At 42.2% G+C, this 72089-nt stretch overlaps 1 protein-coding gene across 2 annotated transcripts; it reads right to left on the bottom strand.

Moving 5' to 3' along the window:
- Positions 1-48573: 48573 nt before the first annotated feature.
- FAM124B (family with sequence similarity 124 member B) lies at positions 48574-67330 on the bottom strand. 2 transcript variants are annotated; one of them, XM_081956379.1, is made up of 4 exons: positions 67177-67310; positions 66180-66332; positions 50938-51680; positions 48574-49382 (listed from the first exon to the last, which is right to left on the bottom strand). In XM_081956379.1, exons 3-4 carry the CDS (start codon positions 51667-51669, stop codon positions 48726-48728), a joined length of 1389 nt encoding a protein of 462 aa, XP_081812505.1. In that variant the 5' UTR covers positions 51670-51680; positions 66180-66332; positions 67177-67310; the 3' UTR covers positions 48574-48725. The 2 variants fall into 2 exon arrangements, with proteins under 2 accessions (XP_081812505.1, XP_081812504.1); XM_081956378.1 differs by lacking the exon at positions 66180-66332 and having other exon boundaries at positions 67177-67330.
- Between the last annotated feature and the right edge of the window lie 4759 nt (positions 67331-72089).

Below are 72089 nucleotides of genomic sequence, written 5' to 3'. Positions count from 1 at the left end.
ATACTTTTGTTGATAAGATCAACAAGTGAAAAAATATGATAAAAGGGCTAAACTTTTTGGTATAATATGGAATAATGGGAGAATAAGTGGATATAAGGATTGAAATTCACATTATGTTATAATCTTAAAGAAATTATAATGATGTATTTTTGGTATTTGTCATTGGAAAAACTGCCCAAAATGTTTAAAAGTACTTCAAGTGATGGACATGTAACAAAGCCAAAAAATTGGATTGCACATGTTAATTCAGAAGATTGAAAGATTAATATACTACTAAACCCAGATCTGTTCCTTTTGGGACTGATGGACAAACAGGAAAAAGTTCAATTATAAGATAATAACAGTGAGACTGTTATATGCAAAATGGTGGAAAAATGTAACATAAGCAAAACTGACATCTTTGATTAGAGAAAAATCACTAATTTTAACTATCAGGTTCCGAAGGGTTAATGAAAACAGCCAAACACGGAGACGGTTTGAAAATGCAGTTTATCTTCTTCCTCCGGCAGGAACTGACCAACAAAGCACTAAGGCAATGAATAAATTGTTAGAGCTGATATTGGGTGCTCCCCACCAACTTTTATAGTTACTTGGTAATTAGGCTAACCTCCCCCCACACGTACACCCATCACCTCATGACCCACAGTGAAAAGCACCCGGCAATCAATCATGGTTTGTTCGCAGTCACTTATCTGTTCTGGAATGTTCTCAGTGGAAACCTCCTGGCATTCAATCATGAAGAGCTTTGTAGAGTTCTCAGCTGGACTGCTTGTGGAGGAGGGAAATCTCCATCAGGTAAGCATGAGTCTTGGCAGCTGGCCCAGTTGTCCTGCCCCCCCCCCCCCCATGGCAGCCAGCGCTGACATTAATGATTGGGGAGCACCTTTTGAACTTCTAGATGGAAAAAATGACATTATGTTATATGGCAGTGATGGCGAACATATGGCACGTGTGCCACAGGTGACACGTGGAGCCATTTGTCAGGGCACATGAGGTGCTGCCCTGTTAGCTGGCCAGCACTCATGTGCGTGCTGGCCAGCTGATTTCACCCTTTTTTAAAGCCATTTTCCGCTCTCCCCAGGCTCCAGAGGCTTTATAGGAGCCTGGAGAGGACGAAAAGAGCCTCCCCCGCCTCCCCAGATGCCTTCTGGAGGCTTCATGAGCTTCCGTGAAGCATCCGGAGCATTAAAAAACGGCCTTACGGGCAAACCGGAAGTTTGGGAACGGACTTCCAGTTTGCTCAGAGGGTCGTTTTGAGCACTCCGAAGGCATCTGGGAGGCCTCCGGATGGTCCCTGAAGCCTTCGGAGCGCTCAAAACGACCCTCCGAGCAAACCAGAAGTGACTTCTGGTTTGCTCGGAGGGTCGTTTTGAGCGCTCCGAAGGCGTCAGGGAAGCATCCGGAGCATTAAAAAACGGCCTTATGGGCAAACCGGAAGTTTGGGAACGGACTTCCGGTTTGCTCAGAGGGTCGTTTTGAGCACTCCGAAGGCATCTGGGAGGCCTCCAGATGGTCCCTGAAGCCTTCAGAGCGCTCAAAATGACCCTCCGAGCAAACAAGAAGTCCCTTTCCATATTTTTGTTTTCTTAAATGTGTTTATATGCCTTCAGAATAAAAAACTGCTTTTTGCAAGATGTGAATTTATCTCAGGTGTTCCTTATCTATGAGTTTATTTTTTTAAAGACATTGTTCATTTTATTAATGACAGATCTTCATAGATATCTCTCTCTTTAAAAAGTGGTTAAAACATGAAGAAACATTCAACTTAGTTTGTTATCTATACAGATGATTCCTGTTGAACTTCAGTGATTGGAAAATTGGAAAAAGAAACAGGATATAAATGACAATGGCGGATAATAAATTACGTTTTTTCTTCCTTCCCTCATAGATGTGACTTTTAATTAAGTGATGCCATCAGCTGAACAAATTATCCCCATTTCAATAAGGAGCCTGGAATTAAAAAGGCCTAAGAACTAAATGTTTCTAGGGAAACAGCTCTTTAAACAACACAAAAAGGCTTCCAAATAGCTGTAGATCAGGGGTGTCCAAACTTGGGAACTTTAAGACTTGTGGACTTCAACTCCCAGAATTCCCCAGCCAGCCATGCTGGCTGGGGAATTCTGGGAGTTGAAGTCCACAAGTCTTAAAGTTCTCAGGTTTGGACACCCCTGCTGTAGATCCACCCTTGTCTGCCTGCCTGCCTGTATTTGTCTGTCTGTCTGTCTATTTATAATCTATATAATCTACTTTCTAAATTAAATTCTGAGCCCTCAAGACACCTTGTGGCATGTCTGATTTTTTTTAAATCTGTGCTGCACTTTACACAGAATCTTGGGCCTTGGGGATTGGAGAGGCTGTCAAAACAAAAACATGTTTAAGTTGCTGCTGCTTCCTAATTGTACTTGTCATCAAGACAGCAGTTTCGTAGAAGAATGAAAATGCTATTTGAACAGACTGAAATTGCCATTTGTGAAGCAGCTGCAAAAGGCATGGATGCCAACAGGCATGTACTGAACTCTTGCATCACTCCAAAAAGGAAAGAAATGTCAACTGGAAAGCAAACAAACGCCTACACTGTGTGACCATGTAAAGGGGAAAAAATCCAGCACTCTTAGTGGGAGATATTTCACAAACTTGCACATTATTAAAACTGTGGTTTAATAAAACATTAGCAAGCCCACTATTTATTAAAAGGGATTTGTCCAAAGGAGAATTGTATGTTTTTTCTTACAGATAATTGTTGTGTAAATGGCTGCAAAATTGATATCACAAATTGATTTAGGGTATGGAAAGAAATAAAGAACAGATCGCCATCATAACAAAAGAGTAACAACCTATTATTTTTTTGTAGAACAAAAATTAGTGCACAATTGGCTTTACTGGGCAACACTTTTTAAAAAGATGCAAAAATAGAATGTCATTCTGGGAAGAGTAGGACATAGCACTGGCTTTCTAAATATGTAGATAAGAGGAAATATTGGTCTGATATGTACATGACATGTTGAAAGAATGTACAGAATTTATCTGCATCATATTTTTTATCATCCTGAAAATTATGCAATTGTCTTACAAGATAAATAAGATGTAATTTTTGGCCTATGTTTGAAGACTAGGGTTGACTGTGAAGAAACTTAAGAAGCTTAGCTGTGAAAGGCATTTAAAATTAGAGTTTTGTTTAAAGGACATTTCTAATCACCCATCATTTTAGTTTTCAAGACAGATCACAAATATTCCAATGGTATGATTTTTATAAAATGGATGGATAGAAGGATGGAAACTTTCTAGGTCCTATCCCTTGATATTTTAGATAAATTAGAAAGGATTCCTACTTGATCTTTCTTTTTCGGTGTCAGAAGCACTTACAATTCAAATAAAATAGGTTATAAAAATATAGCACGCGTAAAAAATATGTAAATAAAAGAATTAAAACTAAATGACATTCGCCCAGCAGCAGGCCATGTCAACAGGATTTTCTCTCACAAGCATGAGGTTTTTCTCTGTACATGTTGAAGGACATTGTATGCACCATAGTATATGTGAAATAGACTGTTCTACTCCACATTCACAGAGAGCATCTTCTTTAGGGAATCTGAGTCTCAGGGAATCCTTTGGGTTAATGCTTGGTATACTGTGATAAATGAATTCATAGCAAGTACAGTGCTACAGATATTATTGTGTCTGATTGCCCCAAACGAAGTTAGTTTAGAAGACAGATAATTTTTTTGAGCTCAGAATACTTGACAGCTTTTTTTTAACCTTTCATGTGGCTCTTTTCCTTCCTTCATTCCTCCCTCCCTCCCCTCATTTGCTTTCTTATAGTATAAGGGAATAATTTCTTAATGAAACAAAAACAAAAATCCACCTTCAGAACATGTAGAACGCAAATGAACTAATGCTCTAAAGCAGTGGTTCCCAAACTTTTTCAGTCCACCGCCCCCTTGTTGCTACAAACTGTTCCTCGGTGCCCCCAACTCAGTGGTGGAATTCAAATTATTTTACGACCGGTTCTGTGGCTTGGTGGGCGTGGCTGGGGGAGTCATGTGACTGGGCGGTTTGCACGACAGAAGGAAGATAGTAACAGTAAAATTCAAAACTGTAACAATTAATTGCACATTTATTCAAAATCCAATTTAAAAACCTTTGTAGTTAATGTTAATTCAACAAAATTGTTGCACATAATCTAGTGATACCAGGTTTTCAAAGTCTGATAGTCATTTATCAAAAATCTTAGTAACTAGTAACATAGTAAACTTAGTAAAATTTAGTAACTACTTCACTGTTCAGTAAATTCTTAATGTGATGGATGGGTTTGATAAAGTGATACCAGTTTCCCAATGTCTGGTTTTAAGTCACTTAGCAGGAGTCTTAAATCACCACGTTCAATAATCTGGAGTCGATTTTTTTTGCTTGGAGAGAAGTTGGATGACCACACTGAAGCCACGTTCCACTAGATATGATGTTGGAAATGCAACAAGGAGGTTTTTAACCACTGTCCATAGTACAAGATAGCAATCAGAAATTTCTTTCTGTAACCAAAACTCCTGGTACGATTTCTTGAACTTTGGCTTCAGCTCAATGTCACCAACATTTGCTTGAATTATTTGATGAGATTATTGCATGGTACCTAGGGATTCCCGCAATGGAAAGTGAGAATGGGAATATTTTAACAGATCTGTAGCCTTTTACCTCTTTGGGGAATCATTTTCTATTTTCTATAATAATAATAATAATAATAATAATAATAATAATAATAATAATAATAATAATAATAATAATAATAATAATAATAATAATAATAATAATAATAATAATAATAATAATAATAATAATAATTTTATTTATTTTTCCCAATGCAACTCATGCAAGGGTCATTCACAACTACATTACATTTTCCACACTCATATTTGTGATTCCTTATAACTTCCTTAAGCTAAACATTTTTAGTACAAATCAACGCATTGACATATATATCACTAATGCAGTTTCCTATCTCTTCCATTGACGTAATTAACACCTTATGTATTGAATACAAGTATATCAAGTATAGGTTAAACATGAATTGAAAAACATCTAATTCAAATGTATAAGCTGTGAATTTATTATACAATCACGGGCAAACATTGCACTTATGTCTAAGTCCTCTACCCACGCACATTATAAGACAGTTAAAACTATCTTAGCTGGCTGTTGTAAATATTACTCTGCTAATTCAACAAGAAAATGCTACTGCATGAATCCTTAATGCACAACACAGCTGAAAGTGATTTTAGCAATTTTCTTCCCAGATTAATTCAAAATGTATATCCAAATGTTCCTCTATTTTTTCCCCAAGCACTAGGGAGGATTATATTCAAAACCAGACACTTTTGCTCTCTGTGTGTGTGTGTTTGCTTCTGGCCTCCAGAAAGAATTTCACCTGTTTTTCAAATTTTGGTCCCATTCGCATCTCCCTTAGGATTCAGCAGCCTTGCAAGGATCCCTGGCTTGCTTATAACACAGGGCTGCATGGCCGCCTGCAAGCACGAGTGTGGGGGTGGAGACGGCGGCGGGAGCTTACATCCTAGACACTGGCCGCATGGCGCAACCTACTACCCGTCGCCCCAGGGAGGGGAGGTCTGGCCGCCAGCAAAGGGCTTCTGCCAAGGGACTCCCTGCAGGCAAAATAGCGAGCAAGCAAAGGAGGATCAGGCAGGGTACCAAGGCCCTTTGCCTCCCTTCGCTCCCACTTTGTCTTGATGAGGTCGCTGCAGCTGCCGGGCGCGGATGGATGGAGGTAGCCAGAGTGGCCCGGGCAGGCGAGTGGGTGAGTGATGGAGGATCAGGCAGCTCGCTCACTCGCCCGCCCGGGCTGCCCTGCCACTCTGTCTACCTCCGTCTGCGCCCGGAAGCTGCAGCGACCTCATCAAGACAAAGTAGGAGTGAAGGGAGGCAAAGGGGCCTCCCTTTGATCGCTCGCTCCCCCCGCCTGTCCGCACTATGCTAGCTCTGCCCACTGCTCACTGATTGGCTGGCTCACCAATCGCTCTGCCCGTCTCTAAGAGTCCTATCTATAGAAAGCCAAGCAGAAAAAAAGGGTTTAGATAGGGATCTTAGAGGTGGGCAGGGTGATTGGTGAGCCAGCCAATCAGTGAGCGGTGGGCAGGGATAGCATAGTGCGGACGGGCGGGGGGAGCGAGCAATCGAGCAGCTTCCGGATGGGCGGGGGTGAGTGAGCGAACTGGTTCTAAATGGCTCGCTAGAGAGGGCCACCTCCAGCACTCCTCTGCCGCCCCCCTTGCCTCTTAGCACCCCCCTAAGCCATCCCACTGACCCTCAAAGGGCGGTACCGCCCACTTTGGGAACCACGGCTCTAAAGAATACAATTTGTACCACATTTAACTAAAACCTTCTATATCACTGTGAGATTCAAATTCAGTTTCCCATGCAAACACAAATCATTTTCACTAGATAGGTTGATATGCCACATAAAACTGTAGGCTCATGAAATGCTGTTTGAATTTTCTGAAGTATACTGCAAAGTGTGAATGGCTCCTCCTGTCACAAGAAATTTTAAGCAACCAGGAAACCTACATAAACTATTTTTCAAGGCAAATCCAGAGCTGATATACTACCTCAGTTTCATCAGTCATGTGAAGTGACCAACTAAAAAATTCATCAAGTTTGGTAAATTAAATAGGACCCTTTTGTATTATTTCTCACAGTTATTCCTATTTATTTCCATTTAGATCTAAATTCTGAGTTGCATCAGCTTTCTGAGACAAACCAGTTGGCTACCTGCAACATTGCTTGTCACCAATCACAAGTATATTATAATTATTGGTCACAAGTATATAATAATGATACAGTATCTTACAAAAATCTGCATAATTTCTGGTATTTTTGTGTCTGGAAATAGCTGTCAGTTGTTCCTTAAGAATATTAAATACAATTTAGCAAAATTATGCAAATTGACTTCTGTGTTATCCCTAGTATATGATAAGATTTTCTTAGAAAACATACTTTCAAAAATTTATGGAATTTTGAAATGTTGAAGCAAAAAAATCCTTACATGCTACATTAATGTTAGAATCTGGTTTTGTATCTCAATGACAGAAAGAAGCTTTTAATGCATGCTCACCAACTGCAACTTCTGAGGAAGGCAAATGGTTTATAACATTTTTAATCATTTTATGATTTCCCCCCCCCCCCCCCCATAATATACGTTATATTTGGCTTGTCTAAAATCATTTTCTGGTTTTCACTTGAGCATGACAGGAAAAAATACATTGTTCTTAAAAACTCCTCAGTACTTCTAAGGCCTGACAGGAGGAAAGGCAAATAAAGGCACCATTCTGTCCTGGAGCTGGCTATCCCGCTGGAAAATTAAGCTGAGTGAAGGGGATGCATGAAAAAATGAGTGGGAATGAATACCTCCATTGACTGTTCTGCTTTTTTGTCAGCTGCTTATTGGAAAGGATGTGAACACTGAAGATATGAAAATTAAACCTCTTATATTCAGTGTTATCTAGCCAAACCAGATCTCCTGTGGTTAATCCTAAAGAGACTGGTATCAATCTTGAATGCAAGCCATTCATGCAAATCTCTTTCAGATACCATTAGCAGAATATAGAAACACTGAGTTGAAAAAACGTTCTTTTACATCTAGTCTCTGGAAGCTTTATAACATTGTGGCTCATGAATTAAGGGCAAACTACATTGCTTGAAGAACACAACCAACTTGAACCAGGAAGCAGGAACCAACTTGAACCAGGAAGCAGGAACCAACTTGAACCAGGAAGCAGGAAGCTTTTGGAACAAAGGAAACCAATTGCTTTTGCTCTTCCCCAGGCATGGGATTCAGCCAGTTTCGACCAGTTCAGGTGAACGGGATGTTAATTTTAATCAGGTACGCCAAACCGGTTGTTGTAGACCCCTTCCCGTCCTCTCCCAGGAGTCTCCACACGGCCCGTTTTGGATCCGAGGTAAGTGAGGCCCTGGGAGGGGGAAAAATAGGCCTACCAGAAATACCAGAAGTCCAAAAACAGGCTGTTTTCGCCTTCCCAGAGGCCCAAGGAAAGCCTCGGGAGCCTGGAGAGAGCTAAAAATGGGCCTATTGGAAGTACCGGAAATCAAAAAATGAGCTTGTTTCTGGCCTCTGGAGGGTCTCTGGAGCCTGGGGAGGGTAAAAAGCCCCCCCCCCCCCCGCCGCCGCCATGGTGCAGGAAGCTGACTAGGCCACGCCCTCATGGCTACACCCACCCAGGAACTGGGCATAGAACAGGTTGATAAAAATTTTCCATCCCACTCCTGCTCTGCCCCCTCTCCCAACTTTTAATAAGCATCAGTTCATTTTCATTGTCAACAGTAATCAGGCTCTGATATTTTTTCCATTGTTATCCTATGAATTTCAATAATTCTTGCAATGGTTTCAGTTTTACGTCATAAAGTTTTGCTTCCATTTGATTCCTTACCTATATTTCCATAGGAATCAGGGAGGCAATGCAAAGAGACGCAAGACTGAATAGGTTTTAAGATAAGCAAAGTAGCCAATGGTATAACAGCAGTGAACATCTGTATTTTAAACCATGTTCCATTCTTGGATGGCAACTGAGGAATATTCTGACCATTTCCTATCCCTCAGTTAAAAGACTTTAAAGTCACAATGAAACAAACAAAAAACCCCTTATTTTTCTATAGTTGGGATATTCAATAATGCATCCACAGAAATGAATTGGCATTGACAGAAGTTCCTCTCTCACCCTGCTTTTGATTTTTTTAAAAAAATATTTAAGTTATAAACATATTTATAAATGGAGGTGATAATCAAGGACTTCCATGATCTTTATTTCCAAGGATGCCCTTGGATTTACATTAGACTTTCGGCATTCATATAAAATAACAATGGGATATGGCTGTAGCTCAGAATTTTGTAGATGTGACCACTTATCCCAAAAATGAAAATGAAAATGAAACTAAACTGGGCCTTGAAAGGATGCCTAGCACATCAAGTTAAAGAAAGGTGAAAGGGAGCAACCTCATCAGTTTCTTTTAAATATATTGATGTTTTCTGCCTGGTGGCATTATTTTGGAAGCCATTTAGTGAACAAGCAAGTTCCCATGGCAGCTATTGTCTTTGATGGGTCCATTGGTCTCAAGTAATTGGGTTTTCTACGTATCAAAAGTTAACAACTTCTTTTCTATTGAGAAGGAATAGATTCACTTGTTATTAACACATTGTGACACATATACTGGTGTTGACATTATTGGAGGACAGCAGTGTTAGGCCAAAAAAAAAAAAAAATCAGGATTCTGGTAGGAAATCAGGATTTTCTCATGGCACTTTTTTCTAACATATTTTATTAAAAGATACAGGCTTTCATGAGCTTCAGCTCATTTTATCAGATGCAGAATGTCTAGATTGATATAGGAGTTGAGCTGAAATGCGATGGGAGGATGGGATGAAGTGGAAAGAAAAAGGGAGGGACAGAAATGTTGGTTATGTAGATGAAGGTGACCTCTGATGCGGATTACATCTGCTGGGTAAGGCTGATGAAAATGTGATTTAGAAAAAAAAACAGGGCCAAAAGAAACTCTGATGAGCTCTTCTTCCCCATGCAATGAATTGTTGGGGAAGATGCATGTGGTTATTAACTAGAAGTCTAAACTGAAGATTTGCAGAGTGCATGAAAAATTAGGCTAAGAAATGCATACATTTCTAAGACTGAAGATTGTTAACCCATATGGTTGTTGCTTTTGTTGTTAGATTAACAGTACTGTAACGTTTTTCTTGGCAAAGAACTGCTTACATCCTTTGATTGACATCTCAAAAGTGTAGGAAAATCAAAACAAGTTAATTACAGTATTTGTTTTAGAGTACCGTAATTAAAATTGAATTAATGGGATATAATTAATGATGATCACCCACCCAATGTATTTGACAATTTATTCTTCTATTACTATAAAAGTTACTCAAGTGACAACTTTTGGAGAGTTTCTGCATGCTGCACACAAGACTTTCAGATGCAACCTGGCTCTGCAGTTTCTATTGCCTTGGGGTGGTCCCTTAAAAAAATAACCATAGAATCAATGGAGAAATAAATCAATCAATGGACAAATAAATCAATTCTGGACAAGTTTCTGCAGTTGTCTTGACAAGGTTTTTCAGAAGTAACTTGCATTGCCTTTTTCCTAGGATTGACAGAAAGTGACTAGCCAAAGGTCACCCAGCTGGCTTTGTGCCTAAGGTGGAGCTAGAACTCACAGTCTCCCAGCCAACCTGATGCCTTAACTACCTTTGGTATTACACAAAATTGGCTTTCAGACCAATACCTAAATTTCATTTTTAAATTTTAAGCTATAGAGAGATTGCTCGTTACCTATTTATTAGTAAATCTTTATTATCGTTCATTTTTTTCCTTTCTGTTTATAACAAAAATGCAATTAGGTTTTGTTTCAAAATGAAATTAAATATGTTGGCTTTTGCAGATGATAATACAGTTTGTGGCCCCCTGAAAGTGGCAATTGTGCCCTTAAAAAACAACACTTTTGATAAAACAGTCTTGGAATCCTCCATAAAGTACTAAATAAGAGCTGGAGGCCACATCCAATTGACTCATTGCTCACCCTTCTCCTACAGTCCCAGAGTATTCCTTTACCTATTCCTGAATTGCCCAAATCATAAGACTAGAGTGCCATTCACCATTAGCAATGCCTTAAATTGTGTTGCATACACAAAACATACACTACTGGTAGACCCACCTATTTAATTAAAATGCTGCTCAGTTCCAATCTTCCACACCTCTTAAATAGTCATGGAGAGAATGTAGTATAACTCTACTCCTAAGTACCAGCATTGGGATAGGACAAAAGGTCACTATTTGCTTTACAGTGACTGGTTCACTTTCACTTACGCCATAGGGCAAATGATAAATGAAAGAAGTAAAGAAAACTGGCATCACAATTGCCCCATTCATAAATTGGCTATGTCATACATTGGATAATGAGCATTCAGACAACAGGAACCCCAGCTCATTCCTTCCAGATCTGTCTGCAAAGGGTGTTTATCTTGGCCTGTTTGTTTAGGCCCTAAATGAAAGGATTGTACTGTACAATTTTAGGCTAAAATGAAATATCTATCTATCTATCTATCTATCATCTATCTATCTATCTATCTATCTATCTATCTATCTATCTATCTATCTATCTATCTATCTATCATCTATCTATCTATCATCTATCTATCTATCTATCTATCTATCTATCTATCTATCTATCATCTATCTATCTATCTACCTACCTATCTATTATCTATCTATTATCCATCTGTCTGTCTGTCTGTCTATCTATCTCTCTATCACTGAATATGGAACACTGGCCTGCTTTTCTATTGAAATCATTAATATATCATGTGTGCTCTTTAGGGCTAAGGTGAGCTACTCATAGTCCCTAGTTCTCGGCAAGTAGTCATTTGTAAAGAAAACATCTTAACAGTTAATAATTGGTTGCAATTTAGTAAAACAACACAGATGGAAAAAAATAGATATTTTCACTTCATAAACTGGCTGAGAGAACATGAAAAAAATCAGCCTAAAGGAATGTTTTTCCCAAGAAGCTGGAAGCTTTCAAAGACTATGGCTGAGTATGAAAATATTTTATAAAAAACAGTGCAGTTATTGCTACTCTGACTCAAGTGTGGGTGTGGGTATGGGTTTGTAGGCTTACAGCTTCAATAATTTTCTTAAAAACTGGAGCCTCTAGAATATTATGCAACAGCAGAAGATCAGATTTCTGACTTTGAATTGTTATAAAATCCAAAATTTATTTTAGAGAACATTGAATTTTTCATGCATAATTTATCCATATAGGTAATCCCAATATTATTGCTTTGATTAAAGAGACAGGTAGAATTATGTAAAGAACAAGATGGGAAGACTTGAATTGAACAATAGAAGAGTCCACTAGTGACTCTCTTAGGATTGTTCAATTGTCATTGTGCCAATGAGAATAGGCTTTAAAGTATCTGTACATCAGCTCAACAGTGGGCACTTGATACTGTAAGTCTATGACAGAGAAATGGCTCTCAGCTTGCTTTTCAAAAGAAAGACTCAAAACATAATTGATAAGATGAATTGGCCAGGAATGAATCTTCATACGCAAAGGTATCTTGATCATCAAGCTGTAAAAATCTTTCTGTTTTAAATCTTCCTTCCACAGCAGCACAATTGCTGTGCTCTTTTCAGCTTGTACATAGGACTGATGATAGAAAAACCAACACAAAAAAGTATTACAAGTGGTGGAATTTAGACCCTGCAATTCTTCACCTGCTTTAACCCATATCTAGTCCTTGAATCTTAGTCATTATATGAGCATGATATTTTCTGTCTCAATTGCAAATTTCTAGCTTTCCCTATCAGTGATGGGATTCAATTTTTTTTTACTATGGGTTCTGTGGGTGTGGCTTGGTGGGAGTGGCAGGGGAAGGATATTATAAAACCCCATTTCTTCTCCACTCCAGGGGAAGGTTACTGCAAAATCCCCATTTCCTCCCTATCAACTGGGACTCGGGAGGCAGAGAATAGAGGTGGTATTTACCAGTTCTCCAAACTACTCAAACTTTCTGCCACCGGTTCTCCAGAACTGGTCGGAACCTGCTGAATACCACCTCTGTTCTCTATCTTGAAAACAATAGTTATACAAGTCTCATTAAAGTAAGTTGGGAATCTTTTACTAAAGAAATCCCATCATTATAAACTTCCAGTGCAAACCACATACACCTTAATCTTCTTCAACAGTGTCAGACTAAGTGGAGAATACAACTTAAGGTAACTTGGGTTTGTCTTGCTCTCAGACAAGGGGGCAGAGGATAAAAACAATGTCATCAAGGTTTATTTACAAGGTATAAGTGAAGAAAGACCCTGAGTTATTTCAGTTAGGTTTCTTCTCTCACCCAGCTTTGGACAATACTTCAGATTATCAGAACTGAAATCAGGAAAAGAATGTCTTTACAAAATAATGCATCAGAGTCCTTTAGCCACTCCGGTATTTTATAAAGAATCACAAACTGGCTATAGCATTGGAAAAAGGGAGTGAGGAACAGTTCTCCCATTCCAGATAAACTTCCCAATTTCTGGCTTTCAATCCTAGAAGGCAAGATATGAGACAAAATATGTTCTGCTCATTTCTTCCTCTTAAATATACACACAGGGAGGGAGGGAGGGAGGGAGGGAGGGAGGGAGGGAGAGGGAGAGAGAATTCAGAAATTCTCTCTTTGAGTTTGACAGCCCGGTAGTAGTGAGTTGCCCCCAAAGACAAAACAAAAAACAGGCTTCCATAATATTTCAGGTCTAATTTTCCTATTGAATTTCTAAGTTATCCTGCTTCCTAACACATCTTTTTTAACTCTCACTTTTGAAATGAAATAAATGCAACAATTAAACAAAGAAATCAAGCTGAAAATCAAGGCTTTCTGGTGAGCTCTTCCTATTCTCTGCTTGAGGATTGACATGCAACCTATTCATCAGGACCCATAATCTACTGCTCTCCCAACCCTTTCGGTGTAGCTTTTGGGTTGCTACCAAATTTTAATTTTACCATGGTGAAGTAAATGAACATATGGGGACAGTTATCTATTTAATTTAATTAACATTTAAATTAAATTTAAATATGGACCCTCCCATTTCTTCGTCCTTGCTTGACCAATTTCTTTTGTGTTGAAACTCAGCATCTTGATTGTCCTTGATTTGAACAAGATTAAACTTTTCTTTTTTGAATTTATGAATACATTAGGCAGGGGAAACTTTATTTATTTTATCTTCCCACCTTCTATAAAGGAACTTAAAGTGGCATTGACATTGTTCTTCCATCCCAGTTTTCCCACTGCAAAACTCTCTGAGGTAAGTTGGGCTGAGAAGAGAACTAATGCAACATCACTCAATGGATCACGCCTTGGACCACGACGACCTTGTCTTCCGCCTCTACCTCTGCCTCTGGAGTCTGTTCGGGAGGACTTAGAGCCGAGGGAGTCTACTGTGCCACAGACGTCCGGATGTGAATCCCTTGTTGTGAAATGGGGCCCTGGGAGACAGTTGGGCCTGCTGATAGTATACCTGGCTCCTCGCTATACATCAGCGGCCCTGCCTGAACTCCTCGAGCTGATCGCATCGGTGGCGGTCGAGACCCCCAAACTTTTAGTGATGGGGGATTTTAACCTGCCATCGATGGGAGAAGCATCAGAGGGGGTTCTGGAGTTCATGGCTTCCATGACAGCCATGGACCTGACTCAAATGATTCAGGGCCCGACACACGAGGGAGGACACACTCTGGACCTCGTTTTTGTCTCTGGCCAGTGGTTGAGTGATCTGGGAGGAGGGGACTTAACCATCACTCCCCTGTCATGGTCAGATCACTCACTCCTTCGTCTTGACTTCCCTGGTGCTACCTCCCGCTGCGGGGAGGCGGAACCGGAAAGCACTAGATGGTTCCGCCCCAGGCGCCTGATGGAACCAGATAGGTTCCAGACGGAGCTTGGGCCACCTCCTGTAACCTTGACCCGCCCCCGGGTAGAGGACCTGGTGGTCGCGTGGAATAATGCGACTACCGGGGCCTTGAACCGGGTGGCGCCTTTGCGGCCTCTCCGGCGGCAACGATCCACCCTGGCCCCTTGGTTTACCGAGGAGCTGAGGGTGATGAAATGCCGCAAGAGACGTCTAGAGAGTCGTTGGAGATCCTCTCGTTGCGAACTTGATCGAACACAGGCACGAGCCCATTTAAGGACGTACCTTGTGGCATTGAGAGTGGCCAAACGCCAATATTGTGCCACTCTCATTGCATCCGCAGAGAACCGCCCTGCCGCCCTGTTTCGGGTGTCCCGCTCCCTCTTGTTTCAGAGGCCGCGGGAGGCCCCTCTACAGGGCAGAGCAGAGGAATTTGGGAAATATCTGCAGGATAAAATCGCTCAAATCCGGAAGGATTGGGTCCCTGTTAGTGGTCCAATGGAGATGTCCGTGGCGAGTCTTGAGGAATCGACCTGGGAGGAGTTTGACTTGGTTGCCATCGAGGATTTGGACAGAATGCGTGGACGACTGCGACCCACCACATGTTTATTGGACCCGTGCCCCTCCTGGCTTGTACTGGCATCCTGGGAGGTTACACGAGACTGGCTCCTGGAACTAGTGAACGCTTCGCTGAGCGAGGGGTCTCTCCCGGCCGCCTTGAAAGAGGCGGTGGTGAGACCCTTGCGCAAGAAGCCTTCCCTGGATCCTTTGGAGCTGGCCAATTATCGTCCTGTCTCCAACCTTCCCTTTTTGGCGAAGGTTGTAAAGAGTGTGGTGGCCTACCAGTTTCCACGGCATCTGGAGGAAAATGATTATCTAGACCCGCGCCAGTCCGGCTTCCGCCCCGGTCACAGCACGGAGACGGCCTTGGTCGCGTTGGTGGATGATCTCTGGAGGGCCAGAGATAGAGGTTGTTCCTCTATCCTGGTCTTATTAGACCTCTCGGCGGCTTTTGATACCATCGACCATGGTATCCTGCTGCGCCGGCTGGAGGGGTTGGGGGTCCGGGGCACCGTTTTGCGGTGGTTCGGCTCCTACCTTTCTGGCCGGACGTAGCGTGTGTTGGCAGGGGAGGAGAGGTTGACCCTACGCCCCCTTACTTGTGGGGTACCACAGGGGTCGGTCCTCTCGCCACTCCTGTTCAACACATATATGAAGCCGCTGGGTGAGATCATCCGTGGTTTCGGGGTGGGATACCATCTGTACGCTGATGATACTCAGCTGTACTTTTCCACCCCGAACCACCCCAACGAGGCCATCGAAGTGATGTCCCGGTGTGTGGAAGCCATACGGATCTGGATGGATGACAACCGACTCAAACTCAACCCCTCCAAGACGGAGTGGCTGTGGGTACCGGCTCCCCGGTTCAGCCAATTAATTCCATCATTGGCCATCGGGGGCATTCAACTTGCCCCCGTGGAGCAGGCGCGCAATTTGGGCATCCTCCTGGATGCCCGGCTGTCCATGGATGACCATGTGACAGCCGTGGCAAGGGGGGCGTTCCACCAGGTTTGCCTGGTGCGCCAATTGCGCCCCCTAATGGACCGGGATGCCTTACGCACAGTCACTCATGCGCTGGTGACGTCTCGCTTTGACTACTGTAACGCTGTCTACATGGGGCTTCCCTTGAAATGCACCCGGAGGCTACAGTTGGTCCAGAACGCAGCCGCGCGGGTAATTATGGGGAGTACTAGGTACTCCCATGTGACACCATTCCTGCGCGAGCTGCACTGGCTTCCTGTGGTCTATCGGGTGCGTTTCAAGGTTTTGATAACAATCTTTAAAGCGCTCCATGGCTCAGGACCTAGTTACTTGCGGGATCGTATTCTGCCCCATACATCCCTGCGACCAATCCGCTCGCACAGAGAAGGCCTCCTCCAGGTGCCATCCACCAGACAGTGTCGAGGGGCGGCGCCTAGGAGTAGAGCCTTCTCTGTGGCGGGCCCAGCCCTGTGGAATGACCTCCCTCCGGATATTAGGAATACCTCTGACCTCCGCTCCTTTCGTATTAAGCTCAAGACCCACCTATTCCAAGTAGCTGGCCTGGCTCAACTTTGATCTAACTATATCGCTCCTGACGGGTTTTTATTTGGGTATTTTAATTGCATTCAATTACTTAGGGGTTTCTAAACATTGTATTTTATTGTTTTTATTCATTAGCCGACCTCCTCCTTGTACATGTCTTGGTATATGTTTTTGTAATATGTATGTCTTGTCTATATATTTATTTCATATGTTCTATTGTACGCCGCCCCGAGTCTTTCGGGAGAGGGTGCGGCTAAGAAATAAATATTTATTATTATTTATTATTATTAATGAACTTCTGTGGCTGAGATTAGACCAGAACCTGAGTCTCCCTGATATGGTGCCTATTTAAAAACCTTAATCACTACACCACACTTGCTTTCTATTGTTTCCTATCCTAGTCTAAGTTAGAATAATACAATAGCAGAGTTGGAAGGGAGCTTGGAGGTCTTCTAGTCCAACCCCCTGCCTAGGCAGGAAACCCTTTACCATTTCAGACAAATGGCTATCCAACATCTTCTTAAAGACTTCCAGTGTTGGGGCATTCACAACTTCTGGAGGCAAGCTGTTCCACTGATTAATTGTTCTAACAGTCAGGAAGTTTCTCCTCAGTTCTAAGTTGCTTCTCTCCTTGATTAGTTTTCACCCATTGCTTCTTGTTCTGTCCACAGGTGCCTTGGAGAACAGTTTGACTCCCTCTTCTTTGTGGCAACCCCTGAGATATTGGAACACTGCTATCATGTCTCCCCTAGTCCTTCTTTCTCTTAAGCTGAACATACCCAGTTCCTGCAACCGTTCTTCATATGTTTTAGTCTCCAGTACCCTAATCATCTTTGTTGCTCTTCTCTGCACTCTTTCTAGAGTCTCCACATCTTTTCTACATCGTGGTGACCAAAACTGAATGCAGTATTCCAACTGTGGCCTTACCAAAGCATTATAAAGTGGTATTAACACTTCACGTGATCTTGATTCTATCCCTCTGTTTATGCAGCCTAGAATTGTGTTGGCTTTTTTGGCAGCTGCTGCACACTGCTGGCTCATATTTAAATGGTTGTCCACTAGGACTCCAATATTCCTCTCACAGTAACTGTATTGAGCAAGGTACCAGCTATACTGTACCTGTGCATTTCGTTTTTGTTGCCTAAATGTAAATTAATATTAATAAATTAATAGGTTAGTAAATTAATAAGAAGGTAAACATGCCGTCTATTCAGAGTGCTAGTGGTGGATGCTGAGAATCTGCTCCCTGCTTTTATTATAAATTAGTGTATAGCAAAGAAGTAGACACAGATCCATCACTGGGTACCAAGTGTTGCTCCTGGTTGGAAAAGAGAGGAACATTGTCAGGCCTGCAGCTGGTTCCTTTTAGGATCTTTGGCCTGCCACACTCTCTATTATTTTACTGTGCTTTTTCATTAGTGGGGAATTGGGAGGGGGGATAGTAAGGAGTACAATGTGGTGTTGTCAAAATAAAAAAAATCCTTCCTAGAAGCCCAAAGTCATCCATTGTCTCTATACCTCTGAGCCTGACCGGAACTGGATGGGTAGAACTGCCAGCATGGCAGTGGAAGATTGGACCATGTGATAGATTTGTGGGTGTAGGGGCAAGATCATGAACTTTCAACTGGGTGGGGCAAACCAGGAAGCTGTCAAATTCGGGTTTTCCACAGATGTGCCAACATAAATTGGAACTTTGAAGATTGCTTTGCCTTAGACCAATGAGGGTGAACCTATGGCACGTGTGCCACAGGTGGCATGCGGAGCCATTTGTCAGGGCATGCGAGGTGCTGCCCTGTCAGCTGGCAAGCGCACAGCTGAGTTTACCCTTTTTAAAAGCCATTTTTTGCCCTCCCCAGGCTCCAGAGGCTTTATAGGAGCCTGGGGAGGGTGAAAAGAGCCTCCCCCCCAAGGCCCTCTGGAGGCTTCATGAGCTTCCGTGAAGCCTCCGGAGCTCAAAAAAACCGGCCCTACAAGCAAATAGGAAGTTTGGGAATGCTTAAGTGACTTCCAGTTTGCTCGGAGGGTTGTTTTGAGCGCTCCGAAGGCATCAGGGAAGTCTCCTGACAGTCCCTGAAGCCTTCGGAGAGCTCAAAACGACTCCCCGAGCAAACCGGAAGTGACTTTTGCTCGGAGGGTCGTTTTGAGTGCTCCGAAGGTATCAGGGAAGCCTCCTGACGGTCCCTGAAACCTCCAGAGGGTGTCTGGGAGGGCAGGGGAGGCTGTTTTGGCCTCCCCAGGCTCCTATAAAGCCTCTGGAGCCTGGGGAGGGCAAAAAGGCATGTAAAAATGGGGGTGGCACATGTAGTACACGCATGCGCACTGGGGGAGTCGTGCATTGCATTATGGGTGCGGCACGCCCGCACATGCTCCCCCCGCGCTCCCCCCACTTATGGGCACGTGAGCCAAAAAAGGTTCGCCATCACTGCATTAGTCTCTGATTTAATATTGGATGATATTTCGAACGCTGACAAACATATTATCATGATTGCCATCAAGAGACTCTGTCTGGTGTAAGAAATGAAACAGATCAATAGTGACCAAGTTTAACTTGTTTTGTAAAATAGGGAAGATAGAGGTCTGAGATACAAATTTAAGTGACATAGTAAGTCCCCATATGTTGGATATCCATGTGTCTGAAGTGGTGTAGGCTTTCCTACCTAAGCAGAGGGTTTGGCTAGAAGACCTTCAAGGTCCCTTCCAACTCTGTTATTCTAAAAAAAAGATATATATGGGATCAGATCAAACCTGTATAAATACAGCCAGATGATTCTATGATTCTGGGTAGTAGAGAGCCCATAAGAAATAACAAATAAAGCAGCACTTTCCCTATTTGCTTATATTATCTTGAGAAAGATCTACATTCAATTCCTAACCCTGAAATTCTTTGGAATTATTTTCAATATCTCTTACACCAACGTATTTTAAAAGGTTATGGTGAATTTAAGAGAGCCTTAAGTTATTTTTTATAGTAGCAGTAGGATAAGGCAAGGATAATTATGAATAAAATATATTTATAGTAAATGGTAGGTGGGCATGTAAATGGTGTCTTGAATAATAAGGTGGCCAAAGATAAATGCAATATTTAATTCTAAGGATTCCGTAGTTTTATTATTAAAGTTTAGTTTAAAGCTTATCTAATAACAAAAAGATGCATACATAATTATTTAGTATGTAAAAGACTTAAATATGTTAACTTGCTTCAGAACAGATTTTCGCCAATATAAACAGAAAATTCTCTTGATACTTTTTAAGTATGAATATCTATTTATTAACATAATAATCTAGTATTTGTTAAAAAATAATATATGACTTCTCTGTCCTAGTGACAATCTTTGATATAGTTCCTTTATATGGAAAATATATACGTACCAGTGACGTGCAGTCAGGTGAGGCAAGTGAGGCACAGCCTCACCACTCTCATCATGGAAAAAAAAAGTAAAAGGAAAAGCTGAGCTAGTTACTGCCTCACCGTGGATGACTCTGCTTAACTGTTAAAAAAAGCTGGAAAAGGTATGTGTGGGTTGGAGGAAGGGGGAGGAATTCAAACTTTATCCTCCTGGTGCTGTGCAGGGCTTTGGGCAAAGGCTGGAGGGAAGGACCCTGGTTCGCTTGTGCTCTCCCTCCCCAAGAGTAGTTTGATTGCAGGCAGAGCCACGTTGTGGGGCCGGTGTGTGTGCTACAGCATAGCTCTTTGCCTGGCTTCCTGCCTCCTCCTGTGGTGGTCTCACTGGTGCTCTCCCTCCCCAAGTGTAATGACTTCCTCCCCAGGCCCCCATTCATTTCTCTCTCACACACACACAGCTGGATAAAACTATATAAAAATCTAGCCCAGCTTCACTGATTACAAGTTTGAAAAGGCAACGTGGCTCCACCTGCAATCAAACTACACTTGGGGAGGGAGAGCACAAGCGAGCACTGAGGAGACCACAGGAGGGGGCAGGAAGCCAGGCAAAGAGCCATGCTGTAGTACACACACTCCCCCCCAGCCTCTTTATTTTGGAAGGCTCGGATCGGCTCCCCTCCGGCTTCTCTGCCTCTCCTCTCACCCCAGCCTGCCAGCAGGAGGTGGTGGGTGGGCTTTATTGTGTTGCAGGCATTTCCCACCCAGACAGAAGGCTGCATTTGCAATGGTGGAGGTGTTTGGGAAAGGCAGCAGGGGAATGGGGGGGATGGCAGAGGAGCTGCTTTCAAGCCACTGGAAAAGATATCCAATCCAACTTTTGTGTGTGTGGGGGTTTGTTTGAGAGTGAGTGAGAGAGGGAAGGGGTAGGAGAGATAGTCCAATCCAACTTCTCTCTGTGTGTGTGTGTGTATGTGTGTGTTTGAGAGAGGGGGAGGAAGGGAGAGAGGGAGGAAGGAGGGGAAGGAGAAGAAAAAGAAAAAGAAAGAAGGAGCAAAGGAGAAAAACAAATGCTGTCGCTTTAAATTGGAACTGAGCATGCCTGGCTGTGGAATTCTGGGAGTTGAAGTTCACAAGTCTAAAAATATTTGAAACCCAGCACTGTGTCAGTGCCTCACCAGTCATAAACCTCACCGCACGTCACTGATACGTACATCTTTCTCCTAATTCAACATTACATTTCCAGTAGTCATGCTTATGTCATGTGTACTTTGGCCCTAAATTGCCAGAATCTAAATTGTCAGACTCTTTAGCTAGATACCTGTTTGATCTTTGGTAAGTGTATATAGATAACGTTTCTATGCATATTTTCCCACAGAGACACACATATATCAGTCTATATCTGCAATACCAAAATACTTGCAAAATATACTACTAAAAAGTGGCGGGTCACCACCATGGGTGATTTTCAGTAGTGTGATTTGGAGAGATTGGGAGGAGGGGGCAGATAAGAGTGAAAACAGAAACACTAAATATCATGAAGTCCAAATGCAAAAATGTGTTTGTACCCCAAAATGTAAAAAAAAAAAGTTCAACCCTTTCCATCCAGGACTTGCTTTTCCCTCAACATAGTTACCAAAACATTTCCCCCATTTCTTAAAAAAATAATATGTTCAGGCAATAAATGTTCTGACTTCCATATTTACGTATTTATTTATGTCTTACTTTCCATCCATCCACTTCAGGGATTAACAATCTTTCCCTTGGTTACTGTGAATGGTTGCTCATTATTTATGAATCTGAATTTATCAGCCATATACATTTTCCGCTCAATGAGTCTGAAATTGCACAAGTCAGGGATTTCCTTCTATACTGTGGATCTTTCCCATTTTATTGAATTGCCAAAAGAACTAAGCTTCTTAGGAAAGTAGAAATTTTTCAGCTTCATCTCATACTGCCATAAAAAACTAATTTAAATGGTTTTCCAGATAGTGGAAGACCCAGAAAATGAATTTTCTGTACTGTATATCCTATTGCTTAGAGTCTCCCTACAATTGTGGTAGTATATTAATGTGATCTATAAAATAAATAAACTGCTTATATAAGCATATAAGATTATAAACCATAATAATGGAAGGGAGAGAGGAAGCAAGCAAGCAAACAAGCAAGCAAGTCTTGAAACAGTGATGGGGAAAATGATTACTACTCCAGCAAAATTTAGCCATTTGTCATTTGCGGTATAAAATATATGATATTTACATGATTGAATCTGATAGGAAGAATGTAACATATTTATACCTAATCCAAGTCCAAGTTCTTGACATGAAAGGGAAAAATTAGAGACCATCACAGTATTAGTCTTGTCTAGACAACCAAAGCTGTGGCTTCAACATGATACCACCCCGTTGGAATGTTTAAACCCTGCATAGTGAGTCACTGAGATCTTAGTCGTTTTTGTCCTGAAATTAATCACATCACAATTTGTTAATTGTTCACATTTGCCATATGCTGTTACTTAGTATGAAAGTTCACTGACTAATGATGTTTACAGTTTAATCCTACCTCAAAAATCAATTCAGAGAAGCTGCCAGTTTGCTGACAGATTGAAGTAGAACAAAGAGCTGCTATTAGCACCACCATAACGCAGATCCAAAATCAAATCCCCTTTGAGTTTGGAATCCATTCCAATGAGAATTTTGTTTTCAAATTTACCTCCTGAATTCAATTTCACTCAAACATGGGCAGCTGAACTGTCTGAATTTTTTTCTTAGGAAGGGGAAATTCTCCAGAAAGACTAGGGGTTGATATTGGAAGGGCCGCAAAAAGAAGGAGTCAATCTATTCTCCAAAGTGCCTGAAGGCAGGACAAGAAGCAATGGATGGACACTTATCAGGGAGAGAAGCAACCAAGAAATAAGGAGAAATTTCCTGACACTTAGAATAATTGATCAGTGGGATGATTTGCCTCCAGAAGTTGTGGGTGCTCCAACACTGGAGATTTGTAAGAACAGAATGAACAACCATTTGTTAGAAATGGTATAGAGTTTCCTGCTTCAGCAGGGATTAGACTATAAAACCTCCAAGGTCCCTTCCAACTGTTGTTCTGTTATTCCAAAGGCCGGATTTTCCCTTAGAAGGAAAAGTAGTGCTACTTCTTCCTTTTGGATTCTTTCCCAGGTATCTCACTGGAACTAGGAATGGTAAGACTGAGAGAGACAAGATCTTCAATTAAAGACAGGCCCTTCACACAGACCCCATGGCCACTTCATAACTCAATAAGGATAGAAACCTGATACTCCACTTATGAGTCATTCTCATAAATTATTTTTCATCCAATTTAATGAGCATGCTGATTCTACACCAGAATTCCTAATAGAGGCTTCAAGCAAAGTTTTATCTAATTTGAAGAGAATCTGAAGTATAGTAATTCATTGAGTTTGAACACAGCACCATTGTGATGATGAGTTATTAATTATTAATCTGCAATTCAATTAATCTTTTAAAAACCCTTAAGGCAAATCAAAAACCATAAATAGACAAAGAATGTTTTAACTAGTATTGGGAATCAGCAAATGTAATTAATAGAAGAAGAGAAGCAACTTAGAACTGAGGAGAAATTTCCTGACAGTGAGAACAATTAATCAGTGGAACAGCTTGCCTCCAGAAGTTGTGAATGCCCCAACACTGGAAGTCTTTAAGAAGATGTTGGATTTGTCTGAAATGATATAGGGTTTTCTGCCTAGGCAGGGGGTTGGACTAGAAGGCCTCCAAGGTCCCTTCCAACTCTACTATTGTATTGTATTGTATTGTATTGTATTGTATTGTATTGTATTGTATTGTATAGAAAGTCAGAACTTTATCAGCTTACCTCATCACCTACAAGGAAAGAAATTATATAAGAGAGGCTGAGATGTTATGGGCAAATCAAATACATTAAAGGTAGTGGAAGCTTTTTAGAAGATAAAACTAATCTCCAGATAAATCCAGCCTAGGTGACTTTATAGTCAGGATATGCTAAAAGGGCAAATGGCACCTAACTAGGAAAATTGGGATGTGAGTGCTTTTCCTGTTCTTGCCGTCTCTTCCATTCCATCCCAGTTAGGTATGCTACTTGTAACCCTGAAGCAAAATAAAAAAATAAAATAAAATCAAAGGGAGGGATAAAATGAAATTGCTCTAATCCCATATTATCATAGGGGTGTCCAAAAACATGAAGGGAGAACTTTTAAACTAGAGGATAATACCAGTATTGGGAAATTGTAGAGTAGGAAAGCATTCCAATCTTGCTGAATACAATTATGGAATCTAAACTAAGGGATCTCAGATGGTTTTTGTATCATCACTTATGTGAATCAGAATGTTCAGATTCAAACTCTCTTAATATAATGATGCATATTGGACAAACTTAGGAACCTACCTTACTAGCAAATTTGCAGTCCAGATATTTGCCATGTCTTTCCATGGATGTATTCATACACCCTGTTATGCTAAAACATAGTATGTTTGATATAGGGCATGAACGCAGTCATTTAATTAAGGTAATTTTAAAGCCACACTACAGTATTTTGATGAAATGACCCTATGGCATAATAGTTATAGAAATACAATATTGGGGGAAACAATCTTGCACAAAAAACATACTAATTGTGAATGAATTACTGTGCAGTGCTCCACATTTGTTCAACCATTTTAATTCAATTAGATGGAAAAGAAATTGGTGGAAAGGGTAGGCAGATGTAATTTGGCTTTTTCAAATCAAGCCAAGTAAGAAGGCTCTGAATGGATGTGCACCATTGATGAAAAAAAGCTACCTTTTCCAAAGCACATTAACTCCAAAAGAATCTATAAAGAACCCCCTCCTTTTTTTTTTTACCTTCAGCAACTGGGCAAAATGATACCTTTGAAGGTCTGTCTGTGAAAAGAACTCCACAGCTGTATTATGAAAACTGCTTGTTAATATTTTACCCCAAATTTTAAAGAAAAAATAGATTATGTGGAGGAGAATCTATGTCACTCCTTATAGCTGTACTACAACAATGAAGGCAAGTAAGAAGCAGCTTCTCCCACTAAATTCTCCCCTGGTGATTGGATTACATTTTCAATCCTGCCCAGCTAGCAAGTGATGTGTTGGAAAAGGCTGAAAAGTACACAATGTATTTTCTGGATCTCAGATTTGGATCACCTTGAATTTTTCAGTGAAAAGCTGCAGAGATGGGGTGGGAGATACTTTCTATTTACCAGCCAATTTCCCCATGAAGTAGAACAATGTCAAAACACAAATAGCTATCTCGTTTTTAAACATTAAAAAAAAATCAGATATTGGAATCTCCTTCCTTCAATGTCCAAAGTGCAAAACAGAATCCCACTATATATTGTATATATATTTTAAAAAATGGAATAAGAGACCAAGTAAAGAGGGGGGGAAGGGGAGAGGGAGAGGGGAAACAGGACAAGACAGATTAATGTATCTGGCAGGTTGTAAAGATGATAAAATGTTTCCAGATCTTCTACTAGGCAAAATGCCATTATGTCTACTTAACTGTGATGCAGTTCAGTAGCAGTAGATCAATCTGGATTGGTCTGTAATTGTGGTCAGACAGTTTCCCATTGTGAAATTGTATGATGCAAGCTGCTGATTCAGAGCTGCGTGTAACCACAGCCAAGAAACTTTGCTCTTTTTTTGACTTGGTTGTCCTAGCAAGACCAAAGAGTAAATATCTTAAGAAACTGATCTCAAACAGACACAGGAAAGAGGAAGGGTTTTGTTATTACAAAGAAATACCAATCTGGAGATGCATAAAAAGGAATGGGATAATTGAGTAAATCAGCAATTCTCTTGACTCTTGAGTATTATTACAAAACTGGTCAGATCTCCTCTGGAGAGCATGGTAGCATATGTACCATTTATCCATTGGAGAAAAAGTGGTAACGTGTATGCTTAAAACAAAAGTGGTAATCCTTGGGTCATAATATTGTCCCCGCTGATCAGAATACCCTATCTAAGCATTTGAGCCAAACTCTTTTGCAGGAACTGGGTTACGTTTAAGGCACACCTCCCTCCAAAGGGCTCATTTTTCCCATTCAAGAGGAGCTGCACAATTCAGTCTTAAGACCTGCAAAACCATTTTCCCCTTCATGACACTGCTAATCAAGTCACAGGAATTGTTGGAGGAGGCAAATAAAATTGCCCTCTTTAAAAAAGAAAGCATCTCCAGTAACAAAAATTTTCTCCAACTCTGATGTGATAAATTATGAATATGTACAGATCTCTTAACATGAGATTCTGATGGATAAGACAAGGTCCAGGTAGAGTAGCTACCAGATGAAATTAGAAAGCTGATCAAACAAGAAGCTGGTAAACAGAACTGAAGGACCATAGACATTTTCTGATTCTGCTCCTGAGAGAAATTGGAATTGGACTGGGGAGTGTAGGAAGTTATCACCTAGCCCTCTCCCAGAAAAATGAAATATCCTAGGAAATATTGATAAGGCAGAATATTATATTTTCCTGGATGTGAAAAAAGGGAGAAACACATTTTAAACACAAAGTAAATTCCTGTGGCTTCCAGCCCATCCCCACTTTGTCAATGGGCCATTAAGAAGACCAAGCTAGTCCACTTTACATAATAAAGAGTTCTCCTCTTCAACTCCAGAGTGATGGGATAAGGCAGGATAATATAAGCCTTTATTCAACTGACCACATGGCATCTGAACTCAATCAAACCTGGATTCAAAACAGCCTAGAGGGTTGCCCCTGCATGGGCCCATGTGAGTCTGACAACCAATCAGAATACATTTCTTACACAGGAACAGGAAACAGAGAGGTGGGACTGAACAGGTTATAAAAAGCCTAGCAAGCCCCTCCATTTTCCCTTCTCTTCCCTTCTCTTCTTCTCCACCAACATTGAAGCATGTGATCACATTTTCTGTTCAGGACTCAAGCCATGCGGTCCTGTCCACCATTAAAACCATCTTTCCAAGCAGCCTCCATTTCTCCAGTGTCTTTTTCCCCACTTGGAGCCGAACCCAGAAGGACATTTCTTCCAACAGGAGCTCCACAGTTAGGGCAGAAATAGGTCATCTAAAATCTGTGTGAATACGCCTGTATAACTCTGGACCCAGAATCCCTTTTTTGTAAACTGTTTTTCTAAAAGTGTGGTTTCTTGCTATTTTGAGTAGGAAATAAATCATACTAATGCTGTAAGTAAGTCTTAAAATAGCTTTAGCATGCCCCTTAAAAAAACATAAGAAAACAAAATGATATTTTTTCAATATTCAGCCATACCCATTTGCATGATCCAAACTTTCCATTGGACTTAATATGGCTTCCTGGGAAAAAAAAAAGTAAAAGCAGTCCCTGCCACCAAATTATTTCTCAAGGCTATATAAACAAGAAGATGACTGTGCTTTCTTGAAATGATTAAATTGGAATATTCCTATTTTGAAATAAGCAATCTCGGAAAAAGAAATTTCGGGATTTATTTATGTGGAAAAAGATAGATCCTATGCCCCGATTTTGCCCCATGCTCAGCTGAAATTGAGTAGTTTAGAAATATTTTCCTGGACCTTCTTCTGATCCAGAGTTTTGCAGTTTGCCAACTATGGTCCCAGAGGAAGCATCAGACAGGAGGTGGATGGGGCCCATGCTAGCTCACATTAAGCATATTCTATTTTTTACAGCCAAAAGGAATACTTTTATATAAAATACATTTCTAAATTGGACTTTGTCCACTGGGACATAAAATTCAATAGCCAAACACCTTCTACTGAAATTTTATGTACATTGGGAATATTGACATAGAAGCTCTGGCAGGCGTGTTTGTGCCTAATTGTGTTATCTTTTTATTTTGGCAGGTTTTTTGTTTTTAATGAAGTTCTCTGTTTTTATGTTGTTCACTGCCCAGAGTTTCTTGAAGAGATGTTTGCCACATACAGGTAGTCCTTGTCTTACAATCACATGGTACTAGAATTTTCAAGCAAGATGGTTGACAAATGAGTTGTGCCCAATTTTACAATCGTTTTTGTCTTAAATGTACGTGACTACCTCTGTGGCTGTCTGGAAGGATGAAAATGCTAATCACATGACCTCAGGATGCTGCAATAACCATAAATACATGCCAATTGCCAATTACCTGAATTTTGATCATGTGACCATGGGAATACTGCAATGATCATAAATGCAATAAATGTGACACATAAGTCACATTTTTAGTGTTATCATAATTTATAACAATTGCTAAACAAATGGTTGTAAGGTGAGGATTATCTGCTATATATTATACTAGCTGGATACCAGTACTTCACGATGAAACTATGTGATTGGGCTATGCAGGAGATGGTGGTCAGTGATTGAAACACGTAAGGGAATATTGTTCCTGCTGCTTTGAGTGCGGAAGTTCCATAGGTGGAAGGCATAGACATTTGGTGTGATACCGACCAGTGGTGGATTGCTCCCCGGTTTGGCTCCAGACAAGCTCTGGTTGAAGCACTGAATCTGTTCTCTGGTCACTGTTAGATACTTGCTCTAACTTCAGTGGTTTCCACCAAGGTCCTCTGTTCCGGTGGGAACAGAGGTTTAATCCCATTGGTCAAAGGGTCTGACAGCTCCCTATAAAAGGGCTACTGTCAGACTCAACCTTCGCTGGATTGTTCTCACTTGTTGTACTTAATAAAGAGCTGTTGTTACCGTTAAGCCTGTGTGTGCCTATCCATTACACAATCTAACACTGGCGACAAAGTTGGGATTGGAAGGCAACTAGGCGAACCGAAATAACATAGCAATCCAGCAAGTACATCCAGCCAGGAGCTCAGTGCGGCTTTCAAGCAGCCATTTTTGAGCGGCAAACTCAAAATGCCCTCTGAACACAAAATGGCCATGTACACCCCACCGACTCCATATGACCCAGTCCCCGAGCACTGGGACTTGTACATGCTATGATTTGACTGCTTGCTTGAGGCAAACAACCTCGTGAGCCTTTCTGAAGGCCGCAAGAAGAACATGTCCCTCGGATACTGTGGCCAGGAAGTGTTCGAGACGGTGAAAGACCTCTCTGAGCCAACCCCGCTACAATCAGTCGCCTGGTCCATGCTTCAGCAGACGCCAAGGACCCACTATGTGCCCAAGCCATCCAAGCACATTCGCCGACATGAGTTTAACATCAGAAACCAGAAGGAGGGCGAGTCAATTAACGAGTATGTTGCAGCGCTATGCAAGGCTGCAGCATACTGCGAATTCCGAGACCTGGACGAGCTGATCTGGACCGCATAATTTGCTGCGTGTGGGACATTAACATGCAGAGGAGGTTAGCCGCTAAATCTAACCTCACTGCAGATCGCACTGGACGAGGCCAGGGCGTCCGAATCAGCCGTCAAATCTACTGAGACTCTGCAGCGCCAAAGCACTCCATAAGACATGCGAAAGTGTACATATGTACATCGCGAGGCTGCAGGTGAGGAAGATGACAGCTGCCACATGCACAGTAGCCGTGCCCAGCCAGTGCGCAAATTCAAACTGCATCTCCCGCCTTGCGCTAGCTGCCGAGACCATGCCAGATCATTTGTTGTATTTAATAAAGAGCTGTTGTTACCGTTAAGCCTGTGTGTGCCTATCCATTACCCAATCTAACAGTCACTCTGCTTCATGACTAGAATTTGAACGTTATCTTCAACATAGTGTCATTGATTGCTTCTTAATCCCAGTAAATCTTGACTGAGGCATGAATGCATTTCATAATCTTAGACTTAAATGAACCCCTTTTCAGATGAAATCCAGTACTTGTTCTATGACAGTGATAGTTAACCTTTTTGGCATGGAGTGCTGCGTACAGGAGTACTAGAACCCAGAAGAAAGCAGCTGGCCAGTGCGCATGCGTGCAGTGCCCAACTGCTCTTCCAGGTTCTGTCGCGCACATGCATGCTGTACCAGCTGTCCGGGATGCATGCATGTGACGTAACCTAATAGAGCATCTGGCGACTGCGCATGTGCCCACAGAGAAGGCTCTACAGGCCACCTCTGGCACATGTGCCATAGGTTCACCATCCCGGCTCTATGAGATGAAATTACAGAATTGCTGGCTTCTGGCATAGCTATAGTGCTGAAATATTTCCATATCAATTTGTGACCAATTATTCCCTAATACATGGTAGTTTCCTAGTATAGGTTATGGATTTTTGAGATAATTTATTTTAGATGTATTCAAATGTTACTTCTGCATCGACTCACTTTCTCAAAATAAAATGAACTGGGTTTACTTGATGGGCTACATGAAGAGGTCTTTATGATGCATTACAAAATTAATAAGTAAAGGGCATACCTTAGTGGTGGAATAGATCCATTGCAAGCAGAGGGCACCAGATAAAATCTTTTTTTTTCTTTCTCTTGGTAAGACAGAAAATATCTTGCCTCTAATCTAGGAGAGTCACTGTTAGATAGTGCAACTCTTGAATTCAAACTCTCAATGAGCTACTAAAATAACCAGAAATTAACACTGTTCCATAGATTTAAATGCCATCTAAATTACTGAGTCCAATCCCTGCTCACAGAGAAATGCAAATCAAAGTATTGTGGACAGATGATTGTCTAGCCTCTTTTTAATAAACGGGAGCTCATCAACTCTCTGGTCAATCAATTCTACCATTGAACTGCACTTAAAAGTGCCCCTCAATGTACAATCATAATTGAATCTGGAATTTTGGTCATAAGTCATTGTGGGCATTAAGCAAGATGCTCACATGGTTGACTCAATGACCACAATCCCAGCTCTCCTAGTTGCAATTATTAAGCGACTGTATAAGTGGTTGAGCGGAAAGAGCAAAAGAGTTGTTGCCAAGATGTGGGGTGGGGATGGGGCAGGCAGGCAGCTGCCCTTCATGAGCAGAAAGGAACTGCAGCACTGGATTGGAGAAAAGAAGCTTGGATATTCATGATGCGGGGTGAAATCAACCTGACAGGCAGCCCTTCCGCTCCAAAGACACTGGTTGAAAATGTCTGTGCCAAAAGCCAAGCAGGATTTTGGCATGGGAGCTTGCAACGAGGGATTGCCCAGGTTGGCTCAAAATGCCCCTTTCTGCAAGTGCCCTGAGCCAAATTCCTGCTTGAGTTTTGGCCCATATTTTGTCAGCTAGCCTGAGAGCAACAGGGCTGCCTGGGAGGGACAGGGGAGAACTCCACATGGCATGAAATCAATCTGGTAAGCAGCCCCCCGGATGGGTGAAAAAGGTCTATTCTAAAATGGATCCTAATGGATCTTTTTCAGCCAGCCCCCAGAACCATAAGGAGTCCTGTCAGCAGCCAGCTTTCATCTTTCCCTTTCAAATGGCAATCACACAATTACAGGCCTCTTGGCAAATACTGTTAGAGTGAACAGGTTGCTAAGAGTCCAGATTGCAATTCAGGGACCGTGGGGTGGGGTCATAAGTCCCTTAATTCAGTGCTTTTGTAAATTCAAATGGTCATTAAACAAATTGTTATTAAGCAAAGACAACCTGTACTGTTTCAAAATATTCAATCAAAACCTGCATCCATGGATCTTAAATCAATTGTTCTGTATTCTCTACTCTGGATCAAGGAAAAAAGGGCCTTGAAACATTATTTCAGGTATTTGAAGACTATTATCTTATATTCCCTCAAACACCTTTCACAAGGATCTTCCTATATCCAACTCGTGCAATTTCTCTTCACATGATTTAGGTTTCTCCAAATCATCTTTGTTGCTTTTCTCAGTGTGAGAAGCCAAGCCTTGTTAGCTACTTTTGGAGGGGAAAGTCTCCAATTTTATGTCTATGGAGATTGTCAATCATTCAGGTCATGGTTGTCCCAAAGGTGCTTTTTCAAAAGGCAACTGGACTTTCTTTGTTTTTCCTTGAAGATGTTTCACTTCTCATCCAAGAAACTTCGGTCCAAACTTGGTAAATTTCATGTTATTAGAATGTCTACTGTACATAAAAATCCAGCTGCTAATCTCTTGTATGTTGTATATTTCTTACCTCTTTAGTCAAGACAGAAACCAACAGCTTATTTGGTTGGTAGTGAACGTAGAAGGATACAATGGGGAAAGAATTATAGTTGTTCTTTTTAGCAAGGAGGGCAGAAAGCAGAAAAGTAAATCCTCTATTTCAAGCACATTTTAATTCTGGAGCTAAGAAGTGATGTGAGATAAACAGTTCAGGAATGCCTGTAATCTACAAAAGAAGAAACCAGAAAGAACTTTTATCCCTCTTGAATTAAAGTGCTTTCCATTGCATTTGACCCCATACCATCTCCCTTGTCAATACCTATATTATTGCTATGGCCTCCATTCACTGCTGAGGGGTATCTTTGATCATGCAATTTGTGCCATTCGTTTACCACAACGGGATTACTGTTCTGGTTTGCTGCTCTTCCTTTGTACTACATCAAAAACATCTATGCACATATCCATAGTATCTTGTCTCTATATTTGCAATGATTTCCAGAACAATTGTAATAGTGTTGTACCATCAGAATCTCACAATACTTTAAAAGTAACAAATCTGCAATGTAAACTACTTATATTTTGTATACAGAGACAGACTTCAGAGATTAATTAGAACTGCCTTCCATTGAGAACCCGTGTACTGCATGACTCCAAAAAAGAGCCATGAAAATATTTACAGACCCTTCACATAAACTGTTTCAACTCCTACCCTCAAAACGACACTGTAGAGCAGTGGTTCCCAAACTTTTTTAGTCCACCGCCCCCTTGGTGCTACAAACTGATCCTCAGTGCCCCCCACCCAGTGGTGGAATTCAAATTTTTTTACGACCAGATCTGTGGGCGTGGCTTGATGGGCGTGGCTGGGGAGTCATGTGACTGGGTGATTTGCATGAAGGAATAAAGATAATAACAGTAAAATTCAAAACTGTAACAATTAATTGCACATTTATTCAAAATCCAATTTAAAAACCTTTGTAGTTAGTTAATTCAACAAAATTGTTGAACATGATCCAGTGTACCAGGTTTTCAAAGTCTGATAGTCATTTATCAAGAACCTTAGTAACTAGTAACTTAGTAAACTTAGCAAAATTTAGTAACTACTTCATTGTTCAGTAAATTCTTAATGTGATGGATGGGCTTGATGAAGTGATACCAGTTTCCCAATGTCTGATTTTAAGTCACTTAGCAGGAGTCTTAAATCACCACGTTCAGTAATCTGGAGTCATTTTCTTTGCTTGGAGACCACACTGAAGCCATGTTCCACCAAATATGATGTTGGAAATGCAACAAGGAGCTTCTTAATCACTGTCCATAGTGCAGGATAGCTATCAGAAATTTCTTTCTGTAACCAAAACTCTTGGTACGATTTCTTGAACTTTGGCTTCAGCTCAATGTCACCAACATTTGCTTGAATTATTTGATGAGATTATTGCATGGTACCTAGGGATTCCCAATATGGAAAGTGAGAATGGGAACATTTTAACAGATCTATATGTTCTTGGGTTATAATTTTCACTAAAGAACCATGGGGATGAAAAGGGAAATATAGACAATGGAGTCCAATCCCCTTCCTCAACAGTTTGGAAGCAAAGAATAACTCTAGCAAAATGTAGCCTTTTACCTCTTTGGGGAATCATTATTATTATTATTATTATTATTATTATTATTATTATTATTATTATTTTCCCAATACAACTCATGCAAAGGGTCATCCACAACTATATTTTCCACACATATTTGTGATTCCTTATAACTTCCTTAAGCTAAACATTTTAGTACAAATCAACGCATTGACATATATATCACTAATGCAGTTTCCTACCTCTTCCATTGACATAATTAACACCTTATGTATTGAATACAAGTATATCAAGTATAGGTTAAACATGAATTGAAAAACATCTAATTCAAATGTATAAGCTGTGAATTTATTATATAATCACAGGCAAACATTGCAGTTATGCCTAAGTCCTCTACCCACGCACATTATAAGACAGATAAAACTATCTTAGCTGGCTGTTGTAAATATTACTCTCCTAATTCAACAAGAAATGCTACTGCCTGAATCCTTAATGCAGAACACAGCTAAAAGTGATTTTAGCAATTTTCTTCCCAAGTTAATTCAAAATGCATATCCAAATGTTCCTCTTATTTTTTCCCCAAGCACTAGGGAGGATTATATTCAAAACCAGACACTTTTGCTCTGTGCGTGTGTGTGTGTGTGTGTGTGTGTGTGTGTGTGTGTGTGCGTGTTTGTTTGCTTCTGGTCTCCAGAGTCAGAAGGGCCGGTTGGGACCCCTAGAGGTCATCTAGTCCCACCCCAGACACCGCCTCCCCGCCCCACATTCCCCAGCCCCACCTCCTCTGGGAAGGCTCCGGTGGTGGGGGGAATGCAGAGCCCCTGCAGAGAGCCCCTGCTGCTCTCCCTCACCCTTCACTCTTACTCCCTCTCTCTCTTCGCAGGCCGAGCGGCCGCAGCGTTACTGGGACGGTGATCATGGATGTGTTGTCGCCCCGGGGAGGGGAGGTCTGGCCGCCAGCAAAGGGCTTCCGCCGAGGCACCCCATGCAGGCAAAATAGCAAGCGAGTGAAGAAGGATCAGGCAGGGCACCGAGGCCCCTTCGCCTCCCACTTTGTCTTGATGAGGTCGCTGCAGCTGTGGACAGATGGAGGTAGCCGGAGTGGTGGGGAAGCCCGAGGGGCGGGCGGGCGAGCAATGGAGGATCAGGCAGCTCTCTCGCTCGCTCACCCGCCCCCCGGGCTTCCCCACCACTCCGGCTACCTCCGTCCGTCCGCAGCTGCAGCAACCTCATCAAGACAAAGTGGGAGCGAAGGGAGGCGAAATGGCCTCCCTTTGATCACTCGCTCCCCCCGCCTGTCTGCACTATGCTAGCCCTGCTCCCACTGATTGGCTGGCTCACCAATCGTCCCGCCCACCTCTAAGAGCCCTATCTATAGAAAGCCAAGCAGAAAAAAAGTTAACTGGGTTTAGATAGGGCTCTTAGAGGCAGGCGGGACGATTGGTGAGCCAGCCAATCAGTGAGTGGGCAGGGCTAGCATAGTGCAGGTGGGCGGGGGAAGCGAGCGATCGAGCAGCTTCTGGATGGGCGGGGCTGAGTGAGCAAACTTGTTCTGAATAGCTCGCTAGAGGAGGCCACTTCCAGCACTCCTTTGCCGCCCCCCTTGCCTCTTACCGCCCCCCTGCCATCCCCCTGGCCTCTTACCGCCCCCCTAAGCCATCTCATCGCCCCCTAGGGGGCGGTAGCGCCCACTTTGGGAACCACTGCTGTAGAGCATTGCACATCAAGACAACTAGACACAGGAACAGTTTTTACCTGAACGCCATCATCCTGCTAAACAAATAATTTCCTCAACACTGTCAAACACTGCCGCCCCGAGTCCTTCGGGAGAGGGTTGCGGCTAATCAAATAAAAATTATTATTAAATTATTATTATTAAACTATTCACTAAGGCTGCATTACTATTACTATTAGTCTTCTCAAAATTTGTATTACCCATTTCCTTCCACTTATGATTGCATGACTATAACTTGTTGCTTGTATCCTTACAATTTTTATTGATATTGATTGTTTCATGATTGCTTATTTGTACCCTATGACTATCATTAAGTGTTGTATCTTATGATTGTTGATGAATGTATCTTGTCTTTTTATGCAGACTGAGAGCATATGCACCAAAGACAAATTCCTTGTGTGTCCATGAAACTTGGCTAATAAAGAATTCTATTCTATTCTATTCTATTACAAATTTGTAATGTAAATTTGTTATGTAAACAGTACAGGCATTTTTGCATTGGCAAGCTGATTAATTTTACATGTTATGTATTCATTCTATAGAAAATCCATGGGAGATAATACCTGAATTTTCAGTACAGAATGTATTTCACTTCTGCAGTGTTAGACTTCGTTCTTGAAGTGCCTATTATCATAGTTTGCTGTCTCAGAGGAAAAGGTGTCTTAGGAGGCTAAAATATTAAAATATCAACATTTTTGGTGTATGGTACGTATTTCTTATCAGAGATTTGTTTCCATCTCGGCTGTTGATCAAGATGGCCTGTTTATCCCTGCTCTACTATGGAATAGTAAAGTAAAATTTCAAATTTAAATTTATTATGACCAAAGATCAGCCAGAGATCACAAAATAAAATAAACCCTTAACTTAATGGACCTCGGTTTAGTGAATATCAGACCTAATATTCCAATTCTGTTTGTTCACTTTGTATTAGCCATTCATCATTTTAGAAGTATAAAATCCCATTGGAATTTAGCACAATTCCACTTTAACAAATAGCCCTTCCTTATATTATTAATCCCTTAAATCAAACATTTACTATTTATGAACTGATGATATTGTAAAATCTGCTATTTCTTGTGACAATAATATTGGCGGTGGAGGCAGAGTTGGTATCTTTCCTGCCTCAGTATTTGAGTGGTTGACCTACCTTTGCTCAAAGAAAACCAACCAGGCCAGTGACCCACTTATAACCAGCAACAGGTCAACATTGGAGATCTAGAGAAACACAGTCCCAAAACCTCAACTGATGTCAAATATTGACATATACAAATATTTTTAGTAGAGATACTTTTGTACTTTGTTTGGTACATGGAAGGACTTAGATAAATTTTGAGCAACTGTTTCAAATAACAGGTCTGTGAAATAATCACAAGAATGTTATAAAAGCTACTCTATACAACAGGGGTGTCCAAACTTGGGAACTTTAAGACTTGTGGACTTCAACTCCCAGAATTCCCCAGCCAGCCATGCTGGCTGGGGAATTCTGGGAGATGAAGTCCACAAGTCTTAAAGTTCCCAAGTTTGGACACCCCTGCTATACAATGAACAAATCTTCAAGAAAACCTCCCATTTTTGACCACAAGGTGGAGATGCAGCATATTCCGTTAAATATGAGTAAAGTCCCTGGAAAAAGCAAACATTTAATTTAAATTAGAAACAGATTGTTTCTAGATAAATTCAATAAGCAACTTTCTCATCATGACCTATTGTGCACATTGATATACTCTTATGGCTTAATTCATATTTCCCACATAATTACATTTCATGTACTGGTTATTGTTTATTTCTTTAAAATATTTCTATGTCTATAATTCTATCTATATTTTGAAATATTTTTCCCATCACACCCGCTAAAAACAACTATACATACTTTTTGTGAAAAACTACTGGTGTGTATTTGTTAATCTAATCTCATTGTTGGTTTATTCGACTGCCACTATACTAGATGTTAAAACAGTAGTGAGTCCAACATTTCAGTTTTGCTTTTAGAATAATTATGGAAAGAAAACCAATGTATTGTTTGGTGGAACAAAACCACAAACACCTTTGGGAAATTTGGCCAACATTTATGTATTATATTTTTCCTATATGAACATGTGTTTAAAAAAAATAATCCAAAAAGAATAATTTCATGATATGAAATAATATTTTAAATATTTAATACATTTATATGGCTGCCAACCTCACACACAAGTGACATGAATGAGGTGGCCTACAACAAAACTAAAGCAATAAATATTTAAAACAATTATCATTAAGACTCTAGAAAGAGTGCAGAGAAGAGCAACAAAGATGATTAGGGGACTGGAGACTAAAACATATGAAGAACGGTTGCAGGAACTGGGTATGTTTAGCTTAAGAGAAAGAAGGACTAGGGGAGAAATGATAGCAGCATTCCAATATCTCAGGGGTTGCCACAAAGAAGAGGGAGTCAAGCTATTCTCCAAGGCACCTGAGGGTAGAACAAGAAGCAATGGGTGGAAACTAATCAAGGAGAGAAGCAACTTAGAACTGAGGAGAAATTTCCTGACAGTGAGAACAATTAATCAGTGGAACAGCTTGCCTCCAGAAGTTGTGAATGCCCCAACACTGGAAGTCTTTAAGAAGATGTTGGATAGCCATCTATCTGAAACGGTATAGGGTTTCCTACCTAGGCAGGGGGTTGGACTAGAAGACCTCCAAGGTCCCTTCCAACTCTACTATTGTATTGTATTGTATTGTAATTTATTTTTTAAAATATAACAATTATAAGAACAGAGCTAAAACAAAGAATTATTGTTCTTTGTTGTAGTCAAAGATGAAGGGATGTTAATAATAATGGAGCTACATCATTAATTTCCCCATCCGCTGGGTTCCTCAGGCCTGCTGGAATAACTGGGCCTTGAGAGATTTTTGGGGAAGCTCGGAAGAGATGAAGCCATCCTCACCTCAGGGGTAAGAAGAATCCATGATGCAGGCACCACATCACAGATGGCCCACTGCTAGGACCCAGGTGCAACTCCCTAGATCAGGGGTGTATCAGGCCTGGAAGCCATATTTTTCATTGGGCCTTCAGGCTTGCCATATTTATTTCTGTGGAAAACTGGGAGAGGGATTGTATGGAATGTGGTAGATGTAGTCAAAATAATTTTCCTTTCTCAGAGAGTCAAGGACATCTTGCCCGGCACCTGGAGTGGTGTGACTGGGAGGCATCTCCAGTTGGGACTGTGCCTGATTGGACCATGGGATAGACATGTGGGTGCTGGGCAGGGACTTGAGCTTTCATTTGTGTGCGGAAAACCTGGAAACTTTCATATTCGGGTTTTCCCAGATGTGTCAATATGACATCTCTAATAAAATGGAACTTTGAGGAAACTCAAGCCTCGAGTCTTCTTTCGTTAGGGGTGTTCCTTGGAACCCTGACAGGGTGTCAAACCCGCGGCCCACGGGCCAGGTGCTTCATGCGCTGCCCCACCCACCCCTGGTTTAGCGAAAGGGAAATTGTGGTACATCATGTGACAACAATGTGACGCTGTGAGTATGACACCGTTGTCCTAGATGATACAACCAGTAGCATGCCCACATTGTTGGTTCTGGTGAAATGACCAGATGACCAGGGAAGGCAGTCCCTCAAATAACCTGGTCCTATACCATGTAGGGCTTTAAAGGTCAACACCAACACTTTAAATTGGATACAGAAAAAAACTAGTAACCAATGTAGTTCTCGCAGCAGAGGTATAACATGTGTTCTGCCAGAAACACACACAAATGCTCACACCACTGCATTTTGCATCAGATGAGTTTTCAAAAAATCCTATTAATACTTTTGAAGGGTTTTTAAAATTAAAATCTGTACCAAAATGTCAGGTAAGTTTAAGAAGAAAACAGTGAAACCAGTGGAATTCCAGGAGATTACCAGCAAATACCAATATTTTTCTTATTTAAATGAAGCATTTTAAAAATGCATTAGCATGAATGAAATACCTTACTTCAAACTGTCAAAGTAGTCCTGGCTTTTCAGACTTCCTCCAGCTGTTCTGAATGTTTTCCCTTTTGTTGCACTTCTGAAGCACACCGAACACTTCTCTGGGAAGCAGGGAAGTTGGGGCTTTACCTGCACATGAATGGAGAAACAGTTGGACTGGAAAAGGCGAGGCTACTTCATTCATGCCAATGTGTTTTTGAAACTCCTTTTAAAAACATTTTGCAAGCTCTAATATTTTTTTTTATCAATGTTCTATCAAAGTAGCAGCTGTCACTCCTCTTTTTCTGGATTTATCAAGCTCCACAAAATCTTATGAAATATAAATTCCTTATGAAGCAATAAGCTTCCTAGGAGATAGCAGGCATCAAAACATCACATAAATCCCCACTTTTTTTCCTGCTCTAGAGATCAATTATTCTGGCTGGCCTTTTCTCAAAATATTTCATGCTCTATATGAGGGCTGTCAAACTCAAGACCCGTGGGCCGGATCTGACCCACAGGGTGCTTAGATTTCAGGGCTGCCCTGGAAACAGTGAAGGACTGGCTGGTAGTCCCTCATCAGCGAAAATGAAAATCAGGAGGGCCACACTCTGTTTTCACTGGCAGAGTGCTCAGGCCACCAGAGGTGCTCCCAACCTGAGTGACATTGAGTTGCCCCCCTGCCCCCCCACCCAAGATCAAACACAAACCTGATGAGGCCCTCAATGAAATCAAGTTTGACACCCCTGCTCTATACTATGTGACCAAGCCACTGGAGTTGATAAAACCTCTCAAACGTTAAAACTTTCCATTCATTTGAAAGATATGAACATAACACAAAACATTGGTATCAAGTCTGAATGACTAAACTCCAAGCAATACTGAGAAAATACCGGTATGCTAAGCTACAATTTATCATGAATAGAGTCTGCACGGTATTTCCACCTCCACATGCAGCTACAAGTTCCAAATGATCATTTTTCATGTTCGAGTTTTACATGGAGATTTGTGTTAACATTACTTCAATGAGCCAATTCTATCCCGTTTGTATTAGCATTTTAAGTGAGCTATAGTCTTAGGTTTATCTATGCAATGTGGGAGGGACACAGGACAGGACAGGATGCTAATTTGGATTCTAATCTTGCAACGCTAAACTCTGGTTTCTGATCATATTAAAATAAAGTCATTACTTAATAGTACCTTGTAAGTGAAAATATTCTCAAACAAATTCACTTGTTCCCTAAGGTGGGAGTGGGGATCATATTTCCTTGATTCAGGGATAGATGTTTAATTTTGCTGATGGTAGACAAGATTTCTTTCTTTCTTTTTTTTAACATTTGGCATTTACTGTTTATAATTCTAATACTGTATTTTTTAAGGACTGCTGCGCAATTCATTTTCAATCAATCAACAGCAGGTTAAGGACACTGTCATAAATATATTAGATGATCAAATTCAAGGCTTTGTTGCAAAGAGCTGAAGCACCAGTTGACACAGAAAAATTGCCCACAACATTATTTAGATATCCATTCCACAAGCAGAAACTCTGATAGTATGGATAGTCTGGGAATAATTATCCATCAGTCATTTAAGGGAAAATAAGGCATGCTGTTGGGGAAAAAAAGTGAATTTACTAGTTTCCAAATCCTCTCATTCCTTGGGATGCCCATAGAAACAAATGAACACTTGGTTGGCATAAAGAATTTACTCCCATGATTGGCAATGGGAGGGAAGAAGAAAACTCTCCCTCGCTTCTTGTCTTGGCCAGCAACTCTACCCCTTTTCACAGTTGCACTTTTTGTTCCTCTCTCTAGCTGATCTTTATTTATGCTTTATTTAGGTCATTGATAAGCAACTGGTCATTTTAAACATGGCACATATAGCTCAGGCAGCATAGAATGCATAATAATATTTTGAAGACAGGATAAAACGAATTACTCTTTCTACATTAATCATCAGATATTCACTTACTCCAAAAACTTACGCTCAGGTCAGGACATACTAGGCATAACTCCAACAGCCTTCTACTTTGCTTCCAAGATGCTATGGGGCACTATTTCAGTTCCTTGGCAACAAGCTGAAGGGTTTTTTCCCCTCTTTTTTTTTAAAAAAATAACTCTGCTGCTGGTTTCAGGCAAGACAAAAGATGTTATTGTGGCCTGAGGCACGCTAAGCAACTTTGGAGCATCCTGTCCTATATCACCTCCCAAATGTCCCTTCTGCTTCCCCATCATTGTGGACCAACTAAATAGCACTCATACTGCTAAAGCACAGTGCAACCTCAAGTTCTTTTAGATTGCTGCAGCATTTGCCTTGATAATGATAAACATTTTTTTATTCTTCTTCTTTCATAAAGCTCTTTGGAGCTAAACTCAGCATGGTTGAGAAGCAATGACTTCATACTGAAAATTGCAATTGCAAATAAAAATTGGAACAGCACTTTTGAGACATTCCTCAAATTATTTTCTCATTGGTAGAAGGAAAATGGGAGGCATGCTGCATACTAATTGACTGCAATGGAGGGGAAAACAACCCCAGTCCACTTAGACTAATTTCTAAAATTACTCCAAGCATTTTCCTTTATATCTAATTATTTCCTCTGGGATAAACAAACTGAAATATCTCAATACACCTTCTGTGCGAGAATCCATACAAAAGCAGGGCATTCCATCTGTAGAGATGTTGTTAGCTTAGTATGGGTTTTTGGGTGACAAATATATTAACACAGCTATTTAACAAACTGTCAATATAGGTAGTCCTCGACTTACAAAGTTCATTTAATGACCATTCAAAGTTACAATGGTACTGAACAAAATGATTTATCACCATTTTTCACACTTGCAACCTTTATAGCATCTCCATGCTCATGTGATCAAAATTCAGATGCTTGGCAACTGGTTTATAGATCATTGGTGCGTCCCAGGATAATATGATCACCTTTTGCAATCTTTCGACAAGCAAAATTGATGGGGAAATCATCACAACAACTGTGTTGCTAACTTATCAACTGCAATGATTCACTTAACAACTGTGGCAAGACAGATTGTAAAATGGGTCAAAGCTCACTTAACAAATGTCTCACTTAACAACAGAAATGTTGGGCTCAATTGTGGTCGTAAGTTGAGGACTCCCTATATTGTAGGCAGAGCCAGGGGCCAAAGTCAAAAGAGCCTGAAATCATTGAACCACTCTAAGTGGTTCAAGTCCAGTCTCCCTTGAAGAGTTTTGTTAACTCTTACCTACGAAGCACCAATTTAGTGCTCCTACTCACTGGTATTTTAGAGTCTGAAATTTGGCAGATCTAGGCCTGAGTTGGTACAAGATGGCTTTCCGTTTTCCTTCTAAATATTTAATCATACAAACATGATTGCTTCTATCTGGGGGTCTTATGAATTGATTGAGGTAATACAGTTCGTTATTTATACATCACAATTCGTACTAAGAGCGGTGTGAGTGGGACAATGACAGTTAGACCAAATCTGAGACTATGACACATAGTAAGATGTGGAAGCATCAGCTTGCCTATCCTAACGTATGCCTCCCTTTCACTACTCTAACATTTCATCATCAAAATTGTGAAAGTAGTAGGAATTCAAATAATAAGGGGAAATGTAGCCTTTCATGATTCAGCTAGGATGATATTTTTTTATCTATGCCCGCCAACACAAGTCTATGCATCTCTCTCACTTATCTGGCTAGTGGTAACTCTGCAGAATAATGAATTGCCTATGTATGTTCACCTCTAATTGAAGCAAATATAAAGCAATTCTAGAAGAACTGAGATGGGATTTCAGAAATGCAGATTTTGCTGGCAACATTTGGGGGAAGTAACTTAGTGCTTAGGAAATATTCACACCATCAAAACAATTTTTTCATGGAATTCCTACTACCTATATCTATAGACATACGAACTGGGTTCCAAAATAGTGAATGAAAGAAAAATGCTAATAATTCCATACAAGGTGGATCGGGTTTAAAAAATAAACTGCTGGTTGAATATATAGTAATCATCTCTGATGTTGATTTTTAAACTTGAACTGCTTCAGAGGTTGTTAGATACTTGTTCTAACTTCAGTAGTTTCCACTATATCGCGAGGCTGCAGAGCCCAAAAGCTCAGAAAGTGAGGATGACAGCTGCCACATGCGCAGGAGCCGCGCCCAGCTGAAGCGCAAATTCAAACCGTGTCTCCCACCTTGCACTACCTGCGGGGGAGACCATGCCAGATTGGCTTGCCGTTTCCACGATGCAACCTGCCAGTGCTGCGTGCGAAAGGGGCACATTGCTAAGATGTGCCGGAGCGAATTCCCTGCCACTGCCTGGCAGCCTAGAAACGCACCAAACCGCCAATAGAAGCCCAACCAAGGGGCCTGGCAGAAGCCACCACGGCGCTCTGAGGGCGACAATAGAGTCAACTACCATACATCAATCGGCCAAGTCTACACCAGGCGGCCAAAAAAGCTCAGGTCACAGTCCTCATCGAGGACTTTTCATGTGAGATGGAGATTGACACTGGGTCATCGCTAACCATCATGCCGTGGTCTACACTAAAGCAATCTATCTCTAGCCTAAAGAAGCAGCATCTTCGCACCACTGACATTCACCTACGAGATTATCAGGGAAACCGGGTCCCCATCGTGGGCCAAGGCACCTTCCAGGTTCAAGCAGTTCAGCGGGAAACTCCCAGTGACAGTGGTCAGTGGCAACCTGCACAGCCTCCTAGAGCTAGATTGGTTCCAAGCCCTGGGCCTAGAGGTGACTGGTATCAACACCTTGAAAGACGACGGTGCTGAAGCCATCTTTAAGGAGTTCGAGGACGTCTTTGGCACCGGTCTGGGTAAGTAATTTCCTTTAGTTTGGATTCCAACATAGCCTCAGTAAGGCTAAAACCCAGCAGAGTACCTTTTGCTCTCCACCTCAAAATTGACAAGGAAATTGACAAGCTCGTAGGCCAGGGAATCCTAGAGCTGGTCGATCACGCATGCTGAAAGACCCCTATAATGACACCTGTCAAATCTGACGGGTCTGTCTGCATCTGCCTGGGCTACGAGTGCACAATAAATAAAGCGCTACAACAAAGCGCCTACCCTGTACCCATTGTACAGCACCTCCTTCATTCATTCATTAGGCCCCGGAAAATGTTTCGCAAAATTGGACATGGCACAGGCATACCAACAATTGCCTGTAGATGGCGCTACGGCAGAGGCCCTAACCATTGTGACACACAGGGGTACATTCAAATGTCACCGCCTACAACTTGGCGTTAGTATCACCCCTGGATTGTTCCAAAACATCATGGTATGGCTTTTGCAGGGGATTCCAGGAGTCGTCCCCTATTTTGACGACATCTTGGTATCGACTGCAAATGAGGCGCAACTTTTCAAACATGTACAAACAGTTTTGGCTCAAATTAGAGACAAAGGCCTCCGTCTCAAAAAAGAGAAATGCCAAATTAAGGGTTGAATTCTTAGGGTACCTAATCGATGGCTCTGGGATTTACCCGACCACACAAAAAATTAAAGCAATTCAGGACACCCCCACACCTCGCAATCAAACAGAGCTGCAGGCATTACTCAGGCTCCTTAATTTCTACAGCGTCTTTCTTAAAGAAAAAGCCACTGTTGCTGAGCCCTTACACCATCACCTGGCTAAGAACGCGAAGTAGTCCTGGGGCAGAACCGAGGCGGCCGCATTTGCTGCGGTAAAACGACTCCTTCCTGGCACAATACAGCCAGACCCTGCCATTGTTGCTGACCTGCAACGCTTCCCCGTTCAGCGTCGGCACCATCCTCAGCCATTGCATGCCCAACAGAACCGAAGCCCCTATTGCATTTTACTCCAGGACCTTGTCTGCCGCAGAGCAGAACTACAGCCAGCTGGACTGTGAGGCTTTGGCTGCAGTGGCCGGAGTAAAGATGTTCCATGAGTATCTATATGGCCGGGACTTCAAATTGGTTACAGACCACAAGCCGTTGTTGGGCTTACTTGCTAGGGACCGACCTACCCCAGTGTCATTATCACCCCGCATGACCAGATGGACCATCTTCCTAGCTGCCTACTCCTACCATCTCATCCACCGACCAGGCTCCACTTTGGGGCATGCTGATGCTCTAAGACGCTGCCTGCTGCCTGAACATCTCGCTGACCCCCGAGACACCAGTCATCCTCATTGACTGCCTTGAGACTGGGCCTGTCTTGTCCAGTGACGTTGCCCATCACTCTGCAAAGGACTCCACCATCAAACAAATTTTGAACTGGGTGTGGAGGGGGTGGCTCAAGGGCCTGTTAGGGCTGATTTCAAAATGTATTTTGCCAAACACGATGAGTTATCGGTTGTGAATGGCTGTTTACTGTAGGGGGACCGGGTTGTTGTTTCACCCAAACTGCGGATTGCAGTATTAGAGGCGTTACACGTAGGGCATCTGGAATTGTCAGGCTGAAGTCTCTGGCTAGGAGTTACGTGTGGTGGCCTAACATGGACAGAGAGATCGAAGAATGGGTGGCTACCTGCACACCGTGCCAGGAGTCCAGACCAGCTCCCCCAGAGGCACCTGCTAAGGAGTGGGAGCGACCTCAAGCACCATGGTCTAGGGTGCACATTGACTTTGCTGGCCCAGTTCACGGCCAGACATTTCTCATAGTTGTGGACGCCTACTCGAAATGGTTAGAGGTACCATAGAGCTTCCACCAAGTGGAGCTGCAGAGTAAACAGGTCCATCCGACCTGTCCAAGGAAACCCTTTCTACTGAACTGCGCAGGTCAGGCAGAGCTACCCAAAAGCCCACCTACCTGCGTGACTACATAACAAGTAGGATTGTTCCATCCAAGAGGGGAGGGGTGTTAGATACTTGCTCTAACTTCAGTGGTTTCTACCAAGGTCCTCTGTTCCTGCCGGAACAGAGGTTTAATCCTATTGTTCGAAGGGTTTGACAGCTCCCTATAAAAGGGCTGCTGTCAGACTCAACCTTCCCTGGATTGTTCTCACTTGTACTTAATAAAGAGCTGTTGTTACCGTTAAGCCTGTGTGTGCCTATCCATTACCCAATCTAATAGAGGTGAAGATGTCACTTGCCTGTGGAAGTTGTGGGTGCTCCAGTATCGGAGGTTTTTAGAAAGAAATTGCACAACCATTTGTCTGAAGTGGTGTAGGATTTCCTGCCTGAACAGGGGATTGGACTACAAGACCTCCAAGATCCTTTCCAGTTCTGTTATTCTGATTTGTTAGCAAGTGATTTTTAGATATTATCTGTAATGTTATTTATTCCTCATCTATAATTAGGACAGCTGAGGGCGATTTTGCTGACTTCCATGTATATTTTGAAGTCTTCACTTTTGAATCTGTACAAAAAGTGAAGTTCAAGCAAATGCCTTTTGACCTAGTTCAGTCCTGGATCCTTTTCAAAGCAGGACAATTTAAAAAACAACTATATTGCATTATTTTGTTTAGTTAAAATAATGCTTTCAAAAATCAACTTGTGAAGAACAGTTAAGAACCTTTTTACTCGGCTTAAGATGTCTTAAAATAAAATTGTTTTAAGATTTACTTGGTGAAGGCCTTCCTCCTACAATATAGATGTTGAGATTTTTGTTTATCAGAAGAGTTATTTTTTCTTTTTCTGAGCTCTGATAGACACCCTTTCAAACTTTTCTCTCTCTCTAGCAGAAATTGAGAGATCTGGGTCTGATCACCCTGCCTGAATTAGACAGAGCCTTATACTCTCCCTCTCTCCTTTCCTTCCCACCCTCTCTTCCTTAAGTTGATGAGATTTATTTCTCATCTTATGGTAACAACTTCATTCGATTATTTGTGCAGAGAGAGAATGAATCGCCAAAGCCAGTGAATTTCATGATAAAGTGGAAATCTGAATCTGGATGTTTAAATCCAAATAGATCAGCTCTTCTATATGAATGATACAGAAAATAAAGAAATATAAATGTTAATTTCAATGCACTCCTTCAGGCATCCAATCTAAACACTTTATTATTAGAATCCAAGTGATGTCCCTTCACAGTCCCTGTTTGGGATGTTCCCTGATTCCTCCAACCACACAGAGTAGGTTGGTGTTGCTGATTCCAGGATAGCTGGTTTCAGATGATCCTATCCCAAAAAACCCAGCAACAACAACCCGGATGCGTTTTAGTTTATATCTCAAACAATTTGGGATTGTTTTAGTCCAGATATGACATCAAATACAGTTCTTTGACAGGCGTAAGTGTGTAGTGTGAAGTGTATCAACAAGAAATAGGAAGGAAATCTGTAGGGATATCTGAGATGAAGCAGGGAAGCGCAGGTGAGACAGAAATGCATTGAGAGACTCCTGCAATAAATGATGAGTTCACAAGCCAATCCTTTTTTATTGACAAGATTAACTCATCTGCTAAAGCAAGTGCACAGAGTCACACCTATATTTGCCATTCTTCTTATAGTTACATATAATTCCGAATATAGCTCAGCCTTCTGATTGTATATCTAAGTTGTCTGATACACAGGTTGAGAAATGGATACATGTTACTTAACAAGCTCAGTGTTTCCTGATCTCTAGAACTCATTATCAAGTATCATCAGCTAGACAGAAGCAGCTCACAATTTAAGTAATATTAATACAGTAGTCACAACAGTAGTACTATGTTTTCCATCAAGGTGCAAAAACTGTGCTCCAGAAGCTTTGATACAATGTCCACAGCAATCTGGAAAAATTGCTACTCGGTTTCAATATGAATGTAATGAAAATAAATGAACAGTAGAATAATCAGATTATCTTAAAGAAGTTGACATATTTAAATTATGCTTAATGAAATGTAGCATTTATCCTTGCCTTAGACATGTTGTCTAATCTTGCCCATTCTAAAAAGTGTAGCTTTTGGATTGCCATTCAGAAGCCAGATTGACAGTGTGCCCCTCTGCTTTATAAGTTGCATTTTCAACAATGGAAAGACATCAGTTCCAAAGACCCAAAGTTGCATTTTCATACTTTTGCCATCAAGATGGAGTACAGGAAGCATGGGGAAAATGAGGACAGGCTTAGCATAGTAATGATGGCAAAATTAAAATGGCTAATGTGTTTTCTATATCTTTAAATTAATTTCTATGGTATGGGAAAAGTGAAGCTTGAACCTTCATGATTTCCTGAATGTGTCCAAGTATTTTCTTGGTGGCAATAATTTTTACATTGCTCTCTTCTAGGATATTTCTTGGAGGTCCTATCCAAGAATGAATGAGGTCAGATTCTGATGAGCTTCTTAGATGAGTCAAAATTAACTAAAGCACTTTTCTTATCATCCCAACTTGATGTCTCCCAAATTTCTTTTAGGCTTTCCTAGGTTTGTGGTTTTGTCCTAGATTTTTAGTGAATTTCTGTCAGTTCATGTGGTGCATTAAAATGAATGGCTTCTTCCAATCTATTGCACAATGTTGTCCAGTGCATGAAATTTATATTGCAAACTTTATTCTCTTCTTTCCGCCCCCCCCCCCCAAGTATTTTTATAAATCTTTCTTTGTAGCACTAATATAAAAAGATAGCATAGCATTGACTGCTAGATTATTTATACAGAAGCATAGATCAATTGGACCTTCTGATATTCCAAAAATATGGCAGTAAAAGATACACCGAAGTATCAAATCATATAAAAAACTCTTCATCTTTCTCATTCCCATCACTTTCTCCTGATGTGCTCAGCTGAAAACGACTAAATCCTGATCTTTTATTAATTTCAGCAAGATGCAAAGACAATAGAGAGTTCCTGTCATCAGAACCCAAACCTGCTCCCATAAAAGAACTGTTTGGTGCCTGGGAAGGAAGAAGTTCTTTTTGTAAGTCCTTGGAAAATCTGTTTAGGGGAGAGTTAGCACATTTAAAAGGTGCTACTCTCTTGCCTGTGTCAACATTAGTTTCTTCCTCCTCCTCTGCTTTGTTCTCGCGTAGCCAGAGCTCATGGCTGGAATGTCTCAATTTAGTGCCCAGTTTCATTGGGGAAGGGCTTAGATCTTGCAAAGAAGAATGCGCTATATTATACAAACTTGAGGAAGAATTAAAGCTGCTTTGTGAAGGGATGAAAAGACGTGCAGGATTTTGAACCATCCTCCTTGAGGATTTGTTTTTATTTTTCATGGCTCGAAGTGTCCGGTTTTTCTGCTGAACAGCTGTTCTGGGAGCCATTGAAGGTACACTGGAGCATAAATCACAGCAGTAATGGGGAGATCCTTTCTCATCAGTGCTGTTGCGCCAATTAGGAATTAGAGACTGAGTTCCATTGTGCTTTGAGCCTCTGCTCTGAACCTGTAGGGAAAAAAATAAATTAACTGCATCTTGACAATAGTAATAAAGTCAGATCTACACCTATAGATCTTACAAAATCATCAACCACAAATCAGTAATTAAAGAGTTCTACACATACCTAGCCTTGAATGTCAGTATAAAACTTATCTGAACCTGTCAACATGAGCTTCACATTTTAGTGTATATTCTGGCTATGCTTCAGTAAAAACTAAGGGATTATATATATCTTAAATGTAATAGGAGATAGTATGACAGGTACAAATACGCAGCTAAGATGGTCCCACAGCCCAGCAGAAGACTAAAGGATCCTATGAATCTATGTGTTCTGACCCAGGCTTCCTTAAAAAGCAAGAAGTAGAGTCTTGGTCCCGGCAAAACCCCTTTTATTTATATGACTGTGAATTCCTTTCATTCACAGTCAGCAAGGCTTAGCAGTCTTTCAGAGGAATATTTATAAACACAAACCTTATCTCATTTGGAGAGTTGCCAAATAACTAGCTTCCAAACACAGTGCAGGGCAAAACATGGCACAGAGTCTCTTATAGTCACAAATAGAATTTTCCACTCTTGAAACTACCGAATGAACGAATTGTTTCCTGCAAAAGCCCATTCCCCATTCGCTCCTCTTTTGTTTCCTATGAGAGGGGCCAATCACTTGCAAGGTGTGGCTTTATTTCTAAATCAACCCTGCTTTCTTAGTTGTTCTTATCTTCTGGCAGCTCTGCGCTCACTGGGAACAGGCTCCAGCTGTTCCTCTGCCTCACTGCTATCTATCTGCCAAATATCAGGAAATAAGAGTTGGGGTGGGTGGGGAGGCAGAGAAAGTGGAACAGTAGTGGGAATAATTAAGTAAACAAACACTGAAAAGATATATAATCACAGCATGGCTGGCTGGGGAATTCTGGGAGTTGAAGTCCACAAGTCTTAAAGTTCCCAAGTTTGGACACCCCTGGTCCACTTGTTTACACGTTTATGATATTTTTTAAAGACCTAATTCCAGGCATGAACATCCACTTTACATGTTATTGGATTTGTTGCCAGCCACAAGCCTACTGAAGTCCAGGTGGCTTTTTGAAGGATTTTATTTGTCTTTTAATGACTGCATAGTAAGACAAAATGTTAAAATGTTTGATTCATATATAATTGCAAAGAGCATTAATATTTTGCCATTGCAAATCAGCTGCAACATTCAGAAAGTTTGGCTTTGAATGCTTTCTAAACTCATAACCACATGCAATTTAAACGGAAATACCATCTGTATCTCTAAAAGTTTTCAGAAGAATCACATCAGGTTTTCTGGAAGATATTCTTGCCTCAACACTTAAAAATATGTTTAATCAATCAATAATCAACCAATGGGACAAAGCGGTGGTTTCTTATGCCAATGAACAAAATGCCTCTACAATCACTCTGCACAGTCATACCAAGTATCAAATATATCTGTGAAATAAATTATCCGTGTAAACAGCAGTACCAGCTATTGCATCCATACTAAGGACAATACAAAAACTCTATCATCATGTCTTTTGGTATCTATTGCAGTAACAACAAGTACCTGCAGCAGGATCTTATTTCCTTCATAGTCTTCTGTTTGCCACCTAGTATTGCTTATTGGGACACAGGGATTGGGCAAAAGTGGAACCAGCTCTCCAATTTCATACACTTTGAACTGTAATACTGAAGATTCCTTCAGTTCAACACTCATCCCCAAAGGCAGCTGCTTCAAGCAGAGCTGAACCACAAGGCTCTGTGTTGTGTACAGTAGAAAAGCACAGAAGCCACTTTTTTGGACAGATGCTTCTTTCTGCAGGATTGTCTCATAAAGCCTTACTGCATCCTCATAATTATCAAAGCTACAATAGAGAGTGACACGCAGGATTTCCATGCCATAGTGAACTTGTCTCAGGCCCCATATTGGCATATGCTCATCCAATCCATAGAAGTCCTGATGATCAAGAGCATGGAGGGGTAGCTTCCTGTTGGGACACTCAATGTGGACAGGCTGCCATGGAGGATGTTGGAAGAAGTCATGGACCTGAAAAAACCGTTCTTCTCCAAAGTCCTCATGCAAAAAAAGGAGCACAGAAGTACTAGGAAACCTGGAACTCTTTTGGCGGTATGTCTCATAATACTTAATTGGAGAAGGGCGTTCTGAGACAAGAAAGAGGCGAATGTCCAGGCAGATCCATTCTTGAAGTTGGTCAAGAGCTTGTTGCAAGTGTATTGCATGTCCAGTGTTTGCAAGCAGGTGTACAGTCATCCTCATGGAATCTCCTCTCACATCCATTGCACTGTGACCTTCAAATACAAGTAGTAACATAATCAGTGATTTATTGATTTCAGGATTATATATGTACAATAGCCATGTTTTAAAAAAATAAAACTCACTCTTCCCAGCTAATTCTCCTTTGAGCGCTTCTCTAAGCTTTACAAATGTCTGTACAATGCAGAACTCAAATAAAATTTTATCTTGATTTATTATTTATATATTATACCTGAAGTTCCAGTAGTGGAAAGAAGGACTATACAATAACATACAGTAAGATCTCCTTTCTTTTAAATCAAGCAAGAGTTAATATACTATACAATTTCAATGATTTCAAATGCCCTGCATCCTTCTTCAAAGGAGATGTGTGTTTGTGTGTGTGTGTGTGTGTGTGTGTGTATGGATATATATCTGCATCTACATCTATATATCTGCCTATATTATATAAATGATCAAGTGAAATCTTGCCAGTTTCAGAGAAGTAATCGGATTGCCTGGATCCTGCCATTATATTATGTAAATACAAGGTGATGTTTGCATTTTAAAGGCCCAGGTCCCCCCCCCCCACATCTGTGTGTGCATGCCCACTTTACAAAGGCAGCAATCTTCCTGTGACAACACCCTTCCTGGGCTTGTGCTGATAAACCATTCTTTTTTAAAAAGAAAGGAAATTGGACAATTGCAGAGAGTCAAAGTGAATACCAAAGATAACAGGAAGAATGTCAGTCAGGAAAGACAAGACGTGAAGGAAACAGATTCTAAATGCCAGTTTGACTAACTGCTGCTCCTTAGAATGCCAATTGGCTCTGTTCCACTTATTCCAGGGGCTTGTTTTATCACACTAAAGAATGGAACATTTCTGCCTTCTGAAGAGGTTTGTGACCTAGTTACCAGTTCATGGATTTGGGATCAACTTTGAAAATGCAAAACATTCTAATATGATATTTCAGAGCTATAGCTGCTTTAGAGAAGCTGAAACAAAACTAGCTATGGATGAGGTAGTTCCAGTTCATGGGAAGTGGTCATCAATCATGTGAGCATGTATTTAAATAATACAGAATAACAGAGTTGGAAGGAATATTGAATGTTTATGAAAATTCTCAGTCATCCAGGTCATGGTTGTCCCAAAACTGCTTTTTCAAAAGTTCTTGGAGGTCTTCTAGTTCAATCCCCTTGTCAAGCAGGAAACTCTATACCATTTTCAATCTCTTCTTAAACACTCCAGTATTGCAGCACCCATAACTTCTAGAGGCAAGTCATTCCATAGACAAGAACACATTGATAGGAAAAACAGCTTGTCCACAGTTAAGTTTAAATAAAAGTTCAATTTCCATAACAACAACACTGTTTTAAAGCTGTTTATCTCCTAATATAGTCCTAAACTATAGTTTCCTTGCTAAACCATAGTTTCAGAAATCATAGTTATTTACTTTTCTTAAATAATCAAATGCTTTCCTTGCATTATAATCTTAGAATCACTTGGGGTGGGGTGGGGCATGACCCATGGATAGCAAATCTAGTTTCATTTTAAAGGGCCATATTTGCTTTTTAAAATGAAAATTTCCTGGATATTACAGCAAGCATGAACGAAGATTTAAAGCAAATAATATATGCACATGATCCAGAGCAGTATTTTAGTTGAATAATCTACAATTGATCCTTACCCAAGATGGGATAATTCTAAAGGACTTTTTAATGATACCACCCGATTCTAGAGCCAATGGGTTTTTATAATCACCAAGATATCTCAGTGGTACATAAAACTAGTGGTTTAAGTATCTGTTAAACCAATAGTGGACAAACCTTTTGAGTAATCCATAGATGTGCTATGTTATGATTGCTGGAGCTTAAGCAAACAATGAACAAGTTTTGTTTTTGTCTTTCTCTATCTCTTTTCCACTAGGCTATGGGGTAGGTCTTGTCAGAGGTAGAAACTATTTCCTTCTAGAGCAGGGGTGTCCAAAGTTGGCAACTTTAAGACTTGTGGACTTCAACTCCCAGAATTCCCCAGTGGCTGGGGAATTCTGGGAGTTGAAGTCCACAAGTCTTAAAGTTGCCAACTTTGGACACCCCTGTTCTAGAGGACTTTAAAAATTTAGCTGAGAACAATACTCTATGTTAAATTAATGAATTAAAAATAATATATAAAAAATTGGGGTCTCTCAAAAATTCTGCATGTCCCGAACTAATTTCACAGTGGCTTTTCTCTCAAAAGATTATGTTACCCACTTGTAAAGTAAATAGAGTAAAGGGGGATGTACTTCAATATCCCTCTTTTCAAAATTAAAATTGTAATTTTATACTGTATGTTTTGTTTTGTTTTACTAAAACAAGAATCATCAGTGGAATCGATCCAAAATTTTTAGAAGCAAGTAAATTATATTACTGTAGCTAATCTCCTTTCTAAATTGTAAAGGACATATAAAGAATTGTTTTGCTCATAATTCTGCTCTAATAATATACGTTTTACCATGTATTTTCCAGACTAGTCTAAAGAGCTTTAAAATCAAAAGACGTGGGCTGGGAAAAACCATGCTACATAACAATTATTCTATTACTCTTAATTATCACCTGCTCTGTTTTTCTGAACAACTTTCTCATGTGGGTGTATGCTAATGCTCTAGCTAACTGAAAACTCTAATTTGTCCATGAATGAATATTGCATGGTGTTTCATTTATTTTACTAGCAATTAATCAGATGGGTTCATTAAAGTTATGTCAAAATGTAATACTTCTAATGTCTTCATGCTTCATATAACCCGCCCAACACCCCCCCCCCCCAATTTTGCTAGGAATGATGAAAATACTAGTCTACGTTTTTAAAAGAGAAGAATACACCAGGTGGGCAGAAGCTGATTGGACTTTCAGTGAAGTATATTTTTTCACTTGCCACAATTTCTATTGCCAGGGAGCTCTTAAAAGCTTTAAATATCCTTTGTGTGTTTTTCACCATTCAATTCTATTTAGAGGAAAGTATATACATAAAAAGGGCATTGGTACTTACCTGACACACATCTTCTCATAGTGGGGGAGGAGTATCCAGGATGGGTTGACCTTGTCCTCTCTTGATTGGACTGAGTCAGATAAGCTCTTTTAGCCATGCTTTGGTCAGCAGGCTCCACCCAGTTATCGGAGAAGAACTCTATCCAACTCACTGTGTCATCCACTCTAGACTTTATTTTAGTTTCAAACCTTTATTTATTACTTCAACAGAACAGTTCAACAAATAACATAACAATTTCTCAACATAACCATATCAGGGAGGGGCTGGATACTCCTCCCCCACTATGAGAAGAGCCGTATCAGGTAAGTACCAACACCCTTTCTCCATAGTGAGGGGAGAAGTATCTAGGATGGGACGTACCAAAGCCTACATGTCCCTAGGGAGGGTTACACATTTGAGTATATGCCCAAACTTATGCCTGGTGAGGCGTGTTCCCCCCCTGCAAACTTATGCCTGCAACATCCTACGTCCGAATGAGGCTTCCGCAGAAGCAAAGGAGTCCAACTTGTAATTCCTCATGAATGGTGAGGGGGAGGACCCCGTGGCTGCCCTACAGATCTCAGATAGTGAGGCCTGCATGTCCCAGGCCGTCGAAATGGCCCCACTTCATGTAGAATGCGCTGTGATAGAGCTCGGTGTTTGCAGTCCCCGTGCCTGATAGGCAGAAGCAATACAGGTTCTTAACCACCTGCCTATCATGGTGGAGGTCACCTTGTTCCCCAGGGACCTCAGCTGAAAGGAAACAAATAGGGCTTCCGACTTCCTGTTCGGCCTGGTTCTTCTGAGGTACATCCTCAGAGCCCTCCTCATGTCCAAGGTGTGCCACTTCCTCTCTAATGGGTGAGAAGGGTCTGGGCAGAAATTGGGCAATATCAGCTCCTGCGAGCAATGGAAGCAAGAACACACCTTGGGTATGAAGGAGGGGTCCAACCTTAGCACTACCCTGTCCTGGTGGAACACGCAGAGATCTTCCCTGGTAGACAGAGCCTGCAGTTCAGATATTTTCCTGGCGGAGGTGATGGCCACCAAAAAGGCTACCTTAAGTGTCAGGAACTTCAGAGAGACAGTACATAATGGTTCGAACCGAGGGCCTGTCAGAGCATCCAACACCTTGTGTAAGTCCCAGGAAGGGTACCAGTGCACTGAGGGCGGTTTAAGATTGGAGCCCCCCCTGAGGAACTGCCTGACCCACAGATGGTGAGTCAGTGTGTGAGATTTACCGCACAGGAGTACCGATGAAATGGCCGAGACCTGTCTCCTACTTGTCTTGGGAGCCAACCCTCTGTCCAGCCCCACCTAAAGGAACTCCAGAACTTGTGCAACAGTGGCCCGGACCGGATCAAGGCCCCTAGAGATGCACCATGTTGAAAAAGCCCACCCTGTAGCACCGTAAATGCGCTCCGTGGAGGGTCTGCGAGCTGCCTGAATATTCTGTATAACCCTGGGGAAGAAGTGATCTTCCCTCAGGATGCTCCACTCAAGCGCCAAGTGGTCAACTGGAGCCACTGAGGGTCTGGGTGTTCCAGCGACCCCTGACTAAGGTAAATCCTCTCCTGGGGAATCCTCCAGGGCCAGTCCACTGAGAGGGATTGGAGATCAGCAAATCAAGGCCTTTGGGGACAGTGTGGGGCAATCAGTACTACCCCCTCCTGCAAGATTTTTTGTATGACCTTGGGGATCAGGGGTAAGGGTGGATAGGCATAGAGGAGCCCCGGAGCCAAGTTTCGCAGAGAGCATCTACCCCCTCGCCCCCCGTGTCCGGTATCTGTAGTAAAACCTCAGGAGCTGGGTGTTGAGAGGTGGCGAATAGGTCGACCTCTGGGCGTTCGAAGTGCTCTGCCAGCTCCTCAAGGCCATAGGCTATCTGAGGTGCTTCTGCATTTTCTCATAGTTGGACATCCAATTCTGAGTTTGTGGTAGGTTCAGGCATGGGGACCGGCCTGTCTGACCCTTTTGCCATGGCTAGAAGGGTGCTATTATTCTATGACTAGGACTAGCTCAGAAAATTTCTTGAATGTTGAATTCTTTGAGTTCAATTCACTTCTCGGCCACTAGGCTGCATTGCAGGACTTTGTAGATGGAGGCGCAGTTCATGTGTCAGCCACTAGAGTGCATTGCAAAACTTTGTAGATGCAGACACAGTTCACTGGTCAGCCACTAGAGTGTGTTGCAGGGCTTTGGAGATGCAGGCGCAGTTCACGTGCCAGCCACTAGAGTGTGTTGCCAGACTTTGTAAATGCAGGTGCAGTTCACATGTCAGCCACTAGAGTGTGTTGCAAAACTTAGTAGAAGTGGATGCAGTTCACTGGTCAGCCACTAGAGTGCGTTACAGGGCTTTGGAGATGCAGGTGCAGTTGGCCACTAGGGTGCTATGCAATGCTTTGGAGATACAGGCACATATCACTTGTCGGCCACTAGACGTTGCAAGTGTTGGCCTGAATACTGGATTGCAGTTTGTAGAGGAGCCACTAGTGGGTGCTGCTTGTGCCTACTGTTTGGAGTGATTGATAATGGCGCCTTCCTTGCTGTTAAAGGACGAAAGGCTGAGTCAATCTTGAGCCAGTGAAATTTGAACTGCCAAACTGCAGCTAGCAGTCAGCTGAAGTAGCCTGCAGTACTGCACTCTAACCCCTGTGCCACCTCGGCTCTAGTTGCCAAGGCTATTCTGCTGGTTAAATTTGTCAAGCTGACTTTCCAGTTTTGGAATTCCTAAGGGTCTTTACCCAAACTCGGAACCTGTCTTGGACCTGGCTAGCTTGGTACCTTCTATAGGGGTTGAGCCCTTCCCAAATAATTCATAAACAATAGTAACCAAGCCACAAGAGCATAACAATATCTTCAGCTGAACTACATTTGCCTTTTGGCCCTTTGGCTGCCCGAAGGCTTTGCACACACAAGGTAAGCCGATGTTGGGATGGTTGGGGCATCTTTATTGCCCCTCGTTGTCAGGACAACTTATCATTAAAGTTCAAAGGATTTCGGAGGTCGGGTCTGGGCTAGCTGACCTCTTTCTCATTCAAGTTTCATTTCCATGGAGATCTTTCCACAAGGCTTTTACAACCACTTAAGGAGTAAGGCTTGGAATCTGCATCAGGTTTCTCTTTCTTTCTTAGGCCACATGTGTTTGGCCTTAACAACAGCAGATCAGATTACATAGGTTGGGAAGGGGTGGGGTTGCTTTATCATGTGATTCCTGGATCCCTTCCCCTGGAGCTCGATTAGATGGAAACAAGGTCAATCTTGCTTTCAAACAAGGAGAGAGAGGAAGCATGTTTTTCTAAATCTGCAGGATCTGCTTTCTCGGTGTATCAGAGAAAAACAAAAACAGGCTTTTCAGAGCAGATTGAATCAGCTAGGTGGTAGAAGCTGCATTTCTCATGCAACCCTTGGTCCCTTTTTAACACATTTTCTTAATCACAACAGAGTCCTCATCTCAGGAGAGATAATCAGCCTTTCTCACTGAAAGGATGTTCCTCTTTGCTCCAAGAGGGGGTGGGGAAAATCCCAGCAGCTGATTTCAGTTAGACTTCAAACAGAGTTTGGGATTCAACTTCAATGTCCCTTTTACTCGAGGGGAGCTCAAATTAACCTCACTTTTATACTGTTCTGCCTCAGGTGGTTGCCCCCCCCCCATGCCTGAAGAGGTAGATGGGAGGCTTGAGGAGAATGCCCCGTAGTGAGGGTGACTGCCATCCCTGGATAGAGCCCCAGATGCCTGAGTTATCAATGGGAATCCTCACTTGCTGTGTCCCTTCCTCCTCTGTGATTGCATCAGGCTTCAGACCAGGGGGAGCCTTCTTGCTGATGGCCTTATGGCAGATGCGCCCTAGGGCTTTATGCCTCTGCCTTTCATCTTTAGAGGCAGGTTTGGGAGGCTTGGAGCTGGAGCTTGCCTCTTTAGCCGTCCTGGAGGAGGTGTGCTTCATTTTGCTCTTTGCCTTGCCGTCCTAACCCTTGGATGGACCTTCAGGGGTAATCTCTAACCTGATTGGAGGCTCTTCTGCCCCTCCAGTGGGGCTACCGGCTTTAGAACCAAGCACTTGATTCCTGCCTGTGTCCTCCGAGCTGCGGGAGTCCGCCATCTTGGGCCACGTGTGGACTCTCCTCCCCCTTCTTTTCAAATGGTGCTGCGCGGCAAATACAACAGCCCTGCTGGTCAGGGCTTTCAAAAAGCGGTTTGTGCTACTAAGAGGTGCTGGTCAGAGCTTTGAAAAACGGCTTGTGCTACTAAGAGCTGCCGCCTTTCTCATGTGGCCTCCTGCTGTAAACAGCAGCTCACTGAGAGCCTTGCTGCCCCCTCCTCCAGCTGCTTTCCTTTCTCTTCCTTAAAGGGAAAGTTTTTCCTTAAAGGGAAGACCTTCTTTAAAGGGAAAGCCTCAGCAGCGATCTGAGCCTCATTGCCCTGTCTGGGCTTGTCCGGCTAGTCAGGCACTCAGAAAAGGATTGATTAGGGCTTGTATAAATCGTGATAGCAAGGTTGCCGGAACACAGGATGACGAAGTCCGAGGTGTCGAAGGGAATCCTCACCTGGAGGGAGGGGTTCCCTTCTGCAGCCCTGCCAAGTAATCTTTCCTCAGGTTCCAGGTCAGGGGGGGTGTTCTTTCCTCAGGTTCCAGGCCGGGGGGGGGGGTTTCTTCCTGTTGCTGGCCTTGTGGCAGATGCGCTCCAAGGCTTGGTGCATCTACCTTTCATACTTGGAGCTAGGCTTGGGGGGTTTGGATCCACAGCCTGCCTCTTTAGCCCTCTTGGTGGAGATATGCTTTCTTTTGACCTTTGCCTTGCCTTTGGCAGATGCCTCCAAGATGGTTTCTAACCTTTTTAAGGGCTCTTCAGCTGGTGGGGTTGCTGGCTGAGTGTTTGGCTTCTGCCGGCCTCCTCTGAGTTGCTGGGGGGCACCATCTTGGACCACGTGGTTTCAAAATGGCTCCTGGCTCCAAATGCAAAAAGCTCCTCTTCCTGGGAGCCCGTGGAAGCGGCTTGTGCCTTTGCAGGCTGCCGCACGGCTTCTGCTGCCGCTGGGGGCTCTCTCTCACCTCCCCCTGCCTCCCGCAGCTCTTTCTGAGCCTCTCCGGCTCTCACCTTGTTCTTTGGCAATCGCTGCTAGCGTGGGCGCTCGGGGACATTTTAAAACTCCACAGTTTGTCACTCAACCCCTGAGCGGAGTGGTGGAGCGCTCTAGCACCCTTAGAGCCTCCTTGGGCGTCACCCTTGCTGCAGAGGCATCTGCGGAGCTTGCTTGCCTGCCTTTGGTGAGAGTCTTCATTTAGTGCCCTGGGTCTCGCTCTGTGACCTGGGCTGCATGCTGACTTAGCAGTTGCTGCGTGGGCTTTCTACCCCCGCTGGGGGTTTCCTCAGCCTCTAGTGATTGATCAGGCAGCGTGGAGGCAATTTCAATCGCTTTTGCAGCAATTTAAAATTTTTCCTTTAAGTTTCTTCAGGATCTCAGGATGAACACATCTGTCCGTTGATGGACTGAGTCGATAACTGGGTGGAGCCTGGTGACCAAGGCATGGCTAAAAGAGCTTATCTGATTCAGTCCAATGAAGAGAGGACAAGGTCAAGCCATCCTGGATACTCCTCCCCTCACTATGGAGAACAATATAAATTACTTTGATTTCTTACATTACATACACCTGTTATTTTTGCCATCAAATTTCTTAGCTATTTGCTTCAAAAAATATCTTGTTTAAAGAACTGCGGTACTTGCATACTAACAGATAATACTCTAAGAAGTGAAATACAAGACATGAAAAGGAATACCTTATTTTCTAAATCAGATTTTAACATATTTTAAAAAGAAATATTGTACCTTTTGAGCAATACTGTTTAAGTTCAGTCTTTGGTTCAACCTCTTATTTATGCAGAAAAACGGAAACAGTTGGAATGTTTTCTTCTCTTTTACTCATCATGCAATCACATGCTGCAATCTAGTAGTTTATGCAAAATAGCTTAATTGGATATTCTGAAAACTTGCATTTCAAAATAGAATTAAATGATTCATTAAAATGTATCTTAGTTTAACATCTTCAGCAGTCAATAAGAATATCAATCTAAGAGATGTGCACATCATCCACTAAAATATGATGAGCAGTCAGAGAATTCTTAAAATCGCATCTGTACCAACATTCAGCTTTTGTATTTTAATGTCAATCAGGAAACTGAAAAAAATCAGGACTAGATTTCCCAAAGACTTTTTTTTGAAAAAGGCATAATCTCTATAGTTTTGTTTTCAAAGTGTTCTTTGTGCCACACAACTGTGCCTTTAAATTCAACAGCCTACTCAGAAATACAAATTCAGAGCAAGAAATAGCTGATAGCTAAAATGCAAATTATCTACAGCATATAGTAATGAAAACCAAGGAGCACAGTAAAAAGAACGAGACTAAAATTATATATCAAGATTAAATAATAACAGGTATTAAAACTAGTCTCAGAATTGATAATGAAGATATTAAACTGGGAGATAACATTTATGATTAACCATTAACTGTAAATGATCTAGTAGTTAAAAACTACTTTTGATAACAGATTTGTAAAGTAGTAATGAAGGCCTTGGGAAAATATTCAAAATCCAAAATCCAAAAATCCCACAGTCTTGGGAACAATCCTGATTTGGCAGATATGATTAAAACATGTCGAGGTATAGGAACAGCCTCTTATCAAACCAATTTATTGGTGGCCGCTTTATCGCAAGGCAGCAAGTCTCAAGGAAAGTGTTACAACTGTGGCAAACCTGGTCATTTAAAAAGGGAATGTTGAAATTCAGGGGGGGGGGGATATGTCTGCAGCATCCCGCGGCCCTTTCCATCAGGGGTCAAAACCAAAAGCAGGCTGGTCTCTGGCCCCGGTCCAAATAGAGGCAATAAATCAACAATAGAAAATACTCCTGCAGCTACCAGAGATAGTGCTGGCATTGATTTGATGTTGCAGAAGGAAATGAAATTTAAATTTCCTGGGGTGGTTCAAGTAGTTCCATCTCAATTATCAGGTCCCCTACCAAAAAGGTACGTAGGGCTTGTTCTTCCGCGGTCAAGCATGGGTAAAAAGGGTATTTTTGTTATTCCTGGGGTGATAGATACTATACTGGCATTATTTATATTCAATTGTGGACCAATTTGCCCCAAATTTTGCCCATTTACACTAGTCCTGATCAACTCCTACATTTGCCTTATTTTGTCCCGGGGGAGAGCCAAAGGACAGAGGGGAAGGAGGCTTCAGTTCTACTAACCCGGCCACTTCCATCATAGCTACTGTCAAAACCCCGATGACATTTCAATGGCCTCGTCAGATCATTGTGCTGCAGGGTAAGTCCTTTGAAGGAATTTTGGATACTGGAGCGGATGTTTCAGTGATCTCTGCCAAGCAGTGGCCTGTCACCTGGCCAACTGAGCCTTGTCCAAGTGTGTGGGGTGTGGGGTGTAGTCAAACTGCGCGTCAAAGTGCACAATTTCTTTCAGCTACTTGCCTAATTCAGATTTGGTCATTCAGGTCTTCCCTTTTATATTACATATTCATGTCAGCCTTTGGGGATGTGACCTGCTCAGTAAATTGGGTGCCACCCTTACTTTGGAAGACTAAGGCTACTGCCCTTCTTTAACTTGGCTGGTTAAAAAGCCTGTGTGGATTGATCAATGGCCCATGTCACATGAAAAATTGGCCTCCAATTTACAAAATCACACTGCTATTAATTATTTGCTTCTGCGCCAGCATTTGGGTTGTGAAAGTTTCGAAGGAATATGTTGTTTTAACCTTTCAGATAAATCATGAACCATCCAGCACCGGCTCAATATTTTACACAATTTAACCTCTGATTTGAAAATTGATTCTTTAGGATCTTGGTGGGAAAGCCTTTGGGCTTGGTTGCCACAGGCTTATTGGGAAATGTCCTACATTATTTAGCCATTATTTGTGCTATTTTGATTGGTGGATGCTGTTTTATTCAGTGTCTTCCTTCCTTTTGCAATATATGTATCACAGCTTTTTGCCCTAAACCTCCTCCCACACAGCCTCAGGGTCAGGAATATGCTCTGTATAAGCAACACAAGGATGTTCCTCTCCTGATTATGACCCCTCTTACAATACCTTGTCTAACAAAATAGAAAAGAGTGAGATGTAGAGATAGAGGTCATATAAAGATTACGTAGAGGCAGTGCGCAGCAAACTGCTGTGCCTCAGTAACTGTTTACCTCAAATGTCTATGAGCTCACCTAATTAGCACCACCAGGGAGCACCAGGAACCATCAAGATATGCGAGACTCTACCTTGGCTGGGATGTTTTTAAAGATTGACAAGGAGAATACACCAATAATGATGCTGTTGCTATATACTCTTTGCTGCTTGTTAAATACTGCAGTGCTGAGGAGCCTCGGTGGGCCTTGGATAGACGGGACACCTGGCCCGGTGCGGAGAGCCGTCCATCATGGGAGCGGAGCGAGGCTGGAACGGGGCCGCCTCTCGCCTGCGGCGAAGCGCGCTTTCACGCGGAGCCCTGTGCTAAATCATTCATAGACGACCTGATTGTTAAAACTGTATAAAAAGCAATAAAGTCTGCGAAGGCAGAGAGACATTTTTGGTACCCTGTTATGACTGGTTTCTGAATCGATCACTGGAAAAATCTAGAATATAGTCCATCCCCTTGCTCAAGCAGGAGACCTTATACCATTTCATACAGGTATGAAAAATCTTATTAAAAATCTCTAGTGATGTAACATCCACAACTTCTGATTGCAAGCTGTTCCACTGGTTAATTGTTCTCACTGTTAGGAAGTTTCTCCTTAATTCCAGGTTGCTTCTCTCCATGATTAGTTTCCATACATTATTTCTTATTTGGCCTTCTGGTGCTTTGGAAAATAAGTTGATCTCATCTTCTTTGTGGCAACCCTTTAAATACTGGAATACTGCTATCATGTCCTGACAAGTCCTTCTTTTCTCTAAAATATCAAATTCCTGAAACTGTTTTCATCTTTTTATCTCCAGGCATTTAATCATCTTAGAATGGACTCTATTATAACATCTATGAATGCTGTAGATCCTATAGAGGATCTATCTCTGTGGTTATTAAAAGGTGACATTAATCTAATGATTCTTAATCCAGTTTCAACCTAAGCATATCCACTGAAGAAGCTCTCTTGAGCCATTGCCATAGTTGCTCTTCAGTAGTTTTTCCTTACTTTAAGTTGGCCTCTGCCTTCTCATATGTTAAGACCATTCTTCTATGATCCGAAACTGAGCAAGCTAGAATAGGTATTGATCTGTCTTTATATGTTTTCCCTTTAGATCTTTAAACAGTCATTTTCCCCCTCAAAGTTAAATGAGTTACCATCATCTCTCCACATAATATTTAGCCCCAAGATCAACTTCATTGTATTTCTCTGCATTTGTTTTCTTAAAATATAATACCCAGATTGGAGTTTGTATGATCAATGCAAAATAGAGAACTATTTATAGAGCAGTACAAAATTGCAATCCATTCATATTGTTTAAATTTTTATTTATATTTTCCCACCCAAGTTTGCATCATCTGGAGATCTAATAAGCATTCACTCATCTAAGTCATTAATAAAAATAATCAAGAGTAAAGGACTCAAATTTGTGGCAAAGATCAAATTGTTATTCCCAGTATGATAAGGAGCTATTAATGCTCTTCGATTATCATTAGAGTTTGTCCCAGTCAACCAAATGTTTAAACTGTCTTTAGTATATTTATTCACCTATCAAACCCTTTCTAATGACCTGGGAGAGGCAGATATTGTTGTCTGTTGGTGTTAAAGGTATTGTCATATATTATAAGCTTTTCCAAGTAAAGCTACCTTTTGCTGTTGGATGATGATAATTTTTGTCAATGCCAGTGGGTAAAAATGGTGTTCCAGATGTTTTGCACCCAAGATAATTTTCATTATTGGTAGTATTTTGCTTTCTCTTGCCAGTCATTCTAATTCTATTTGCAAATCTTTGTATTTTAAGATTTTCTCAATTTTTTTCTTTTCTATTTTGCTGTCTCTAGGTACTTCCATGTAAACTGTAGCTTTATTAGCTAAGAAGATAATCATAATGAATCTCAAATTGAACACTATAGGCATAATATCCAAATTCAGTGGAATCAGAAACATTTCTACTAAAGGACAATGGAGAAGCTTCAGTGAACCAGACAACACCTGACAACAAAGAAACAATGCAGTTCTGGGTGCAACTATGGGACAACCCAAGGAGATACAACAAGAATGCAGCTTGGATAAAGGAGGTGAATAAAATAAAAAAGGTGAAATGAAATAACATGTAATAACTGAATAACTAAAATGGTATAGAAAAAGACAAAGATCAAGAATTGATCAGCATCATGTGGAGATGAACTACATAATTTTTTGGTTGAAACATCTGACTTGTCTAATCCATTTGTGGCCAAGCAGTTTAACAACATACTACAGAGGTGAAACTGAAGATTGGTCAACATCTGGTAGAATCTATATGATAGTGAAAGATCCAGCAAAAGGGGTAGCAGAGGCAGTTACAGACCAATTATCCACTTATCAAAAACTTTCAAATTGCTAACTAATCTGTAGCTGATAAAGTTCAATAGCATCTAGCCGAAAACAAGCCCTTTCCACATGAACAGAAAGAAAATTGCCCGCACAGCAGAGGAACAAATGATCAACTCCTAACTGACAAAATGATTTTGTAAAACTGTAAGAGAAGGAAGACCAACTTGAATGTAATGTAGCTTGGATTGATTACAAGAAACCATTCAACTCCCTGAGATGTCTGGACAATCAAATGCCTAGAAATAAGAGTCAGTAGAAACCCGACATTTACCATATTTTTCAGAGTATAAGATGTACCCCCCCCAAAAAAAGTGGGTGGAACTGTCTGTGTCTCTTATACAGCAAATATAGGAGGGGAAGGGGGTTTGTGCTGTGCCAATCAGCTCTTCTAGAATGGGCCGTGGCGGCAAACAGGCCCCAGCGGCAGCAAACAGGTACTCGTTCATATAATCATTTCTAATAAATTGTGAACATGGAAACAAAACAAACCAGAGTTAAATGCATGGCTTTTCTCAAATATGTTAAAGTACAGGTAATCCTTAATTTACAACCACAATTAAGTCCAAAATTTCTGTTGCTAAGCAAGGTAGTTATTGAGTGAATTGCACCCCATTTTATAACCTTTTTTCACAGTTAAGCAAATTACTCCTTAAGTGAATTATGCAGTTGTTAAGTGAATCTGGCTTTGGCTTGTCAGAAGCCATCTGGAAAGGTTACAAATGCTGATAATATGATTCCAGGACAGTGCAAGGGTCATAAATACATGCCAGTTGCCAAGTGCCTGAATTTTGATCACATGATCAAGGGGATCCTGCAACAGCCATAACTGTGAAAACCAATCATAAATTGTTTTTTTTTTCAGTACCACTATAATTTCAAAGAGTCAACTGTTGTAAATTGAGGACTACTTGTAAGTGTAAACATAGTATCCCCTTCATGGTTTTTTTTCCAGCAAAAAAGCGGTCTAGCAATTATAACAGGTTCATTACATTTGCATGTTTCTCCTTCTGTGTTCCTTTTAAAATGACAAGCAGTCCAGACTTGTAAGGAGTCAAATGGCCCCTAAACTGTCAAATTATTAGTGAAAATATCTCAAATGCAAACCATGATCGGTTTTCTGTCCAGCAAATTGATTTCCACATCTATAAATTGGAAAAGAGGAAAAAAAGGGAATGTGTATAAACTGATGAAAAGAACACTGCTACAAGTAGGGGGTTTCTCCAGGAGAGGATGATGGTTTAGAGGATCCGCTCATACAATATTGCTTTACAACTGGAAAGACGGATTACTGTCCTTACTGCTTTCCATCTTCATTTAAAACTTATCATTACTTTATGTTACCCTCCCTCAGCCTGGGATTCTATAAGAAGGTTGGTCTACAAACATGGTTGTAGGGAGGTTGGACTATCACACCAAGGTGATAGACCAACTAAGGTTGGTCTATCACACCAAAATAGCTGTCGGATGCGGCTGGCTGGGAATTATGGGAACTGGTAATCCAAGGCGTCCGGAAGGCCGCATTTCTGAAGAAAGCCGACTTACACCGTCTTTCCCAATTGAAAAGTTATTGAAAGTTATTGCGCGGAGGGGGAGATGAACGGCGATGCAGAAAGGACACGAAGAAGAAGCCTGGGCAAAACTTGGCAAAACAAAGGAAGAAGTGAGCGGCTGCCAGGCTAACGCCAGTGGCGAACACCTCGGTTTGAAGTTGAACAGGCACATGAACTCCATGAAACGATAGGCCCCCTCAATTATAAAACGTCTAAATAAAATGATTTCTGCAATTGATGATCCCTAACCCTAACCCTAACCTCGTCTCCTCGGTCCTGCTCCGGCCGGTTCTGCCCAGCTGCAAATGAAGGGAGGGCAGCGTTACACGCCGGACGGCGACGGGGAGGATTGAATTTTTCCCCCCCACAAAAAGAGGCGCTGCTGGTGCTGCCTAGACTACCAAACAACAAGGCGCCTTCGCGAACAGCGTCCTACCTTCGCCAGCAGCCCCTCGCCCACTCCCCGCAGCCTCTACGTGGAAAGCATCTCGGGGCATCTTTTGAGGCTCGTTCGACGCCTCAGGCAACAAGTGAAGGGAGACGCTGCCCTCGCGTGCCCATCCGCTCTGCGGGTCCGCCTCTTCTGCGCGTCACGCCGGAGGCTTTATCCCCCCCCCCCCGCGAGGTCAGCGGCTGCTTGTCAAGGTAACAAGGTCTGAGAGAGGCAAGGGGAAGGCTGGGCGCTGGACACGGAAGGCGTCGGGACAGACCCGGAGGCCTTTGGCACCTCTAGGGGGAAGTTGGGAAAGGGCAGTTGCTGGGCGCTTGGCGTTGCTTTGGCGTGCCACGCGGAGCCAGGCGTTTCGATTGGTGGTTTTAGTAGGTTGAAGGTAGCCAGCCGATTGTGGTTTATCCCCCGGTTAAGCATGTTGTGGGAACACAGCCCCTCTGTGTTATGGCTTGTGAAACCACTTCTGATGAGCCAGTCCCAAACAAGTAGGCTTTGATAAGTAGCTTTTTTCGGTTTCCTTTTCTCTGGTCTGATTTTCAGGTTAAACTGAAATACTAAGTGGGAAAATGAATCGGTTTGAACAGGCGTATGAACTCCATGAAACGATAGGCCCTCTCAATTATAAAATGTCTAAACAAAATGATTTGCAATTACTAAAGGGTAACTCAGCTGAGGGGAAAAGTGAAAACCAAAGAGGGTGTGAGTAAAGTCATGCCTGCCGTCTGCGGAACTCTTAAAGGGGAAAGGTTCTGACAATGCAACACTTTTGCCTGTCTCACTGCAGGAGGCAGAGACACTGAGGGTAGCATAGCCCAGTATAGCAAAACAGAAGATGGAAGCCCTCTGATGAGTAGGGTCCAAATCAGGCCTGTACAACCTGAAGCTCCCAAGCAGCCTTGAGCTCTCCGCCCTCATTTTGTAAAATGTCAAATACACTGCTGCTGCTGTGTTTGTAGCCCTCCCCTTGCCACCCATCAGGCAGTTGATACCCAGATATTCCTTTCAGTCCACAATGGTTTTTAATTTCTCAGTGTGGCTTTTTCCTCTCTACAAGTTGAATAGCCTGATCTAAACTTTCCAAACCAAGGATTGCATTTAGCTTTTGAATGATATGCAAGTAATCTAATGGATAAGCCACCACATTTAAGCCTAAGAACTTAGGACATGTCTTGCACCATACCCCAAACCTCCAGGGGTTGTACAATCTTTGACCTCATATTATGCATCCTGCTTTAGAACAATCCATTTGAAGACGAAACTTTCTCATTTGTAAGAGCTTCATTATAATTGTCATATATAATGCAGAGCCCTTCTCACATTTGATTGTTCACTTAGTTTTTATCCATATAATTTCCACCGTGTTTGAAATATATATTGTTAAATCGGGGCAACGAGAGAACAGACTACGGACACGGAGTGACTTATCAGCTCTTTATTAATAGTAGTAGTGATCCAGCTTGCTCTGTGGTCGGAGGGTTCCCCTTTTATAGGGATCGGGTACGCCCCTCGACCAATCAGAACGATACCTGTTTCCCACTGTAGCAGCGGACCAGAGAGGAGACTTGCCTCGATATATGCTAATATCTAACACCCCTCCCCTCCTAGACGGAACGTTGCGGTAGGTAACATAGTCTTTTAGGTATGTTGGGGGTTGCCTTACTCGGGAGGAGCGTCATAGTTCTGGTTGGTCAGAAGTGGTTGCAGGATCGGATGCTTTTCCTGTTCCACGTTCTGAAGGTTTCGTGCCCTCGTAGCTGGGGCGTTCCGGAGTCTGCTCGGTTGCGTTGTCTGGGGGTTGCTCTGCTTCGTGCTTGCTTTCTTGTTCCGAGCTTGGTTCGCAGGTGTCGTAGTTTTCTATGATGGGGCTCTCGCGTGGCTGACTTTCTGTAGGCAGGAAAATCTCGTCTTCGTTTCGAAGGTCTGAGTGTGCTAGGCGACCCCGAAGTTGATCGATGTGCCTTTTCCAGTTCCGCCCATCTTCCAGCTCCAGCAGATACGATCGTGGACCCGTGATGCCAATGATCTTTGCCGGCATCCACAATGTTCCCCCTGCATAGTTGTGGGCGTATACGGAATCCCCTATGCTAAAAGACCGAATTTTGCTTGTGGAGTCTGGGGGAGCTGTGGCAGAGTAATGTGGGTGAAGACGGTCCAGGTGAGACCGTAAACGGCGGCCCATGAGTAGTTCAGCGGGGCTCCTACCCGTCGTTGCGCTAGGGGTAATATGCTGAATTAAGAGGTAATGGTCAATGCGTGTTTGCCAATCACCTGGACCCATCCTAGCGAGGGCCTCTTTTGCGAATCGCACCATTCTCTCCGCCTGTCCATTTGATGCCGGATGGAATGGCGCGACGAGGGCGTGCCGAATTCCCTGACCTGCTAGATATGTCTCAAATTGCATGGCCGTGAACTGGGGCCCATTATCGGAGACCAGGAGGTCGGGCAGGCCATGGGTGGCGAAAAGTCGCCGTAGAACCTTAATGACTGCCTCTGCCGTGGTTGAAGTCATTAGGACTACTTCTAGCCATTTTGAGTATGCATCCACAACTATAAGGAAAGTCTGACCTTGGAATGGCCCTGCGAAGTCGATGTGTATTCGCGACCAGGGTGCTTTAGGTTTCTCCCATTCTGTGGCGGGCGCTTCCGGGGGTGCTGGTCTCGATTCCTGGCATGGGTCGCAAGTGGCCACCCACTTCTCTATTTCTTTGTCCATGTTTGGCCACCAAACGTAACTTCTTGCTAACGCCTTCATCCTAACAATCCCCGGATGACCCACATGTAAAGCATCTAATACATTCCTACGTAAAGCATACGGAATAACAACTCGATCCCCCCACAATAAGCAACCTTGTAACACTGAGAGTTTGTCCCGTTTTGACCAAAACACTTTGAATTCCGGGCCCACGTTTCCCTTCGGCCACCCCCTCCAAACCCAAGTTTGAACTTGCTTTATTAAATTGTCTTTAGAGGAGAACCTTGCAACGTCGTATGAAGAAACCGGTCCAGAGTCCAAACAGTCAATGAGCAATACCGGTACTTCTGGAGTGGGGTCTGGCAGAATGTCAGGTAATGGGCAATGGCTGAGTGCGTCTGCGTGTCCGAGAGTGGAGCCCGGTCGATGAATCAATTTGTATGAGTACGCAGCCAGGAAAACAGTCCACCTGGTCATGCGTGGAGAAAGGGAGACTGGAGTGGGGCGGTTTCCCGCCAAAAGTCCCAACAGCGGTTTGTGATCCGTAATCAGTTCAAAATCGCGGCCGTAGAGGTATTCGTGGAAACGTTTTACTCCAGCTACAGCAGCCAGCGCTTCCCTGTCCATTTGGCTGTAATTCCTTTCGGCCGATGAAAGAGTCCTGGAGTAGAAGGCGATGGGTGCTTCTTTTCCGTCGGGCATCCTGTGGCTGAGGACTGCTCCAACTCCGAAGGGTGATGCGTCGCAGGTCAATACCAGCGGTAGGGTCTGGCTGTATTGGACAAGCAGTGAGTCAGTGGTGAGCAGGCGCTTTACTCCGGCGAAAGCTGCAGCTTCGGATCGTCCCCATTTCCATGGTGCGTTCCTCTGGAGTAGACGGTGTAGTGGCTCAGCAACGGTCGCCTTCTGCCTCAGAAAAACGCTGTAGAAGTTAAGTAGTCCGAGGAAGGCCTGCAACTCGGTCTGATTTCGTGGTGTGGGGGCGTCCTGGATCGCCTTAATTTTCTTTGAAATGGGGTGTATTCCCTGACCATCGATTCTATAACCCAGGAATTCTACGCTAGGCACGTTAATTTGGCATTTTTCCTTTTTGAGGCGGAGACCCTTTTCTCTGATTCTGGCCAAAACAGTTCTGACTCTTTTATTTAATTGCTCCTCGTTTGCAGCGGACACCAAGATGTCGTCAAAATAGGGGACGACTCCCGGTATCCCTTGCAAAAGTCGTTCCATGACGCTCTGGAACAATCCTGGGGCAATACTCACACCGAATTGTAGCCGGTTACATTTGAATGCTCCTCTATGCGTCACTATAGTTTGGGCCTCCGCTGTGGCGCTATCAACTGGCAGTTGCTGGTAAGCTTGTGCCATGTCTAATTTAGCAAATACCTTTCTTGGCCCCAACGAGTGCAATAAGTGCTGGACTACAGGCACAGGATATGCGCTCTGTTGTAGCGCGACATTAATTGTGCATTTATAGTCCGCGCAGATGCGGACTGACCCGTCTGGTTTGACTGGGGTCACGATGGGTGTTTCCCAGCGCGCGTGATCCACCGGCTCAAGGATTCCTTGCTCCACTAACTTATCTATTTCCTTATCTATTTTTGGGCGGAGTGCAAAAGGCACTCGTCTCGGTTTAAGTCGGATTGGCGCCACTTTGGGGTCTAAATTGAATGATATCGGTTTACCCACATACTTACCCAGACCGGGGCTGAACACATCCTCGAACTCCTTAAATATCTGTTCAGCGCTGCTGTTTTCCACGGCGTTGATTCCGGTGACTTCTAACCCCAGGGCTTCAAACCAATCAAGCCCCAGAAGGTTCTGTAATGGCGCGCTGGCGATGGTCACGGGCAGCTGGGCTACGATGTCCTTGAAACGGATCTGGAATGTGCCTTGGCCCACGATGGGGACTTGGTTCCCCTGGTAGTCTCGTAGCAGAACGTCTGGAGCGCGTAGTTGGCTCTTTCTGAGGCTAGGGATAGCCTGTTTCATGGATGCCCATGAAATGATCGTCAGGGTTGATCCTGTGTCAACTTCTAGCTCACAAGGTGAGCCCTCCAAGAGGACTGTGACTCTCAGCCTTTGGGGCCGCTTGGGGCGGACCTGATTTATCGTGGTGAGATACGTTCGCAACTCCTCTCTCTGGGTCAACTCTATCTCACCATCTATATCCTGAAAATACTCTCGTTGAGCGTCTTGATAGAAT

Source organism: Natrix helvetica, assembly GCF_964273705.1.
Source record: "Natrix helvetica genome assembly, chromosome: 5".
Classification (NCBI taxonomy): Eukaryota; Metazoa; Chordata; class Lepidosauria; order Squamata; family Natricidae; genus Natrix; species Natrix helvetica.
Note: the sequence above shows the minus strand (reverse complement) of the source record. Positions and strands in the feature narration are given on the sequence as shown.

Coding starts and splice junctions, on each gene's coding strand:
- FAM124B (XM_081956378.1), bottom strand. CDS start 67,237: ATGCCCCGAGATGCTTTCCACGTAGAGGCTGCGGGGAGTGGGCGAGGG. Junction 51,681..67,176: donor GCGAGGGGCTGCTGGCGAAG/GTAGGACGCTGT, acceptor TTGTATTTGAAG/GTCACAGTGCAATGGATGTG. Junction 49,383..50,937: donor GAAATAAGATCCTGCTGCAG/GTACTTGTTGTT, acceptor TTTTCCCTACAG/GTTCAGAGCAGAGGCTCAAA.